We start from the raw sequence: 72,089 nt of genomic DNA, 5'->3' as shown, positions 1-72,089 counted from the left end.
TAGTCATTTTGACTTAGCCTATAATATACACAGAAACAATGTTTTATTCCGTATAAGAGTAGTATGCTATTCATTTTACGAGACGTGAAAGTATGAGATGAAAGGGCGTGAATTAGTATGTCGATAGGATAACTATAAAACAAACTCTAGATAATAAAACTTTAACTTAATTAGTTTCATTATAGACTAACCTATTATATCATTTGTAATACAGTTTTAGATGATATACTGTGACTAAATTCCTTTATGCCATAATAACAGAAGACAAATGGAAGTCAGTTCTCCATATACGCGTATGAACAATTGAGCATGCAGTAGTAAATTGACTATGATCTAGTGTAAACTACACTAGTGGTCTGCGGTATGGCTTGCTAAATAATGTGCTAATAGACCATGCATCAGTTAAGAAAATAGAACAGTTCGTATTAAAAATAAAGTAATAGCAGAAATAATGAAGAAAAATCGAATATAAAGTTTATGTGTGGACGTTTGTTTACAATAGCCAGTTACTATAATTTGTTGACCGATATACTGTTAGAGTACTACTATTCTATGGTAGCAATTTCACGAAGAGACTAGCATCATAATACGCTATTCCTATCGAAAATGATGGAATTTTAATATAGACAAAATCCAACAGCAGGAGCATTAGTTTTAATAATTTCATGTGACTTTGCATAGCTCATAAACAGTGAATAACAACGAAGTAGTGTATTGCAACTGCATTCTCATTGCTCGAGTCCTTAGTTTAAGACAATAATATTCTAAAATTGTTTAAGCATTTTTACCCAATCAAGGGCAAGTTAGAGAGGATAATCGATGCCATGGTGCTACTTTGAACAATAATTGTTATTGTTACTTTCAAGTCGATTGTGACGTCGAGTAATTTATTCTACTTTCCTCTTAGTAACGCTTTTATTTCAATTCATGTACACAGACTTATCTGGTTGCTATATTAGAATCAAGGAGTGTCGAGTACTTCCTATACTAAGTAATCTATTAAAAATTGATAAAGACTTTGATTTAGATTTAGCCTTTGCTACGTCCACTCGGTGGCAATTGACTTTTTTTTCACGATTGACTACTAGCGTAAATATCCAACAGACGATTAATTTTAACTTTTTTCCTGAAAACTTTCCTATCGAATGTACGCCTATAGTAAAAGGCGTCAAGATGGCAGATTCTCTCTTGACGTTAACGGAACATATTCGAATCAGCGCAGCTAATAATAATAAAGGACGCAGGTAAGGTCTACTGCGGTAATAGGACATCGACCGTGATTAACTACAATTAAAAGTGTATAACCCTTTTATCCAGCAGGACGTTGTATAAAGGCATGAAAATAATTTGTAACTTTAACATATTTCAATTTCTTTTTCAATCATACTTTCATCGATAGTTATAGTAAGTTTACACAACTACTTCAACTATCGTGCATGATAAAGGTATACGTGTACAGTATACCACGATAATAATTCACAAATTAAGACAGACTGACTTTCAACTAGCATAAAACAAATTATATACTGTCTAAAAAAATTAATCTATTCTATATTTTACTACACTATCTTCAATTATTTCCAGCACTTTTTTTTTGAATGCAGTAATTCTTAGCACCTACTAGTGAACACGACGTTGTACACATAGAAAGGAAATTAAAGTTAAAATCTTATTCGCCAATTAAAAGTATGATAGGATGTTATAACAAGTTATATTAAATTCAACATCTAATATTTGTATAGTAACATAGCCATGGTATATAAAATCGCTAAAGATTGATATAGCATTTATTACACATCAATGATGGTACTTACACATTCATATCATAGTGATTTAGTTGTGAAGATATAGTAGAGGGAAAATATTTCTCACTTAAATCTTAGGCTTTTTAATGTGATACTATCAATACGTTGAAAAGATTGCACTTGGAATTACACTACAAGGTTTAATTTACATTCGTTATACTATTGCATTAGGCTCCAGTAGGCAATCATCGGGGTTGGTCGGATATAGTTAAAAATGACTGTGTTAGCATTACATGTCTACTGTACAAATTATGTGGAAAAGAAATCGTTCTACATATGATGTTATCACTACTATCGCACATGAAATCGAGCGTGATCATACATATTTTCAAATTTCAATGAGTCTGACATGTGGATTATTAGCTTTAAATTTTAATACTTCAATGTTGAATCCTTAATATAATCGTTTACAAGAACTTTGAAAGGCTTTCGAATGTTTAGTTTACTAGAATGCTTTTTAACTTTGAAATAGCTAATACCAGCCGGATCTGAACTAGCTAAATGCATCCAAATGCTTTTACAATTACTAAAATGATACCTACTTTACGTACGAACGTTGTTTTATAACGTGGAAGACTACCCCCAGAATCTTATTTCAACAAAATTTAACTAATGTTAATTTAAGGTGCACTAAACTTCAGTCACCGCATGTTTATTAGTCATTTATTGGTTTATTAGTTTGTTTATTAGCCACAATAGCTTAAAATTCATTTTACCGGTGAAAATATAGTTGAGGCATTACATTGCGCTCTTTTTAAATCAAATCATTCACTTCTCTTGGGAAACATACTGTTTCATTACAGTAGAGAATCATTGCATCAAAAACGTTAAGCTATAGTATGAATAGAATGCTGTCGAGATTACGATAGGTTAAATTTAAAGGGGCAAAATTCTACTAATTCAACAGTATATTGTAGATTGCAATTTTTCGTATACAATGGTTTCATAATAATGATAATCACGAAAATACAAAAGTTGATCTCAGTTTAATTTTTTCATGAATAATATACGGTAATTTAATTTAGTATTCTAGAGTAGATAAATGGATTTATTTACGAAATTAATGTACAGAAACCATAACAATCCTTTAACGTGCTGATTTTGTGAAATACGTACTATAAATCAAGGTCGATAGGATGTATACTCGCATACAAGCTAATCTACTGTACCTTATAGGTTTGCTAGGATAATAATAATTATTATAGTCTTTTTTTATTTGTAAGGGATATCATTTGACTAATTCTAAAATAAATTACATATGTTTTCATTAATTGCACTAAATTAAAATGACAACAGGGCAAATCGTATAATTTCTTGTAATATTTTTATTATTTTTACATGTAACTACGATATGAAAAGCCAAACATTAGTTAGTTTTAGAGTTAATCTTCGATTTTAATTGATGCTAAATCTTTTATTAAAGGAAATCGAGACAGCAGCAGGCCTTCAAGACCAAATTAGAAAATCGCTTGCATACACATGATTTAGAATTAATCGAAGCAGCTCTAACGGTATTCTAATTACTAGCATAAGCAGCCAATTGTAATAATTACTTGCTTTTTATTGTCGTGATAATATTATACGTGCATCATAGTATAGATGGTCAATTCTACAGCATAACGACAAAAAACAAACATTCACCATTTATGTTCTAGGCATTTAGCACAGTAGATTAATAGAGAATTGACGTAATTGAGTTAATGACTAGAACAAAGGTGATTATTCACACAGTGAAATATTGAATTAGTAAGAGAAATGAATCTATCTTAATAACAATGTTTAATTTTTATCGAGTAAAGGTAGGTGTAAATAAAATTGGCTTGATACAGTATTACAAGTCAATCTTATCTTGACGATTTGATGATTGAACATTACAGTTTTTGCTATAATATTGCTTTTATATTGTTAATATTTTGACTTACATCATAAATATTCCGTTTTAATATACATTACAGCAATAAATGCCATATTTAATCAAACTAGCAATGATTACAAATGATAACAATTAGTTAAAGTGGTTAAAATGCTTTTTCGTCAAAATAAATGATGCTACGCATTAGAATAGAATCGGTACGTACAATATACTATATATGTAATAATACATAGTACATTTGTACTCGTATATAATAGACTTATTAGTCATCACTACAATATGTTTATAATAATATACAGTACGTTTGTATTTGTATATACTAAGCTTATTAACGAATTGTAGAGCAATGCTCGCATGCCTTGTAATGCACTATACCAATACACGAAACAGTAATAATTAACTAGTAAGAATTAAATGACCGTCATTATACAAGTATGTAAGAGTTTGTATGGTATTTGAAAAGATTAGTGGAATACTATAGCTCTAAACACGTTACTAAAAATTTTTATTGTTTATTACTCTATTCGAATACTCTGTAGAATTATATAAGATAATACAACATGATCGCTATTTAGTAACAACGACCAATAACTCCCGGGCTTATTTTGTTGATTACTTAAAAGTTTACGATTAAATCCAACAAGAATATAGGACTTATTAATATAGTAAATTGTAGTGATCTGGACTAAGTGATCCCAATCGATGAATAACATTTATGCGTATTGTAACTAAATCAGTTAGTGTTGTAATTATTCTTGTAATGTCGATGTTACTATCTCCAAATATATGTATATTTACTTGAAATGGGGAAATTACGACTAATCAATGATCCGTGCCTTATAGCTAACTAATAAAATTTTAATGCGCGCATGTTATTTTCTTTTCATATAAGCCACCATGATCAGGAATGTGTTGGGTGGCTATCATTAGTTATAATATATCTAAGCTGACTACTTTTTTAGTCAGAAATTATATTCATTATATTTGAAGTATTGATAGTTTATTCTTGTTGATAATAATTTAGATTAATACTGAAGATGGCATTAAGAGGCAATTACGCCTAAATGTGAATCAATTTTGTCATGTCATGAACGTGGTGCTTAAGGATAAAGGCTCACAAACGGAGGTTATAAGTGTTTTTTATACGTTTGAAAATTTATAGATATATTTAAATTTTGTTACCATTTTTATAGTGTTTGATTATTTTTTGACTCTTTTGGCAATTGAAAATGGGCATTACAACTTAGGATATAGCAAAGTAGTAAATGTTTCATAAGACGACTAAGAAAGTTTTCGCTTTTATGCCAATAGTACGAAGAACTCTTTCAAAAAATAGACGCCACTAATGAAGGCTATATTGATTGGGTAATTACGAAATAAAATATGTAAAAATAATCTTACTGTAAAGGATCAGAATAAACCAGTGATGCTACCATATGGGATAACTGAATTAACGCGACGTAATTTTTTCGAATCTATGTAAGACTAAATTTTCATTTTATAATTTCTTATATAGGATAAGTTATGTTCACATATATTACTACAATGCTATGAAAAGGATGATAAGATTAAAGTTGCTCAGGTAAATAAAAGCACTTGCAATACCTACTATGTACATTGTACAGCATAAAAATTTTTGTAGTTATCAACAGGACTATATTACAACTTGAATGTGATTTACTCATTATTATACATGAACTTCAAGTTACTGTATATATCAAGATCAGATGATTAATCGCCTAAAAAAGAACTTTGAAATTTGTATTAACGAAACTCTTTCAGAATTGCTAACTTATCCTACCTACTATTTAATCATGTTAATTCGGTGTAGATTCCACAATGGAAAGAAAATAAACATATCTGGACGTAAGTATTAGTAGATTATTCAATTTAATAACAATAATTACATATATGTTCCTATTTCTTAAGTAATCATGGCTTCTACGTGTGTACTTTTTCAAAATTGTAATATAGCCTGATTTTTGTTGAATGTACGTTTTACATAGCCCTCATCGTGATACTATCGTAAGAATAGATGCGTTACGTAATCCTCATCGCTACATTACTATTAGCAGGGTAAGTAATAAATTATTACGATTACCGATCCAATTAAATTCTAAAAGGCTTGGTAGACTTTGAGGTTATTGGTAATTAGTTAAAAAATTTTTTGTTATAATGGTGGTTCTACGTATAAATAGGAAGGACACTTGTGTATGTGGGAACTTAATAATAAAATGCATCGTAGCTTTAAGGTAATCAATTTCTTAATGAACATTATCTGTTTTCAATACGTAGCTAACTAGCGTTACATATTTAATGCAGCACTTAAGATCTTCTAATCTGAACTGCTTTGGTGTCATTTAATTTCTAACGACGATAGGTTCAACTACCCAGTGCAGTTAAATCTAAGGATTTATGGGTGATACATTATGTTCCAATGCACAAAGTTAATAAAATTGCAATAGCCTTTACTAGCAAAGAAATAGGTTATTATTATTATTAATCCTTATTATATATAGCTGTAGTTTGTCTAGTATCTCAAAAACAAACTCTATAAATGCTAGGTAACGTATGGTTGATCACCTATTCTAGGTCTTGTTACTTACACTTAAATAATTATTTTTAGGCATTTATGATTTAAATCCCAAGTCAGATTTTAGCTGCGTTTATGTTATCCAAGGCTTGGATCATATTCCGTTATGTTTGGATTTTTGGTTGGTTTAGAGTCTATAAATATGTAGAATCCTCATTGAAATCGATTATAATTCGTTGTTTGCCTATTTCAGGAATAGTCGATTTAATAATGATGATCTTATACTAGCGTGGGGAGATGTTTCCGGTATGATTAACGCAGTTGTCTTTTCATCTGCTTCAATTTCACTATTTGACCGACCTTCTCAACCAGGAAATCAACAGCAAGGTAAGATGATTCTTGTTTTTCGTTGGAATAAACGCTAATTGATTTTAAAATGCTTCCGTATGATAATCGCTATTTTATTTAAGATTGTACGTTGAAATTTGACGATTGCCAATTCTTTATCAGAATAAAATAGTACCGTTTATTCCTATTAAAATAAAACAATCTGTAATTTGGTTTAATCGCATATATATTAAGATCCATGCCTCCAATTAACACTGAAGGAAATTAAGAAAGGTGTATTTAAAAATGTAAGATTAGTCCATCATCATGGCCATGATGATTGGGTTAGGCAAGGTAACCAATTTACTATCGCTCTATTTTGAGATCGTTGTATTGAGTTTATCAATGAAATTCATATTCATACAATATTTTAGAACTATCACTTACTAAGCTAGATCAGCCTTACTTATCGTTTTCTAACTATTACATTTTTTAACGCAGTTAAATACGCAGAGCATTTAGACTGTTTCATATCATGTGCTACCACGGAGAAGAATTCATTAGTTTTGGGCTGGATTGAGAAATCAAGTTCTGTTATGAGGACGTAAGTAACTTTTTAATAAACCAATTCTTAATACTATAGTTTTATTTATGGATAATAGTGTTGGTAATTTTGTTTTGTAACGTGGTTACTATTAATCCATATGTCCATATGTAGGAATAACATTTTTGTATTATTTTCTTTATTAGAACTGCATTTCATATATCACAAGGCGTCAATTCCTTTGACTATAGTTCCGACTTGAATCTGATCGGTATAAGCTTTAAAACAATCCCTTAAAACAAAATTGTCGTGATCTGCTTTCATGATTGTTCTTACAGTTTTACTTATTTATCATTTCATGTCTGATTCCTGATTTGTTACTATAGCTACAGCGGGTGTTAATTATCAAGTCTGTTTATGGAACCCCTATGTTATATCAAAACCTGTTGGGGTATGATTATGCCACTGTAATTGTACTTTCGTAGTAATAGAAAAAGTTGTTCATACTATTCTATTTTGGAATGTAGCTAACAATCGGCTAATTATTATACTCTTTGTTATAATTTAGTTACTAGTTGGGCACATGGCAAGCGTAGTACATGTAATTTTCAACTGTTCAAAAGGTCAATTGATTAGCCTTTCGAAGGATAAGGTAGACTTGAATATTTAGGATGTTACACTACTAGTTTGATATTAGCTTGAAAAATATTTCAATGACTAAATATTAGGTAGTTTACTTTCTTTCGTATTTTCGACGGCATTAGCGTAGATAAGTTATTATTTACAGCTATGCATACATACATATCAAGCAGTGAAGTCATTGAAGATGAGTTCTTGTATTTACTTGAAGGTACTTCGTATTTGGGATACCCAATTGCAAATTTGCATACAAAGATTGACTGGTGTATTTCCAAAAGGACCTGAAGGTATACCTAGCTTTAAATGATTGCGGACATAAGAATTATTAAAGGGTAATATCAGAGCTAACAGATTACTTATAAATAATTGATTTATAATCTGGGTCCAGTTCAAAGCACATTGTACTATGATGAAGTGCGCCATCGTCTATATTCTGCATTTAATAATCAGGTAAATATTCTTATTTATAGCTTTTCATATTTACTTGGTTACAAAATTTTTTACTATGTAATGAAATTTTATTTTACTTAAGATATGTAGCCCAAATTTTCAACCTTTTTTCTTTAAATTTCGTAAAAATAGTTTTCCGTAATGGAAGTTAAAATCGAGCTGAAAGATCGAGTAATGAGTCATAACAAACCCGTTATTCGAGCCACATATTGTGCCAAATATAACCAGGTAAATCAGAACAAACCTAATTTTAAGCCTGTTCCTTTGTCTAGTATCAGAAATGCGATAGTGATATTTGACTTAGCGTTATGATTATCTTTCTATATCTTTAGGTATACCCCCAAATTAAGTTGTTAATGTTATTAGCTGCTATATATGATTTCTATACCTTCTTGTGACTGCTCATAGACAGTAATAATAGAATTTTCCATTTATTTTTGCACCATTGCATAGGTTATAAGCGTGTGCCATGATGGCGATATTAATATATGGCGCCTAGATAATGGGCAACGTGTAAAACAATTCACTAGCACCCATGATGCCGAAGTGACCGCTATGACACTCGATCAATATTCCATGAAAATATTGACAGCTAGTGTTGATGGCATAATTAAAGTTTGGGATTTCAATGGACAATGTTCAAATCTACTGGTACCAGCCAACGGATCACCAATCGATGTTAGCCAAATTCAAGTTATGCCACGTAAAACTATTGTTATCGGATGGGAAAGGTAGATATCCTTTTAATGAGAATTTGATTCGAAATGATATAAAAAAATTACAAATAAATAATATGTAGGTAAGATACGATGTAGAATATCAGCTATAATTGTATGTAAGCGTATAGTATATGCTGTATAATTGGTATTTCTCTCTCATCATTTCATAGATATATTACGGTCTTCAGGAGTAACCAAATGTTTTCTTACTATGTCGAACCATCTGACTGGAGAGGAGGCCAGGTAAATTAATACGCCTAAACCTAGAACTCAGGTTGCACCAGGAATTACTAATACTTTTAATTAATTTAAATGATACAGTTGTGATTAAATATATAAATGATTGACCTTTTAATACTACTCCTTTATACACTAAATGATTACTTCCATCCGAATATATTACGGTAGCTAATATATAATTTAAAATATTGAAAACTACATACGAAAAATAAATGATAAAGGTTATCAATATAACATGAGCTCGAAGGGCATGGTTTTACTTAAATATTCTCATGAAGTTAACACGAAATAGCACAAATTAATACAAAAACTGTACATAATACCATATTTATATCAAAGAGTAAAAAATATCATGTATAATTGTGTCAAATCACCAATACGTGGTAGCTATCTAACTTCATTCTAATATCACCTAAATTAGTGTGCAATACAAATATCCAGTTTTTCATAATATTGTTCTTGAAATAATTCTACAGGAACATTCAGATGATATTTTGGTTTGTGCCTATTGCCCTCCTAGTCTAATGGCGACCGCAAGTTATGATGGAGAGATTATTATATGGAATGCAAATAGCGAAAATTTTGTTAAACATTTACGTCAGCGGTGTAAGAAAATCAATATCAGACGTCGTGCGAATACGATCAAACTACTGCAGCAGAGGAAAGTTCAGTTAGATAAGGAAAAAGCAATAACGGTAACTAATATGCGATTTTGTTCCTTACAACGAGCATCCGGATATGAGTTCGCTAAGATTTTTAAATTTAAACTTTATGAAATGTAGAACGCGGGTATGGTTCTGGATACTGCTCAGGGTGAACCGGTCCATTCTAAAACTGCATATGAAGAATTTTTAGCTAAAGTTACTGAAGATGATGAGGTATTTAATCCATGCTAACCATGAAGAGTAGGCGATTTTCTTAATTGTATAAGTTGGAGTAATCATAAAGCAACATTACTGTGATACTGTTAAGTGAAACTTCAAATTATATACAGCATATCAGAGCCCGATATTATCGTAGTAACAAATTCGCAATGCACATAGTAACTATAGAAACATTTTATAGGATGAAATTTCGGAATTTGCTATTGCTAAATTGTCCTTTTTGGAAAAGCGCGTTGGTACCGAAGGCGCTGATCTAGTCTCTTGCGGACGTTATTCTTGGGTAATAATATTAAAATTTGGCACTTGCACAATCTTGTTAGGCTGTAAAATTCCGTCTCGTATATGTCGAAGAATTTAAATACTCAAATAAGTTTAATATAAGTGATAACTATGAAATTTTACAGGTTCGGTTCTGGTCATCTTCGACTGCCGATTTACGAGGGGAATTTATTTCACATCCACATGGTTTGTATTTCTTTCTATAATTCATTTACTCAATTTTTAACCTAGAATTATGAATCTGTGATTTTGAAAGTTAGAATCTTACATAATCTTTAACTTTTGTGAAAATAGCAAAAATTGCCAACATGGGGATAGATCCTTCTAATCATTACTTGGCTACTGGTGATCTCGATGGAATGATTAAGATTTGGAATATTGCCAATTATTGCACTGGTAAACAAGGATTTACGACAGAGCCTCCACGTAAGTTGTGCAGAATGAATAGCGTATATTAAGGGATTACTTCCTTTATTACATGCTTGAATACAAATTATTTACTCTATATTTTTCTAACACAAATTAGCTATGAAATGTTCATTTCAACCTCACGTTGATACCATCAGTAGTATTGAATTATTTGCCCATTCTCGTCGCGTCTATGTCTTAACCTCTTCTGCTGACTGTGGTATAGCTTTATGGGATGTAGAAGGTACCTACATAGGAATGTTTGGCCAAGTATGTACGAAATTGATCAATTATCCTTTCAATTTGAATGGCATGTAGAGTGTACAAAGATAAATTCTCTGGCAAATAATATTTGGTTTGGTTTATAAAACTTTTGTACTCTCTTGATGTTGTATCAAATAATAATTATTGTAAATATTTTAAATGTATAAATATCGTATAGGAAACTGTTTGGTCATTAGGAACATATCGTGAATTAACAGATGAAGAACAGGAAGAAATCAATGCAGACGACGATAAAGATGATGAAGTAAGCATTACCAATAATTGTAATATAGCTCGCTAATTCACGGACAAGAGGATTTTTATCTGTTTTCTAATGATGTTGAAATATATACATATTTATCTAGAATCTAGTGCAAGGCACCTTATATAACTTCATATATCAAAGTAAATAGTTTATGTTCGGTTGTAAATATTATTTCATTCACCTAGAATTTTCAGAAATATCCTCCAATAGTACTTCTTTTTTAGTAATATTAAAAGCTTAATGATAACGATCAATAGCAGCATAGACTAATCAAAAAGGGACTAGAATTGATTCTAATTTATGTGTTAATTGACTGGATCAGTATTGTTACCTCGTTTCAGTTTTCTTGCAATTGTGGAGTTATTCACTATCCTATGATCTTTAAATAGTTCAATTTTCTTCTAAATTCAAATTAATTTTCAATTATCAATCAGGCAAAACCCAATACTGACGCCAGTACCTCGTTGGATTTACCTTCAATATCCTCTAGCAAATCAGTTATTATGCCTGTACCAGAAATATTTGATGATGATGCATCTGTATTATCGAAAGAAGATCAAGATTTAGATTATCAAGGCGATGCTTGGGATACAACAATTTTAGGTTAAAAAAATTAGCATGATATAAAGATAATGATATCACTAAGATATTATATAGAGTGATCGTTTATATTAAGCTAATTTATTGGAGATTATTATTTGACAGGTAAAACAGTGCAAAGGTGTAGATCGCAAAGACGCGAAAGACGCCAACCACATCCAATTAAAAATATACAATTTTTACAGAGTGAAAAGTCTGCTGGCGCCAAAGTGACAGCTCGCTTATTTACGGTTAATTGTTTATGATACATGGATATAAATTAAATTAATCCCTAAAGTAATTGAACTCAACATTGTTTATTAACTATTTTCTGTAATGACAGTATCTAGATTGCCCCACTTTAAATCGAGTCGGTACTTTGCATAAGCCTGATTTTGTACAGAATCCATTGAAGTATTTTGGTGAAAAGAGCAATGATTCCAGTGAATTCACTTTGCCGGAAATACCACTTCAAGAAGGTATAAATTACGGATGTAATCTAATAATTTGGTAATATATATATATTAAAGCATGATAGATGTGTAATAGCTTCTATGAAGTGGAGATATTATTCCAACATATTTGCATTATACATCTAATTTGACATTAGCCCAGTCCAGCTTATCGTAGAATAGTAGTACGTAGAGTACATTCGATAGAAAGGACTGAGTCATTCGATCCAACCTACTTTTACAACTTTCCTCCTTATTTTACGCTATACAGATGAAATTAAGAGGCGATTCGATGAGAAGAGCCTATTTCCAAAGTATATCATAGACTACCATAACAAAATGAAGGTTTCGAGTCAATTTATGAAGTTTGGTGAAAAGCATGCAAAGAATCGTCGACAAAGTGTACGTGATACACGCCACGTAAATCATCCCAACAACGTACACTTTTCAAATGGCACAAAGGGCAATATTAATTATCAGGATAGCAAATATGATCTTAACAGTAGTAATGAGTTCAGTAAAATTGTTTTAGATGCTAAGAATGCATTCCTGGCAACAAGTAGACAAAGCAAAACATCTCATGCTGCTTTTCGGAGAAATACTAAGAATACTGGTAGTCGAGCTACACAACGCCTTAGAAATGGTTATGGGATTAGAGATAATGTCTATTACTAGCTAAAAACTTCGAAATTAATATTTTTGCGAATTAAATAGCCGAAAAAATGGATTTATTCTCCTTATCTATTTTGTAATGATGCTATACTTTCGTCTACAACAATTTTTAAATGATTAGAGCCTGAAATTTTATGCAATACAACTCAACATATATTAATTGTTTGTAAGAACGCTATCATATTCATCTGCAAGCGAAATAACTAAAACTGCAGATGAATTTATAAATGCGGAAGTTGGTATAGGATTGGAGTATTGTAGCGAAGTTGGAATGTGACATTAGTGTTTCTTCTATATTATTTATAGATAACCTTATTAATATGCTATATACATAAAAGATGGAGTAAATATCATCAACCGCTTTATTGATTTTATACTATTTTGTTAGCACTGACGAGTTAGTCTATTAATGAATTGTTTCCGATTTTATAAATTTACCCTTAGTAGTGCTTGGACAATTCTTTTCATATTCTGCATGTCCTGCACGTACTGTATGCTATAATAAGAATGAATTTTAATATTATTTCTAATATAGTTCGATGTTAAGCTGGTTGTAATGTTATAATATTCATTAAGCAATCTTATCGTTTTTCATATCGTAATTGATATCATTATTTTGAATATTGATCATCCGATATTGTCGATAATGTAATTATATGATTTGTATTATAGTATTAACCTACGGAGCAAAATACTTTTATGCAAGGTACTATAGGAAAACTACCGACCTACAAATATCAATATATTCTGATTTTTAACTGTTCAATCGACAGGGAAACTCCTTAAATTGCGTTGTGATGTCTGCTAAACATATATTCCTTGTGATTTTACTTATCATTTTACAGTGCGATTACCGAAGTGACGATATCGATATATTTTTCATTTTAATGTATCAATTTTTTTCAATGTACATGTACGCGTAAATACCCAATTTTTATCCTACCTATTTATTTAACTTATAGCCTTTATTTAAATCTGAAGCTCGATATTATGCCCTATCTGATATTACAATATTTTATAAATTAGACTTACTATTGGTCGTGCTTTTTAATCAGAAGATTCAACGATAATGCAATTTTTTTCTACTTATAGTCGTGAAATAAACTATAATAGCGACGTTTGCTTTACTAATTTTCATTCAATTTTTTCGAAATTTATTGATTGCGCAAAGTTATCTAATTAATTTGTTATCTAGTTTAGTACTAGATAATTTAATTTTAACTACAACGTCAATATTCATTCAATCACTATTATTACTTTCGAAATTTATTTCCATTTCAGCTACGCAAAGAAGGTGTTTTTTAATAAATATTTTCTTAGTCAATAAGTCATTACGAAGATTCTTAAAAGTTAGATATTGATTTACTCAATTTCAACACAATTGATTGGGCTGTCATTAATCTAACATTGATCAGTGGTCATAGTGATTAACATTCGGTTTTCAAGGTAATCCCGGCATAAATCTTTTATTATATTACTTTCAATGAATTCCAACTGATTTAATATTCGAAGTATAGTATATTGCACGCAAGTGCAAATCTCATCAGCAGCCATAGTAACAATGAACAAATTCCCTCGCGCATATGAAGTAAACCAGCAAAATTTTTTCAAGTTCTATTTGAAGCTTATAAACATGGTTTGATTTATATCCAAACGTACGGTATGAGATCTTTTATTTAGTTGAATAAACGTTTCAGTTTACTATATAAAATAGCAAATCTTCATAAAGTACGGTAGCAAGTGGCTATTAAACTTAACATGGTACAAAGGTGCGGTAAAAATCTTTCACTTGGTTGAGTATGTAGTTCTACTTTACTATAAACTACTAGAAGAAACCGGTTTTCTTCTAGTGGTCCATAACTTTAGCTACGTTAAATGCAAATTTTTGGTTAAGTCCGGCAGTACATACTTAACAAACCTATAGACTGACTAGCGTAAACATGAGTGCCTACTCATTTAAAAAAGAGATAAAAAAGTGCTGTACTTATCTACTATCAGGATTTCTTGTTGGTAAAATGTTACCAGGCTTTGCTGTCAAGCAAATAACTAATTAATTAAACGAGATAGCAACATAATTAGTTTTTATCCTGTTTTAATTTAATCATTACTGGTGGAAGCCCGCGAACGCTTTTCGTAATTGAGTTGTACAGTATGGTAAAAGAAGTTAATCCACGTAGAGGCAAGAGGGGTTTACCTCTACGGTTTAACATAGCAATCAAGTTAATTTTGTCGTCCTATTGGGATGCAGCATTACGCTATACAACGTATTGCTTGTAGATCTCTAAGTTAGCCAATCAAAAATTGCTCTACTTCGAGCGTATAAGAATAGGGAATCAATCGCTACGATGATCCAATTCGAGGTATCGTAAATTAGAATATTAAAGTAGTGTAATTTAATCTTAAAATACTGTATTATTATTTACTCAATCACTATTATTACACTCAAAATTCATTTCCATTTCAGTTACGGATAGAAAGTGCTTTTAATAGATATTTTTGTAGTTGTTGAGTCACATATAGATTCCTAAAAGCTCAATAATGATTTACTCAACTCCAATACAATTGACTAGGCTTTCATTACTAGATATATAATTTTTCATCGTAAACCGAATAAGACTCGAGTCTTTCTTTTACTTTATAAAGAGAGAGAAGTATTTCTCATTACTGTATTCTACTAATAAGGAATAGATTGCCCACTACAGTACTTTAAATCATACAGTACAGTAATTGATCGGTGGTCATGATGATTGATCGAAATTAAGTTTTCAAGGCAATCTCGGAATAAATCTTATACTATAATTTCAGTTACGTCCAATTAATTTAATTCTGTAAGTAAATTTATATTACACGCAAGCGCAAATCTCATCAGTAGCCATAGTGACAATGACCGAATTCCCTCGCTTTTTTTGGAATGAAGAAAGCTTTTCACTTCTATTTAAAGCCTATAGACGTGGTTTAATTTGTACCCAGACGTATGTTGAATGCGAATTTTCATCAAGTACCGGTAGTACATACTTGACAAGTCTACAAGCTGAAAGAAAGAACTAGTACAACAACGATGCTATCTAATCTATTGAACTGTGTACAAGATATTTGGCAGATACATTCTACTGCGGTTCTAGTAGCTATATTTGCTGCTTTAATTATCTACATCTTCTACTACAGATATATCACTATTCTACAACATTTCGACAAATTAGGCATACCTGGACCTAAACCATGGCCTATTCTAGGCAATATACCCGAAATTGCTCGACTAGGCGGTCAACATCTAGCTCATATGTATTACACTAAAAAGTACGGAAAAGTAGTCGGCTTATTCTATGGTACTGAACGATTAACCCTTGTCTCCGATTACGAGATAATCAAAAAGATATTAATCAAAGACTTTCATTTATTTCCTAACAGACGATTGCCAATAAAGTTTCCATTCGACTACCTTGATAAAATGTTAGCTTTTTCAAGAGATCAAGAGTGGAAAACCATTCGAGATACTATCACTCCTACATTTAGTGCTAATAAGTTAAAAGCAGTATTACCAATTGTCGATAATTCGTCACGAAAGCTTCGATCTGCTTTAATATCTTACGCACAACAAGGAGAAATTATCGATGCACGAGACGTATTTGGGAAATTTACAATGGAGGTAATCTTAAGTGTCGCGTTTGGCGTACAGCTAAATACTCAAGATACTACTTTAACTAATGCAGCTTCCAAAATGCTTTCTGGAATACTAAGGAGAATTCTATTTACAATAATATCGCCTAGTTTGCTCGAACTAATCAGAAAATCACCGTTAGACTTTGAAGCTAAATATTTTCAACAATTAGATCATGCAGCTCGCCAAGTTATCAAAGAGCGGCGTCAATCTAGCGCTCCTAAGAGTAAAGACTTCTTACAATTAGTGTTAGATGGACGAGAATCTGGTAAATTATCGGACGAAGATATTATTGCTCAAAGTTTTGTCTTTCTACTAGCTGGTTACGAAACTACTGCTAATACTCTATCTTCTGTGTGTTACTTACTTGCCGTTAATCCCGATGTTCAAGAGAGATTAATTAATGAAGTTGACGATGCATTCAGTGGAGTCGACGACGATTTAAGTTATGAACAAATATTTGAATTAAAATATTTAGATATGGTTATTACCGAAACATTAAGACTTTATCCACCTATTCCTATTATTATACGCGAAGTAGCTCAAGACTGTACTATTGGAGATTACCAATTTGTTGCTGGAACATCAATTATGCTATCTACTTATGCCCTTCAACGTGATAGCGCAGAATGGCCTGATCCAGAAAAGTTTATACCGGAACGGTTTACTCAAGAAGAGAAACAAAAACGTAGCTCGATGAGTTACTTACCTTTTGGTGCTGGACCAAGAATCTGCATTGGTATGAGATTTGCTCTAATGGAAATAAAGATAGCATTAGTAACAGTGTTACGAACAGTTAAGTTTATTCGTGTTAAAGAAACCGAGGTGCCATTACAACTAAATGCCGGAATTACTATTTCACCGAAAAATGGTATCAAGATAGGATTAGAGGAAAGGAGTTCACCATAAACTAAGTACAGTAGTTATTGTAAAATAATTAAGATACTGTGAATTAATGAATGATACATAAGTTATTGCACTATCATAAAACTATCAATAGATCGAATTCTTTAGCATACTAGGAAGATAGCTGTAACATGTCAGATATTACTTAATAATCTACAGATATAGACTGAGTCGTGATACAAGATAAGTAATATAACATAGCCTACATATATTATAATTATGAAAGGATAGATTCCTTAAGATACAAGGAATAAAAATTAATAATAAAAATTAAGCCAAACTGATTTACAGTGTTTCTATAATTCTGATTGAGATTACATTTAACTCTTATAAGAATCGACTGTTCACATTAATAGTTAATTTTCATACGGATGTAGCCAAAGTACAGTATTTCGTGACAGTTAATATTATAGAGAACCGATTTCAATACTGAGATTAATTTTATTGCTAATTTGAACAAAATTTAGTGGAGCTTTCAATTTAATCTGCCCATAATAGAATTACTCTTTGGGTTACTCGTATCACTCTGAAATTGATTATAACAGGTTTGTATAATGCGTAGAATATAAATCTATATAAATAGTAAGTATTAGTGATTACAGCTACTGTTTGTACGTTTTTATTGCATAATATATCATTGATAAAGTAATTGCAGGTATTGTTTCATTCCATGCAAATTAAGTTACATAAATTGTGGTATGTAATATGTATGTATAAAGTATGTAAAGAATAATCGACAATTATTCTGATTTTTAAGTGTTTAATCGACAATGAAACTTCTTAGGTTGGATTGTAATCTCTGTAAATAATGTACCTTGTGGCTTTTACTTACCGTTTTACAATGCAATTACCGAAGTGACGATATCGGTATATTTTCATTTTAATCTATCAATGTTTTTCAATGTGCATGTAAATTTCCGATTTTCATTCTGTCTGTGTATTTAACGTTGAGAGTTTATTTAAGTCTGAAGTTCGATAGATGTTATGCCTTGCCTTATCTTATCTTATATTACAATATTGTGTAAATTAGACTTACTATTGGCCGTGACATCAAATCAGAAATTTAACATAATGCAATTTTTGCTTCTTATGAACGTGTTATAAACTATAGTAAAGTCTTTTGCTTTACTAATCTTCATTGAATTTTTCGGGATTCATTTCTTTCGCAAATTTATTTATCTAATTTGTTATTTTATTATCCAGTCTTACTACTAGATAAATAAATTTTAAAATACTGTGTTATTGTTTACTCAATCACTATTATTACACTCAAAATTCATTTCCATTTCAGTTACGGATAGAAAGTGCTTTTAATAGATATTTTTGTAGTTGTTGAGTCACTATATAAATTCCTAAAAGTTCAATAATGATTTACTCAACTCCAATACAATTGACTAGGCTTTCATTACTAGATATATAATTTTTCATCGTAAACCGAATAAGACTCGAGTCTTTCTTTTACTTTATAAAGAGAGAGAAGTATTTCTCATTACTGTATTCTCCTAATAAGGAATAGATTGCCCACTACAGTACTTTAAATCATACAGTACAGTAATTGATCGGTGGTCATGATGATTGATCGAAATTAAGTTTTCAAGGCAATCTCAGAATAAATCTTTTACTATAATTTCAGTTACGTCCAATTTAATTTAATTCTTTAAGTAAATTTATATTACACGCAAGCGCAAATCTCATCAGTAGCCATAGTGACAATAACCGAATTCCCTCGCTTTTTTGGAATGAAGAAAGCTTTTCACTTCTATTTAAAGCCTATAGACGTGGTTTAATTTGTATCCAGACGTATATTGAATGCGAATTTTCATCAAGTACCGGTAGTACATACTTGACAAGTCTACAAGCTGAAAGAAAGAACTAGTACAACAACGATGCTATCTAATCTATTGAACTGTGTACAAGATATTTGGCAGATACATTCTACTGCAGTTCTAGTAGCTATATTTGCTGCTTTAATTATCTACATCTTCTACTACAGATATATCACTATACTACAACATTTCGACAAATTAGGCATACCTGGACCTAAACCATGGCCTATTCTAGGCAATATACCCGAAATTGCTCGACTAGGCGGTCAACATCTAGCTCATATGTATTACACTAAAAAGTACGGAAAAGTAGTCGGCTTATTCTATGGTACTGAACGATTAACCCTTGTCTCCGATTACGAGATAATCAAAAAGATATTAATCAAAGACTTTCATTTATTTCCTAACAGACGATTGCCAATAAAGTTTCCATTCGACTACCTTGATAAAATGTTAGCTTTTTCAAGAGATCAAGAGTGGAAAACCATTCGAGATACTATCACTCCTACATTTAGTGCTAATAAGTTAAAAGCAGTATTACCAATTGTCGATAATTCGTCACGAAAGCTTCGATCTGCTTTAATATCTTACGCACAACAAGGAGAAATTATCGATGCACGAGACGTATTTGGGAAATTTACAATGGAGGTAATCTTAAGTGTCGCGTTTGGCGTACAGCTAAATACTCAAGATACTACTTTAACTAATGCAGCTTCCAAAATGCTTTCTGGAATACCGAGGAGAATTCTATTTACAATAATATCACCTTAGTTTGCTCGAATTAACCAGAAAATCACCGTTAGATTTTGAAGCTAAATATTTTCAACAATTAGATCATGCAGCTCGCCAAGTTATCAAAGAGCGGCGTCAATCTAGCGCTCCTAAGAGTAAAGACTTCTTACAATTAGTGTTAGATGGACGAGAATCTGGTAAATTATCGGATGACGATATTATTGCTCAAAGTTTTATCTTTCTACTAGCTGGTTACGAAACTACTGCTAATACTCTATCTTCTGTGTGTTACTTACTTGCCGTTAATCCCGATGTTCAAGAGAGATTAATTAATGAAGTTGACGATGCATTCAGTGGAGTCGACGACGATTTAAGTTATGAACAAATATTTGAATTAAAATATTTAGATATGGTTATTACCGAAACATTAAGACTTTATCCGCCTATTCCTATTATTATACGCGAAGTAGCTCAAGACTGTACTATTGGAGATTACCAATTTGTTGCTGGAACATCAATTATGCTATCTACTTATGCCCTTCAACGTGATAGCGCAGAATGGCCTGATCCAGAAAAGTTTATACCGGAACGGTTTACTCAAGAAGAGAAACAAAAACGTAGCTCGATGAGTTACTTACCTTTTGGTGCTGGACCAAGAATCTGCATTGCTATGAGATTTGCTCTAATGGAAATAAAGATAGCATTAGTAACAGTGTTACGAACAGTTAAGTTTATTCGTGTTAAAGAAACCGAGGTGCCATTACAACTAAATGCTGGAATTACTATTTCACCGAAAAATGGTATCAAGATAGGATTAGAGGAAAGGAGTTCACCATAAACTAAGTACAGTAGTTATTGTAAAATAATTAAGATACTGTGAATTAATGAATGATACATAAGTTATTGCACTATTATAAAACTATCAATAGATCGAATTCTTTAGCATACAAGGAAGATAGCTGTAACATGTCAGATGTTACTTAATAATCTACAGATATAGACTGAGTCGTGATACAAGATAAGTAATATAACATAGCGTACATATATTATAATTATGAAAGGATAGATTCCTTAAGATACAAGGAATAAAGATTAATAATAAAAATTAAGCTAAACTGATTTGCAAGTGTTTCTATAATTCTGATTGAGATTATATTTAACTCTTATAAGAATCGACTGTTCACATTAATAGTCAATTTTCACACGGATGTAGCCAAAGTACAGTATTTCGTGACAGTTAATTTTATATATAGAGTACGGATTTCAAGATTGAGATTAATTTTATTGCTAATTTAAACAAAATATAGTGGAACTTTCAATTTAATCTGCCCATAATAGAATTACTCTTTGGGTTATTCGTCTCATTCTGAAATTGATTATAACAGGTTGCAGAATGTGTACTACATAAACTACATAAATAAGAAATGTTGGTGACTACAGCTAATGTTTGTACATTTTCAGCTGGATGATAAATCATTGATAAAGTAATTGCAGGCATTGTTTCATTCCGTGTAAATATAACTTGCATAAATGATGAACTGTATGTATACGAGCAAGTAAAGAATAGTCGACAAAGTGTATGCGATATACTTCGGGCAGACCATTCCAACAACATCCACTTTCCAAGAGGTATAAAGGACAGTATTAACTCCATACCAGCCATCATCTATAATTACTTTATGAGCTAAGCATAATCGAGTAATCTACATCACACAGTATTTCAGATTGCAGTTAAAATTTCCATTATTACTGAATTAGCTGATACTGCTACTGTAATGAGCTCTCATTCATTTGCTTCAATCTTTCTACGGAAGGCTCGAGGTCACATTTTATTTTTCGCGATTTCTCGTTATTGCATGAGCCTGTAATGAATGGTTTTGTAACCCCTCTACCAGCTATCATCTACAATTACTTCATTTGTTAACCATAACAGACTATTCTACATCACACAGTACATTAAATCACAGTAAAACTTCCAACTCGAACTTCATTACTACTAGTATCAGCTAAAATCACTACTACAATTGGCTATCATTACTATTCTTAAAACTTTTCTAACTCAAATAAACATTGGCTTATTAGACTAATTAATGACAATGGATTGTCGACGTGGATCACCATCACACGCAAGCGCGAGAATGGATGACATGGCATCGCTAATCACAGTTTTATATATGAAAATGCGGTAGAAAATCTTCACTTAGATCGAAAGTCTTACGAAGTAAACAAGCTCTTCAAGTACGACGTGGCAAGTTCTAAGTAAGCTAATCTTATCGATACTTTAAGTCTATCAATATTGTCGGATTATTTTCAATCGTACGGTAGAAGGTTGTTCATTGCGTTGTAAGAGCGCTAGTACTTTTATCCAGTAAAACTAGCGAACCTTCATCAATTGGTGAGTGCATAATAGCACATACAGTAAGACCACATCACATTGCCTACAAATGCAAGCTTGCAGTAAAATCTTAAATTAAATTGAACGCAGTGAGTGCTTTTACTTTTCATTTAGCTCTAGACACCAACGTCTATCTTTATGGAAATGTGCAATAAACATCGTGAATGGAGTTAAATACGGTAAATGCTTCTTCTTTAGCAAGTAGACAGCGAATCTGGACTAGCTAGCAAGTGCTGAATAAGCTTTTTATTGGGTCTAGACACTACTGTAGCGTCTACATAAATTGGATGCAAACATGCAATAAAAGATCTTGAATGGAGTTCAGTTCAATAAATGCTTCTACTGTACTTTGACCAAGTAGATAACGTGTCTTGCCTACCTAGCAAACGCATAATAATCTGCATAATAGCTCGATGCACCTTAGTCAGGTTGAAATAGTTCATTCAGTTGCTTTAGTGTACCTGCCATACAAAAGCAACAACAAATTTTCTTCCAGTGTCCACTGCCAAGTGCTTTATTATTGTGATTAACTAATCGATCCCTCGCTCATTACACTTCTCTTACTATTCGTGTACTTTTTACTTAACTGCACATTATCACTGGCACTGACTGACTGACCTTAACTTTATCTTATTCAATACCTGCTAATTGAAGAAGATTCACTGTTTACTTCGTAGGTTTAGCGAAATTTATACAATTAAATGAAAGATAATATTGTACCGTATATTTCATACAAATTTAATAAATTGCACAACTTCAAATGTAATATTAGCTAACTAAAACACACTTCATTGAAAGAGATTGGTTGCTTACTTAGTGATAAAGCAGAGATTATCTAATTATATAATTAGTTAACGTTACTTAGACTTTAAACCCATGCAAGTAATCGGTCTATAGTGGATAAGGTGAGTTATCTATCAACCGCACTAGTAGATACCTGGATAGAGGTAATAGCCCAAGTCTTTATTTGCAATTACCTTTTTGATATTACTTAGTTAGTGTACTAATACTGTAAAAATCTGTATGTCTACGCAAATTATTCGTTCGAGACCGTGTATAAAGCTAAGATAAGATATCTACCTGCAAATGACTATTAAATGTTTGATTAAGTGATACCTCGTTTTATTATTCAGTAATTAAATTTTTAAACGTGAAAGCTGCATAATTTTTATTCAGTTTTAATTTTAAACAGTATTCTTCATCAATTTTACAAAGGAAAGGAAGAACTATTGCAACAACCATGCTATCTAATCTATTGAAATGTATACAAGATATTTGGGAGTTACATCCTACTGCAGTTTTGGTGGCCTTAATCGCTTTCTTAATTATCTACTTCTTCTACCACAAATACGTCACAATACTGCAACATTTCATCAAATTAGGTATACCTGGACCTAAACCATGGCCTATTTTAGGCAATGTACCCGAAATTGGTCAACTAGGAGGTCAACATCTAGCTCATATGTACTATATTAAAAAGTATGGGAAAGTAGTCGGCTTGTTCTATGGTACTGAACAGATAACCCTCGTCTCTGATTATGAGATGATTAAAAAGATATTAGTCAAGAACTTTCATTTATTTCCAAACAGGCGAGTACCAGTAAAATTTCCGTTCGATTACCTTAATAAGGCCTTAACTGTTGTACGAGACCAAGAATGGAAAAATATTCGAGATACAATCACTCCTACATTTAGTGCTAATAAATTAAAAGCAGTATTGCCAATTGTTGATAATTCATCACAAGAACTTCGATCTGCTTTAACATCATATGCACGTCAAGGAGAAATTATCGATGCACGAAAAGTGTTTGGAAAATTTACGATGGAGGTGATCTTAAGTGTCGCGTTTGGCGTACAGCTGAATACTCAAGACACAGCTTTAACTGATGCAGCTTCCAAATTGTTCTCCGGAGTAGGAACGAGAGTTTTACTTGCAATAATATCGCCTTACTTACTTGAATTAATTAGGAGTTCACCATTAGATTTTGAAGCTAAATATTTCCGACGTTTAGATCGTGTAGCTCGTCAAATTATCAAAGAGCGGCGCCAATCTGGTGCTCCTGAGCGTAAAGATTTGTTACAATTAATGTTAGATGCACAACAATCTGGCAAATTATCGGATGATGATATTGTTGCTCAAAGTTTTGTCTTTTTACTAGCTGGTTACGAAACCACTGCTAGCACCCTATCTTTTATTAGCTACTTACTTGCCCTTAATCCCGATGTTCAAGAAAAGCTAATTAATGAAATTGATGATGCGTTCAGTAGAATCGACGACGATTTAAGTTATGAACAAATCTATGACTTAAAATATTTAGACATGGTTATCGCTGAAACATTAAGACTTTATCCGCCTGCCCCGATTCTTATGCGCGAAGCAGCTCAAGATTGTACTATTGGAGATTACCAATTTATTGCTGGGACATCAGTATTAATACCTACTTATGCTCTTCAACGTGATAGTACAGAATGGCCCGATCCAGAAAAATTTATACCGGAACGGTTTACTCAAGAAGAGAAACGAAAACGCAATCCGATGAGTTATTTACCGTTTGGTACTGGACCAAGAATCTGTATTGGTATGAGATTTGCTCTAATGGAAGTAAAAATAGCATTAGTAACAGTGTTACGAGCTGTTAAGTTTATTCGTGTTAAAGAAACCGAGGTGCCACTACATCTGAATGCTGCAATTACTATTTCCCCGAAAAATGGTATCAAGATAGGATTAGAAGGAAGGTGTTTACCATAAAGTAATTGTTGAAAATAATGACATTATTGTAAATTATCGTACTGTTACAAATTATCAATAGATCGAATTCTTAGAATACTTAGTAGTTAGCGATAACATATCAAATATTACACAATAAGCTCTAGTAATCAAAAATAGCTCGGAAGATAAGTTCTAATATTAATTGCGTGAGTTAGGTGAATATAGATATAAAGATAGATACGATACGAAAAGTTAAGATCAATAAAAAGCCAATGGGCTAATTTATCAATATTATAACAATTCTGACTGGAACTTTATTAAACTCTTATTTGAATAATAAAGTTCACGTTAATAGTAAATTCCCATATTGCTACCATACAAAGCATTTAACGGTAGTTAATATTACTTTAAAGTGGTAGTTTCAAAGATAAGATCAATTGGATTGTTAATTCAAATAAACTTAGCGGAACTTCTAATTTAATTTGCCGATAATAAAATACCAATGACTTGTTGATATCATTCTGGAATTGATTATAACAGGCTTATCGTATACCCATAGTACTATTTTTGAATACGATAATAAATCTCAGCGATTATTTATGCATTTTAACTAAATGACATCTCAATAGGAGAATAAATGCAGGAATGGCTTCGCTTTATGCTAATTACAGTAAATTGCGTAAATTGTAGGAAATTGGGAAAACAATACTGTGTAAGTGGTATAAGTAGTCTTTTGTTATACGTTTGTAATCTACTTTGATTTTAATTACTTATTGCAGTAAAAATTTAAAAATTTTTGTTATAACTTGTTGCGTTGCCTTGAGATTGAGCTTAAAAGCAAGTAATTGTCGTTGCTAATGGATACTAACCTCGGTAGATTTGCTTAAACTTACGTAGAATATGCATTACTTCGGTCATTTTTAGTTATTTACATTATGATCTATATCGATAATTTCATAGAATTTTAATATTGTACTGTCCGTAGATAAACTTGTCAATTGTTACTATGATAGTACAACTTTGAATAAATAAACTTCTCTTTTGAAGATAAATATCTTTATCTTTCAATTGAATTTCAATAAAAATTTTGATAGCTATGCCGATACTTAAATAAATTTTAATAGAAATAGCCGCTACGTTTCTATGTTCATTAAAATCTAGAAAGTTGTATACTTTACAATTGTATATATCCATATCTACTTTTTGAAGGTAAAGAGCATTTTCAAATTTCTGGCATTATAGTTATTCGTCCGGTACTTTCTTTTATAAGGTACTATCTATAGATATTGGCAACACTACAGATAAGAATTTCCTATCATAGAATTTCGGTATATTGAACAGAGCTTAGTTAATAATTAGTAATTTACTCGTAAATCAGTTCATCTAGCCCCCTTAGAGACGTGCTAACGCAGTATGTGCTCCAACGTGTAAAATAACAAGATTTATAATATATCAGGTTTTATCGTACTGTATATCTATATATACATATACTGTACCACAATTTTGGCTTATTGCACAGATGCGACAATAAGATCAGTAACTTATTTGTAACTAGATTGAAGCATTTCATGGTATCGTATAGGAAAACCATATAATGGAATACGATAACTGACTTCCCACTATAAAAATTTCATGTTTCTTGCATAGAAATAGACATAACATGAGTAATTTATTTACAATTATGCTATATAATTTCATCTCCATAAAGATGCATTTAAACACTGTAGGTAATCAGTTTCTATCATAAACTTTAGTTTATTTTCAAAGCATAGATATAGATATGCGTACGATTACAAATTTATTAACCACCAAACTATATAATTTCATCCTGCCCATACAGATGTATTCTAGTGCTGTAGGTAATAATTGTACTGCGTGCTGAGAAAGATATGCTGTATATTATTGGTGTTATCATTTTTCACTAAGTCAAGATTAGGTAAGTAGTTATTATATACTGCGATATTAGCCCTGAAAGTCCTAACCACAAAAGTTCTTCCTATGGTCTTAACATGGCTATTTTGTGTTGCAGTTGGACGTAGTTCAAAATATAGTACTAACAGTGGTATAAGTCTGTTTATGCAAACTAGATATACTTCTATAATTAACAATAGCAGAAGCAAATTAAACCTGCAAGGTATGACTTGCTTTTCGAACAAAAAATGAGTAGAAACGATCGCGGACACTATATCAGAAAAAATGGAACGATTAATTAATTATTGATTATTATGTGATATTTGAGATCATAAGTTCTCGAAATTATCATCACTTTATTACTAACAAGTATTATATCTTTGAGATGCTCCGTATTATTTCATTTAGTTACTCATGAATATATAATTTACACATCAAAGACACATTGTTAGCATTAGGTACGCCATAGAGTTATTCAGTTATGGAAATTTTTTATTTTCATTAGCTTAGCCTATAATACACGTGATTTGAACGTCATGATATCCCCCATAGGTTACCTTCGGGCTTTAACAGCTGCTATTGTTGTTCTACGAATATAGTGGCAGAATCAACTGCGTACGTGGACGATTTTTTGTAAACAATCTTCTAGTTAGCATGTCGGCGCGATTACGTATTGATTTCAGGAGATTGAACAGATTGCTGGACTAGTGATTCAGCTTGTTTTCTTAATAACTAAAAGTAGACAACAGTAAAAGTTAAGCATCAATTATATGCTGCAACTGCAAGATTCATGAAGAGGATTGAATGCGATAAAAAGTCTATATTTTAAACAGAAATCATCAGAAAGATTTCGGTTTGTGATAAGAATATACTATAGACAGGTATAGAAGCCGAAAGTACGATTATTAGGCGAGGGTGTAAATAAACGATTCAAAGATCTCACAATAAGAAAATAAAATTGTTGAAAATTGATATAGAACAAATCCATTATCTGGTTGTATTTGAAAAAGAAAACAGTGCCTAGAATATTTACTGGTAATAATCACAAGTGTTGTGGATCTTCCATAACGTTTTTCCATTTGCTATCATTTGTCGGGCGTACTCTCGTACTGTGGGTGCAGTTGATAGTGTAGTTTTTTAATACAACTTGATCTACTTGTCGACTCAAATTTTGGGCATATTCTACGATTCTACTGAATTGAATCATAACTTCCTAAAGTTATCGTAGAATTCTTAACCTCATTTTACCCTTGCATTCATTCACGATTTACTATTGCTGAAATTGGAATCGATACGTACTTCAGCGTTTTATACAACAAAGGATTCTAAAATTTAAATGCAGCCAGAATGTTAAATTTAATCGGTACAGTTGGAAATATTTGGCAACTTCACTCAACCACAGTTTTAATTACTGCAATTGCAGTGATAATAACTTGTAAGATGATTTATAGTCACTACAAGGCTTTAAGATACTTCAAAGAATTGGGCATTCCTGGACCTAAGCCATGGCCATTACTTGGCAACATTCCAGCTGTTATGGCGATAGGTGATCAAAATTCAGCTCATTTAAAATTTACAAACGAATATGGAAAAGTCTTTGGAATGTTTTATTTGAGTGAACCAGTGATTGTTGTATCGGAATTTGACATCGTCAAGAAAATATTAATCAAAGATTTTCATGCCTTTCCAAATAGACGATTACCTTTTAAATTACCATTAAATAGTCTTAGTAAAGCTGTAGCTATTGCTCGTGATCAAGAATGGAAAAGAATCCGTGATATTCTTACGCCCACTTTTACTGGCAACAAGTTGCGAAGTAGCTTCCTAATTGTTGATGATATAACAACAAAATTGGTGCAATCACTGATTGATAGTAGTCAAAAGAAAGAGATTGTTAATATACGAAAGGTGCTTGGTGAATTTACTATGGAGACAATGTTAAGTGTTGCTTTCGGTGTACAAATGCTGAACTCAAAATTAATCCATTCTGCTATTCAAATTTTTGATAGAGGACAATTAAGGGTTTTGATGTCTATTCTTTCTCCTACTTTGCTAAAAGTAATTAGAAAATCACCGTTCGATTTTGACGCTAAATACTTCCAACACCTAGATCGAGCAGCTCGACAAGTAATTAAGTACAGACGCCAATCAGATCAACCTGCTCGTCGTGATTTACTGCAATTAATGATGGAAGCAGAGAATAATGGCAAATTATCAGATGATGAAATTATTGCCCAATCTATGATCTTCCTATTAGCTGGTTATGATACTACTGCTAACACGATATCATTTGCTGTTTATTTATTAGCTACACATCCTGAAATCCAAGATAAATTGATTAATGAAATTGATGATGCTCTCCAAACCCAAGCTGATAGCTTTAATTATGATAAAATTCACGAACTAAAATATCTAGATATGGTAGTTAGTGAGACATTACGACTTTATCCAACAGCATCTACAACTATACGTGAAGTAGCTTGCGATCATACTATCGATAAATATAAATTTAAGAAGGGAGGCACCGTTATGATATCAGCTTATGCCTTACATCGTAATAGCAAAGAATGGCCAGATCCAGAGAAATTTATACCAGAACGATTTACTCAAGAAGAGAAACAAAAGCGAAATCCTCTATCTTATTTACCCTTTGGTGGCGGGCCAAGAGTTTGTATAGGTATGAGATTTGCACTGATGGAAATCAAGATCGCACTAGTTCGTATATTGCAAAAAGTGAAATTTACAGTAGTTAAGGAAACGGAAATTCCTCTACAACTGCGAGTTGGGCCAACATTATCTCCTAAGAATGGAATCAAACTAGGCATAGAAGTACGCGAATAGGCATGATGATAAAGATTAATGTCGGCATTAATAGTACTTGTAAGCCTTGATATCAAAGTGTTCTACAATAAATTAAACTTACCCTGATAGATGATTAACTAATATTGTTATAACTTTGAATTAAGTCTATCTTAGATTGAAATTAAATTAGTTATAAATACGCATAAATAATGGCAATATCGTGATTCATGTAAGCATTAATCTTTAAGTTCCGGTACGAAGTGCTTAGAATTGGGATTGCTGTAAAATATTCTCAAAGAATGTAATCAAATCATGTATTGCTATCCCTGAATAATTGCCATGGCCAAGATTAACGTCGATATACTTTAAAGGGTAATATAAGGTTTAAAAATTTATAGATATAAGGTCCTTGCGCAATGTACAGTATGCATGAAAGGAGCTACTGCTACTAATTATGAACTAAGAATAAATTATTCAGATCCACAGATTGACATCTTCTTTTCCTCAGTCTGATTAGTAATAAAATTAAATCATAGTTCCTTTAACTATGATAAAATAAGACATTTATGCGTCCAGATGAACATGCACATAATTGATTTTTTGAAAATAAATAAAATTAAGGAAAGACTGACTGCATTAGCCTAACATTATTGAGCCTAAATACGTGTAAATTTAATTTTCTAAGTAAGTTAGATTTAGAAATATTTATGCTTTCGGAATTGAGCGCTTTATGCTTATTACCCCTAATAAAATGGGGTCAGTGGTTACGGATTTGTATAAATTAAAACCTTTTTGTCGACATCAGTTCTATTTTTAAATGATGGTATACTTGTAAACCATTCAACTCAAGTAGATCTTTTATTTTCCCAGATTTTCTCGCTAACTGATAGTTAATCATTGGAGATTTAAAAGGATGTAATTAGTACTACCTGCATAGAAAACACTATAAATTATATATATAGAAGTCCTGTTGGCGTACAACACCAATGATGTTTTTGGATTAGCTGTCAGAATATCTTCTATGTAAAATACTTTGCGATACATTACATACCTTCATACTTACATCATAAAATATATATAAGTATCAACTATTATTTAACAGTAAAAGGATTAAATAAATAATAAATATACTGCTTAAAATATAAAGAGAAGAGATAGATGAATATACTTATATAAATAGTATAATTAAATATGAACAATTCGATACAGCGTATATTACTCGTAGTATAAATAATATTTCCCGTAACATTGAATATTCTCCGTTCATAATCCTACCGATGTAACAGCTAAGTATAATATTGTAACATTCATACTACACCATGACTCCAATTTTATTAGAGCCTTTTTTAGACTGCTTTGTGTCAGCTTCAACATTTCTTCTCGAGCTTAAATCCTTGGCAATGTTATTAATAACAAAGCGAAAGCGTTGGCGAATAGCATCAGAGAAATTTTTAACCTATCATAAGTAGTAATATTAAATAAGTGGTTAGGATTACTTATCTGGGCTGTATATCAGCTTTTAATATTATCCTCTTTCAAATATCTCTACTGGAATTAAACAATTTAGAAAAAACAAAATTTATCTACTGGTATTATAGTTAAACATTTACCTTGACATTACGGCGATGAGAGTCTTGAATGCCTGCTATAGTCCATTCGATTGCTAATATGACTATACTCATTCCAATAGAAGCCATGATAATATAAAAAACACCAATTAAACTCTCAAGTTTAACGGGATCATATGTTGTCGTTTTAGTCGTGGTCGTACATGTTGCTTCAAACCTATAAGTAAATATAAAGATTGGAACACAATTAATATTTTGCTATCATATCATATCTGATGTTATGAGGACGCTCTTCAGTTATTAATGCTTGATAGAAAGAATACGCACGAATTAGGAGTTATCTAGTCGATAAATACTAAAATATGAAATCTTTGCGTAAAATCTTATTCCATTATTAAAATATGAATTCTCATCTGAACTACCTTCATAACCCAGATCGAAGATTTTTATTTTAGAAATACCTTGCACCACACTGTAGTTAGTAAAAGCTATATATTAACGATTTATAATTCGCTATCTGCTCGAAGGTCTATTTATTAAATAATAAAAGTGTTGGAAATATTACGTTTTATGTATATAATTGCTATTATTCATCAGTCTTTCGATATTTGTTCTTTTAAGTTTATATCTACGAACAAAGATATACTCAGAATCAAGGTTCTCACTCACCTTAGGTGACTTTAGTTGCAGTATAGGTAGTAGAAAACTGTAAGCTAATGCACTATTTTCATGCAGCCTCTGTTTATAGCATACGATACCCGATAAAGTGTCAAAATATTGTATCGTCTACGTCGACACTAGTAACAATATTTACGCATATTTCATTTCACTATTAGTTCGTAATTTTTATATTTGCGATCGATATTAAGTGTAAAACATATTAAGTGTTATTTATAAATGTATAAAGACTTTGTAAATCTTAAATTTGGAGATTTTAATACATAGTGTAAGGAGAAACTAAAGTATTATCATATGCAAAGTATATGAAACGTGTCATATTAGTACAGTTTGTGGAAGGATTTACCATTTGACTCTAGTCGCCTCAAAAAAGCCCTCTTCACGTAATTTAAAAATTTCAATGTTAATTTCTTTTAAGAACAGTGATTCTTTCGATAAGATAAGAGCATAACTATCTTTCTTGAAACTACCAATAGTAGTTAAATTGCAATTTTGGCTTTTGGCATAATTAAGTAATGATGCATCGCCAATGAAAGCATATTTTTCTCCTTGAAAGCTATTGACTACTCGATTGATTCCATCAGTTGTGCTTTGGACATTTTTTAATTTATGTTTCATGTCGATGTATGGCGATATGGTCGATTGTTGAAAGAAAGTTTCTGCACTGCTATTGCCTAAAACGCCATAATTAATGGCCGAAGTTTTGGATAATTCTGCTAATGAAGTTATTGCTGCGGTAGAATTTAGGCCATGGAGAATTTTGCATATATAGAGAGAGAAGGAGAGAAGTTAACGAAAATTACGTTTTATCAACTTGTTCATATTTGATATATCCTATAATTAAGATAGTCCATATAATTGTAATAAACAGTTAAAGTAATCATTATTGCTTTTATGAAATGAAGATTGATGTGATTAAGTAGCACACTGTAATACAGTACGATTATCAGTCTTCTCTCTACACATAGAATAAGAGAACTATAAATGAATAGTAATTTAAATTGAGAATATAGATATAAACTTACTCGGTTGAAGACGATTTACTGTTAGAAAGGCAGCCAAATTAGCGGTATAAGTAGAAGTAATTATCACTGATGCTAACCACCAAACTGCAGTAATTAAGCGTGCAGAGAATGATCTTGGTGTTCTATCAGCACCTTGTAGTAAAAATGATTCTAAAGTATACCATAAACTATTATACAATGAGAAAGCTTCAATATCTTCTTCATTTTCTATCATCCAAGTCTCGTAATCTTTATCAGAAACACCAGTTTGGTTGGAATTATACAAGGGTTGAATTTGCTTACAGGCTTTACCATAATGATCAAATGGACTGAAACGATTTATAAATGTAACAGCAATAGCTACTAATGTAATTGAAAGTAGGATACATAGCCAGACTTCGCCAGTTAAAGGCAAGAAGGCCTGGAATAATGATGGTGTCTGCCCAGAGGTTTTCAGTGTTAATACCGTCAAACCTTGATCGATATAAGGCATAGAAAAATCGACCACTTGTTGGCGAACGGGACTGATAGAGAGAGGAGCTGCAGCTATATCAGCCACCTAGAGTATAGATGGAAATGAACAGAATAAAAATATCTTTCTAGTAATGAATAGAGTGAAAATGGGCATCTACTGATATAATTTTATATTAATCTGCAACCACGCAGATATATACTCACTCTTCTTTCTACTTCTCCCACCATACCACTCCATTGAGGAGCACCATCGACCATCGTTTGAGCACCATATTGACCGTCTGCAACTAAACGGACTGTATAGTTGAAATTTAGACTACTCGCTAATTTATCCATCATGTCGATGATATAGCCTTTATAGTTTCTACCAGTAGCAGGGTTGTCTTCAATCATAGTAAATGGAGGTTCCTGAAAACGATAATATATTTATCATGTTGTACTCCTATTTTTAAGTATAGGTATACATATAAACTTATATGTTAGCTAACATATTATATGAAACCATATTCACAAATTTAATTAGAAGAACCGCCAATTACAATGATTCCGTAATTGCTGTAGGAAATCAATTAGACTTACAATGATTGTTGTGACAACAATAGTCTTTCCCTTCAAAAATGAACCAGAATCTGCAATAATCCTAGCTCCATCCATAAAATAGATAGAATTACCATCAAGATTTAACTGGTTCGGTACTGTAAAATTTCCAACCTAAAATTATGCGTATAGTACAATGTTATCGCCACTTACACAGAGATGGAGCATATATATTTACATTGGTGATGTAAATTAATAGTTAAGGCTACTTACAAGGGACAAAATAGTGCTATTTAATTTAATAATATAGACTATAAGTATATTACTGATATAAATTAACATCCGAGACTACTCACAGTAGACCAAGTAGTACCATGTAAATTAACAACATCCCAAATCTTATAGGTTGGTCCACCCAATGCGGTGAAATTAATCGGACTTGAAGTTGATTCGCCAGAACTCTGCATTAATACACATTATATATTGTCAATGAAGGATAATGATTACCTATTTCAATGCAATTTGAAAATTATAGAAGGAGTAAAAGAGTTCAAAATCATTCTATCACATGAGTAATTCATTTTACTTCTTTAATTAGTTGCAGCATTTTTGCTCCATTAGTCCAAGGCTGAGTAGGATTGCTGCTACAATTGAGTGATGTCGGAATAATTGTAATTCCTTTCTGTTTCATATTTTTGATGCCATAACCAAAGGCTAATAGTGCATCAATATATCGATAGTGTAATACCTATTATCAGTAGAAAATTCTCATAGTAATAAATTATTCTTGATCATCTCGGCTTCAATGATAAAAATAATATTGATCACAGCTGTATTTAAGCCTTACCTGCAGTTCTTTATTATAAAGTTGCTTATAGCGTGCTCTTATAGAACGAAGTATACTTGTTTCCGTTTGGTAATAACGCAAGCTAATGATGCCGTTAGTATAGGAAGGCAGGGTAGGATACTAGAATAAAATAGGGTTTGATAAACTTAGAATTAATACTATCCGGGCAGAATCATTATCTGTATAAATGTTAGTCTGATGTATATTTCTATAGCGACAAATAAACTGTTATGAATTTTTTATACAATATTACTACTAATTCAGAACTAAATAGGTTTGGCTTGATATAGGCAATTAAGATATCCATCTTACGTTATACTAAGTATGGCTCTTACTTATTTTCAATGGTTACTATTCTCATCAGCATATTACAACATGTTAGTAGAATTAATTGTCGTTCTGAACAAAATCATCCCAACCTATTCATCATTACGCTAGTGATTTTAATTATTTAGCAATATTACTCTATTCATCTTCGACTCTTTACTACTCTACTTAACTTGTTACTGTTATATGTTAAATTTATTATAGTACGATATCAAATGAATTATGTATATCTATTCAGATTTGTCATAATATTAAAATTTAAAAATAACTGTAAATTGCATCAATACAATTCAGCTATAAATCAATAACAGTATGGATAGGTGCCTAAAATATTTGAGATTGATTCGGTAAGGTAGGATTAATTATCAATTTAAGATTCCTAAAGTACAATTTATTAGTCAATTAATGTTATTTTATATCCCCTCCGTAAAACAAATCAATTAATTACATATCATTTTATTTACCAGTGATGGAACAGTGTCAACAACAATCCAAGCCCAGCCCCGTGATAGTAGACCTAGCCGATTTGCTGCTTCAAATATTTGTGTAGCATGCTCTCCTTCACAGCCTAAAATAACGACTTTAGATCCTAAAAAAGCAAAAAACATTGTTTTCTAAATTATCATTGAGATATTTATAACGAGATAATTTACTTATCCAACGTAATTTGCTTATAAGAGAGAGTAAATTACTCGTATATCTTTTAGGTGATGAATATTTATTTGGATTATTAGCTTATCATTTTTTTCACCTGCAGATTTTATCCTCTGTAAGTAACCTTCAATATCTGCCACATAGGAGTTATTTTGAATTGCATATAATTCAAATGACAGAATCCTCCATAGTTTTCTTGATGCAATTTGGCGAAATTCAGTTAAAGCGTTAATTCCTATCATAAAATCAGAGCTTAATTATAAATCTTATAGCAAAGTCATATGTTATCATTTGATTTAACAAACCAAAATCTGTACTGGAGGCTAAAATGGACATTTTGGTCCATTTATATCGTTCTACAATTGACGCAATAGCAGTGCTCTGGAAATTGTCTGGTGCTATAATTCTTAATAAATAGTTATAATTGAAATTGCTAGATAAAGATGGATCGGTTGCTACGGGTGCAATTTGTGGCATTTGAAGTGGAGAGCAGATATTTTGTACACCTTTTGTTGCGCTTGATGAAAGTGGTCCAATAAGAGTGACGATGCCTTGGCTCATAATTTCACAAGCTAATCGAATTTGAGCAATTGGTAAAATTACAAAAGTATTAAATTATTTTCAAATTTTCTTCCTCCTTATTCATAATTTATGCGATTTAGTTAATTCCGTATTAACACTATCAAGTTTCGCTGATTAAATAATACCAATTTCTTTACTTTTCTTACCTTTTCTCAAGTTATCGTACGGGCTAAATATATCGGCTGATCGAAAGATTCCAGATAATTTGACATTGCCTAATTGCAGACTAGCAATTTCCTTATTATTAATCATTGCCATCGTCATATTTATGGCCCTTTCTAATTCAGGAAATTGGGGTGGCGTTATAAGACCTAGAAGATCGTTAGAATTAAATTAACTATGATGACAAAGATTATTAAAATGTTTAATCAATCGATGAGTTTAGTTAGCATGAACACTTCAGTTAATTTTACTCCATGCGTGAGTAATTGAGTTGATTAGTTGTTAGCTAAACTACTAGGCAATCTATCATAAAATGACGCGTTTTTCAGAGCCAGAACAACTTGGATGTTGGCATTCTGATGTTAAAAAGTAGAATAATCCTAGAGGTATTATTTATGAATTTATGAATTTCTAGAACCTAAACGGCCAGTAGATTCATAAGTTAACCATCATAAACATCAAGCATCTAAAGAAAGTTTTCCAAAATTTTTGTCCGTATTTCGTCTAAAAAGATACTCATAAGTTATGGAAAATGGAGATATTTAGTAAGAAAGAAATTACTAAACTAACTCTCTGATATGAGAATCATGGTATGCATGATATATTGGTTTAAGAAAAGTATAATAGCCGCCTAATAACAGTGAATATAGAAAACTGTCTTAATTTAAAATGTTGCTTATATTCATATTAAAGTCATCTTTTACCTTCGAAAGAACAAAAGATGCTCCAAGTCAAGTTATTATCATAACTTTTAATAATTAGATTTTATTTTGATGCACGATGTACTAGCATCTTATTAAAGACGAAAGCTTCGTCTAATAAGTATGAAGATAATTACGATAGTTTTAGGTGGCTTTTTAATGTTTTGGCTTTAGTTAAAACTACAATTACATTTGACTTATTGTAATTCGAATCCGAATAGTCAACAAAACTTTTGTTCTAGTGTTGACTATTTTCAACGTCAATTGAGTATAAACATGGTTAAGTGTATGTAACTCAATGTTGAAATAAACAATATGTTCATAAATTAATACGGAATGGATGAACTACTAACATGTACTAAAACAACATTTACATTTTACTTAACTAGATTATAACGATATTCCGACTCATTAAGAGAATTATGTTTCTACTTTACTGTGGACTACAAACAATTTTAGACGCTAATTATTATTAGAGATTTAGTTTACATAAAAAAGAACAACCAGCACATTGTCTTTTACGGTTAAGCAAAGAATATATTATCGTAAAGTCAGAGATTAGTACGATAGAGTCTGTATTAACTTTGCAGAAGTTTCAAATTTTTTCTTCATTTTCCTGTCGATGACGATATCGGTTGATATCAACGCTTTTATCATCTTGAATAAATAAGGTAAGACTCTGATTTTAGTCGGATTTTAGACCATGCTCTTAGCGCTATTGATGTTATAGTAATCAACCATGAAAAAATCGACATAACAAACATGATTTGTTTAATGCAAGATACTGAAATTATATTAAAATATGGCAAGTATCATTGTGCTAGAAAGGGAGTCTAATTTGTTTTTAAAATTAAAAAGTAATATTAATTGAAATGAAATGAGTAAAAAGATTGTGCATTAAAGTCTGTTTGTCGGGTTCATATGATAAAGGGTATCAAAATATATATTTCTCATAATTTGATCGGTAGAATGATAGATTCGCTTGACTTTTCTTTGTTAATTGAATAAGTCAATATTAAAATAGGGAGCATTCTTAACGAAGTAGCATGCCTTGCTATAAAAATCATTAATAATTAGGGTTTGCATGTAGATGTCAAGGTTGAGAGTAAAGAATTAGGGTTACGGTCAGGGCTAGAATATGACACCAAAATCTTATCTTATAGAGTTAAGAAATGATTAGCGGACCCGTTTGTAGAATAAAGTTATCATTCATAATTATAGTGACGAATGATAAATTTAATCTACAAGAGGATCTGTTAATCATCGATAATTATTGATGATGAAAAGTAAAAATGTACCTAGAAAGTAGTGTGATGTAATCAAGTTTTACTAATTCTAAAGTGGCTTTTTCTTTTGATAAATTAGTGTCATAAGTTACATTTTGTAGACCAATACGAACTAGCCAATAATCGAAAATTTTCACGAATTGTAAATAAAATACTTTAATAATTACTTTAACTTACCAAATTTATAAATTTCTTGAGCGTCTCCATATCCATTGAAGATAATGATCTGTAAAAATACTAAATTTGCTATCACAAGCGATTTCATCTTTTTTCTTTACTCAAATCTTACTACCAGTCAATGGCAGCGCCGGACTATCGTCCAAATAATCTCTTAAAACAGAGACTAGTAAAGTAATGTCACACACAACTATTTAAAATTTTGAATGATTTTCTTAATTTATCAGAGTGCCAATGATGGTTGATATTATAGCTCAAATGAAATCAATTTCTTCTTGCTTGCTTTCTTGAATCCTGATGTAATGAATTATTATGAACTAGATAGACTAAAATACTTTCTTATAAGCTAAACTGATAGAAATAATTGATTCTTAGTGAATTATATCGCTTGCAACATACTTGACAATTCTATTCTTTCCCGTCATTGGCTTGACAAGAGTATAATATCAGCGATTGTTCTGCCAGACCTGTTGCCATGGAAATAACATATTCTATTGAGAATAAGGTTATAGAAATCAAAAGATATGCAGTACAATGCAGATAGAATTATTTGGATGGGAAATGAAATAATTACTATTAAATTATTATGTAAAATGGCATTGAGTAGCTAAAAATAAGCTGACAATAGCATAACGACTGCGAGTAAAAATAAATTGCTATAACAACCAATATTACGATTACTTTTACGTAATCTATAAAAAATATCCGTATCTATGAACAATATAAGATTATTCAAATATAGAACATGGTTATGTCAGTTTTCAGATTTTGTTCATTTGGTGTATTAAAATAGAATTACTGATCGAAAAGTTATGCTGTATTAATTTTATAAATAAAGGTATTATGGTTTATTATTTAGAATGATGTTTGTTAGCATATAATTAACTCAATGAAAAGAATAACATGGAAGTATCCTTTGTAGTGGTTACATCAGTCGCACCATACAGCACTATATTAACGAACAGGTGTCCTATTTTATCCTATAAATTAATTATAAATTATTAAATTCAAATAGCTTTAATAAACAGATGTTTAAATTCCTTTTTTTTCGAATAGCTTTTAAGCTATCAAAGCTGAAAGAATGGGTAGATAACTATACAAGTACAGACTCAGTACTCATTAAGTTGGATGAATTGAAGATGATATGAACAGGAACATCTAGAAATAAAGAAATTTTTCAATGACTAATTCTGAGTGCTAAATAACAATTTATAGATTAAATCAACAGGCCAGTATTTTATTGTCATCATGTTTAACATATTTTTACTGTTACATAAAATCAGCCCTTAATATTTACCTACCAGATTATAGTCAGACTAGATTCCAAGTATTTAATGGAACCAGCCATTAACATTTATATACTAGATGATAGTCAAATCAGATTCTTACCATTCAATGGAACCAGGTATTACTTTACGTAATATATGATAGCCAGACCGGATATTTACTATTAAATGAACTAGACATTACTGTTACCTACTAAACAATAGCTAAATAAGATAAATCTTTAGCTAAAGCATTATTGATATAAGCTTATAACATATGATCGAAACTAGTAATTCTTTCCGTAAAAGAGCAATGGTTTTAACTATGGTTGACATGGTATTGGGTAAAATGATCTTAATGAGATCTTTATAAATATTACTTAGATCTTACTAAATCTTAAGAAAACATGACGGAATGAGATAATTATCTCTATTAGGGAATAAGATAAGTGTATTAAAGTGGTATTGGTAATGTATAATATCATATCAACATCATTACATACTTTTAAATTGTATTTACTCGAAATGCTAAAATGAAATTGTATGGATTGCTGATATTAGAAGTAGTGTGATAGGTATATTTTATTATAATCTGATACCATATACGGCATAAGTCAATACAAGCGCTGTTTCGTTATTAATAATGGATAGTTTATTTTTTCTTCTATCGCTTAAATTAATATAACATCTACCTACTCCAACGGAATCTCTCCAATAAACTAATTACAGCTACTTTTAAATTACAAGTTAAAGTATTTTTCATTTCTACTGTTGAAATAATGCTCTTACTTAATAGAGAATAGAAAGTACTTCTTTATCAATCCCTGCTGATAGCATGGTGTAAAAATTAGTAAATAGGGTGCGCTACGAGGATGTTGGACTAATAAACATTCTTTTGTGATCCTTTACCGAACCATGAAAGCGTATTTTAAATAATAAAATAATCGTAAACTCCACAGCATGAGGCAGAGGTCATTCTCTTCATAATAATTGGGTAACTTGCAATATTGGTCAACTTTGCAATAAACAATTGCTGTTATGTAAGCAGAGTTTATTAAGTGGATTAAAATGACTTGTAATAGAGGATTGCTTATATTACATAAATCGATTCAAAACTGGCTTCCTTATGTTGAGTTCATCATAGCTAAGAAAAATGCAATAGATTTTCTATTATAAATAAGTGCACACATATAAATTTAATCGAAATAGCTACCATAAAGTAATAAAATATCTAAAAGAAAGTACTGTTACCGCACCAGATTGATGATATCATCTTTCTTAAAGAAAGCTTTAGTATCATATTAATGCTGACATTTCGCCAATTTCAGGGCTTATCGTGATAATGTATCATGCTTATATTGCTCATTGGAATGCCAATGAAACCAGAGTTTTAAAATCTCTTCGAGATTATTAATGATCTGCCTGTTGATAGATCTTGTTATGATGAGAATTATATTACAGTGGTTTTACGTGCCTCCTAGTAGTTCTATTTCTAACATTTCGTTCCGGGCTTTATAGCTCGAGAAGTTTATGCCGTCACGGAAAGGTCTAATTTTGGATACTTTACAGCTAATAGTAAGCTAAGCGTGAAATTAGCTGCTATGATTTGAAGTAGTTTACGGAGATCAATCCATACATTTAATTTTGGGACTGATATTCTACTTAGAGAGATTTAATAGTTTTGTGCACTCATCTTACGCAGGATTGATATTCAAGCTAACTCTTAATAATTGAGGATTACTGACAAATCATGCATGGTAGATTTGATCGCTAACATCGATCAAACAGCTAGTAAAGCGGCCAGTAATCAAACCTGACAAAGCATACAAAGTTATCAAGTTATGAAACCATCAACCAAGGATGTACGTGTACTCTTCCGGATAAGTTTTTCCTATTCCAGGGCTTACTTCTTTATGTTTAGGAGATTTTTACTGCAGCGATAATAAAATGATTATACCCAGAATCTCTAGTGGTAATCAGATTCTTCAATAGGTAATCTCACTATCACATTTAAAATGGCAACTTATAGAAGCATATGCATATACATTTCATAGCATCATTTTCGCTGGATAAACTACGTAAAATATAGATTTTGACCCGATAGATCAACGATTTACATAATTTATTTCCTAAATAAGCAACAATTAAATCCATAACTTGGACGTAACGAATAAAGACGTTAAAGGATATTCTGGCAATATAGCGAAGGATTACAATAATAAAGTATATTGCTGTACTATTATTGATTATGCATCCTATTTTACTTTAGCCATTTAGTAACGATCTATTATTGAAACTGTCCGATAGATTTAATCGATTTATGCATAGTATATAAAATTAATCGCAGATAATATCTCAGCTTGTACGAATTTAACACCACATTGCTGGGATAAGTTCACTGCTAGATGTGCGATGCTTCCCACAACGGGAGCCAAAGAGAGTTCTGTTTGGAATTTTCCTCCTCCAATCTCGATAAATTGCCGGCTGGCATTTATCTCTCAGGCTATACATGGGATTTTTCATAAACTAAATCAAAAGTGTGCCACGTTATTTAATTGTGTTAGATATAATTTCTTTAAGATCAATTCTGGAATTTCGGTTTGAAATTATTTACCTTAACTACTTGATCGTTGCAATATCTCCAGTCAACTTTGATCAGTCTTTTTGTCATATCGCCTCGAACACAATCTTCATTATAATACAAGGAACCAATGTAAGTCACATTATAAAATCGTGTGTTATTCCTTTCATAGTATTCTTCATGGACAACGTCCGGAATTTTTAATCTTTGATCGGCAATAATATGCATATCTTTGGCTTGGCAATCAAGGAGGGCAACTCCAAATGCATTAGCTGAAAGTTTAACGCGTCTCATTTTCCCTGCAATAGTTTGTTTGTCTGATGGCTTTGGTAGCAAAATGCTACCGTCTTTTGAGGTGGGATTGCTAACGTAAATAAGGCCTGATCGAATCTTACAACTACACATTTGTTTTATCAAACGGAGAAATGGACGCTTATAAGTTGAGGTTGCTGGATATAATCGCATATTTCCAAAGGTTGGAATATCAGCTAAAGAGTAAACATTAAATTAAATGATTGAGATCTCGGAGATTGGTATAAAATTTTATCTTAAATATAGCATTTAGTGTCGATTCTGACGATATGCTACATCTGCAAGGGATATGATTCATCAATCTTTTTCTTTAAATTAATACCTAGCTAATTTGCAAACTGTGGTTGCTAGATGTGATTAATAAAGTAGAATTAATTTCTAGTGATATATTATATGATTCTCTTACATTGACCAAATCTTTAGACTTTATCTACCTTACTATAAATCAACAGCGTTTATCAGTAGCATAGACGAAATAATATGTAATCATTACAAACCTTGTTATTTCAGGTAATACACTAGTGCTACTGTTTCGATAAGCAAATTACATAATTAAATTCATATATTACAAGTGTATTTCTTGAATTCTAGCTGTAACTTACAATATTCTATAGGTATGCTACCATTGCCATAAAAGACTCGAATATTACTGGAACGAAATCCATTGTGGACTAATTTATTATAGAGCTTGAGGACATTGGCAGCCATTTTGCCGTCGTTTGGGAAATTATTAACCAGCATTATTGCGTAGTTTGAACAATATTGCTTACTAGGATCATGTCGGCATCGAACGAAGCGAAATTTTAACTTATTCCAGCTAATTGACGGTGACAATGTTTGATTGTGTGATAGTGCCCGATTATTGATTCCCTGAGATGATATCGCTCCATTTGTATTTTGTATTTGATAACCTACTAAAAGAAACTCTAGCAGCAACGATAGGATTAGATTACTTGAAAGCCAAATTTTTGCCATGGCTGAGCGTCAATTAATAAGACGTAAAGAAGAATTGATAAACTACTTATATGCGTTTTTTTCATAACATCCCGTCATCTCGTTGCTATCGTAATATAGCATTCTAGGAGTACCCTGTATTGACATTCACGATAGTAAAAATGAAAAGTTATAGCATTGCTATATGGAGAATTTCTTTATTTTAGGAAGTCGACTAATTTGATTATACTGTACTGGTTGGCAGTAGCTACGCTGGATTGCTATTTGCAACAAAATTTTAAAGGATTATATTCCTTTATAGGGATCTTAAACCGTAATACCATATATAGGCAGGTATTTTCGTTACTATATCTAAATTAGTGTTACTGAGTAAGGTTAGAATGAAGTTTGTAACTTGGTGGCTTGTGATGGCACAGTGTAGCAGTCTAAATTGGGTCTACGTTAAGGACCTTATTAATGCCAACATTGAGCATTATTGTACCATAAATGGTGTTGTCACTTTTAATTTTTGCAAAGAGTCGCTGATCTAGTCGATATCGCCTAGTTAACTCTATTCTGGAAAGTTGCTAACAAATAGTTTTCTAGCGGCTTTAAAGCAGAATACCCAGTAGAATTAATAGATTTTACCACTGGACCAAACAGTTGGTAGTCAGTGGTATATGATAACATAGATTTCTACTAATTATGGACTACTATCTGCAGTACAATAGCTCCCATCTCGATCATACACATCGCTCTGATTCTTTCGGTGAACTAGGTCAATTAGTCAATTATATGTATATGTGCAATGATGACAGATTTATAGAGATATCAGAACAAATAATTGAATAAATGAATGATATAAACATGGTCTGTGAGTAGGAAAACTAACGACTATTTGATCTATTGTGGCGGTTAGTAGAGTATTACTAACAGCTCATTCATATGTGTAGAGCGGCATATTCTCATACTTCAGGGGCATTATTGTAATGTTACATTACAAATATAATATAAATTAATAATATACTGTACATACCCAGAAGGTTCTTATAACATTTATTGTTACGATAGTGACCATTGCTCATATTCTTCAAGTATTGTACCAAAATGCTGATCCAAAAGATGATGACTGTGAAGGCATCATCAGCAAATTTCAATATTTTTAGAGACGTTAATGAGGCGCCGTTGCATAATAATGCATATGTATACGACCTGTATAACATTTACTATTACAAACAGGGGAATTTTCTTATATTCTTTGCGTGCAGTATTCAAATACTCACCCAAAGCACAACAGATACAATTATGTAATCGGTATATTCTCTCATTTTCAAAAGCTTTATTGTAATATTATAGTACAATTATATGATTTACTATTTAAGGCTCTTATAACATTCACTGTCTCAAAAAAAAGGAACTTTCTCAATTTTTTTTGCCTACAGTATTCAAACTAAGCACAGTAGCTATACGCAATATGTAATCAGCATATTCTCCCATTTGCAAAAGCGTTCTTGTTGTATGTGCATAAGGTCCTTAGCACTAAAATGCTTGTCCAAAATGTAACAGATGCAAATATGCAATTATGATTGCGCTTATATGCTCTTATTTATCGGTATAATCTTATTATTATGTATATCCCTATCATTTAGTGGCAATCATTGCTTATTTAGTAAAGAAGCGGTTAATATCTGTAATTTTACAGTATATCACAGGTACAGCAGGCATAATCTTATTATGTATATCCCTATAATCTAGTAGTAATTATTATTTATTTATTCAGTAAAGAAGCAGCTAATACCTATAATTCTACAGTATATCACAGGTAGAGCAGGCAATATCTTATCATACAGTATAGTAGCATAGCAAAAGAAAGCATATAATGAATCAACTATAGTACACTATAGTAATACGGCCATCTTAAACAGTATATACCTGATATATAGTACGGTAGTTAATCAATTTCACCGGCAATATAAGAGTGCGAATTTTTTTGGTGATTTACTGTTGGATGAATGCATACAAATCCCAAAATTAAAATTCAACGCCATATTGGAGCGAAAACATTAAAATTTCGCTCTTTTACTGCGCAGACGCTGTGATCTGCAGCATGGTTACGTCATGTAACAGACGGAACAGACAGCGGCATAGCCTCTCTGGCACCGTTGAAAAAATGATTACCGGAGCCGACAGCTATACTATGGATAGTATTGTGCTACATTCTTGACTCGAAGTTATAGCGAGTACTATAGCATCATCAGTGCGATTATTGGCTACTACTCAAATTGATCAACTCTCTAACTGTTCCTGCAACATTTAAGTTAAAGGCATCCCCATATTGGATGAAAATAGTACTCCTGTAGGGAGGTAAGTTCCTTGTGGTTAGATTGATCTCCTTAAAGAGTAGTTTTTACGCTATTCTATTATCGGAATTCAGTGAGAGATCGGTTATTGAAGACAGCTTGTAATTAAACAGACATAAATCGATGGCGTCGAGTGGAAGTCGATCATTTAGACTTGCTAAATTTGCCTTCAAAGTGGGTATTGGAGTAGGTGCAGTCTACTTGACTGTTGTGGAAGGATTATGGAGCAATTCTACCAATAACAGCGGTGAAGTTTATAATAAAGTCAAAGCAACCTTTTTACCCCAATTGAATCAAGCGGAGAAAATGGCAGCTGAGGACAGATTATCTAATTTAAGAGTAAGTAATTGAAACATTGGGTTAAATCGTTGATCATACCAGGATGATAGTTGGTCTTGTGAGATGTTGTTTACCTACAGTTTGAGGGTCCATATTTTTGCGATAAATGCCACTATTCATTTCCAGCTAGAACGAGATCGTATGCTAGATCTCACCCTATCAAAGATTAACTAGTTATAAAGTTATTCCGCGCTATTACGACGTATTGAAGACAGATGATACACTGCCGACAGTAAATAGAGCTGTCTAATCAAACTCCTCTCTCTCATCATCCTAGCAAATAAGATCTCCTCCCATACGGTATGGTAGTAGCTTGAAGTAATCAGGCTTCTATCCACTGGCCTAGACATCGATATTTTAACATACTTATACAGTACTTATACCAGATCTGATGCTAACAAAGTTCAACTAGTTTTGAACGTTTTTGTGTCGTTAGCTAGCAACTCTACAGTATACTGTTACGATGAATTGAATCTTTCTCGTAAACTAGAATGCAGGCGATGTGTACAATTATATTGTCAAGATTATTTACGTATACATCTTCAGACGCAATACCTAGATATTAACACTAGATCTGATACTAGCAAAGTTGAACTAGTTTTAAATGTATTTGTATCGATAGTTAGCAATTCCACACTATTGCGACGAATTGAAGACAGATTAGGGACTATCTACAGCAAACGGATCTTGAGCTGCCTAACTTTTATATCTGATACTAGCAGTATTTCCTACTACTGTACAGTATATGCTTGTATTAACCTTAAGTGGCTAGACCATTACCCAGTACCAGTAGCTTAGACGATGATACTGTATTTTAATATACGGTATATAGGACCTAGCTTTACTTTAATCAGGATGATTACTGTGTACCATGTACTATGTATTCATGTAAAATATATAGCTGTTAAAGTTTCTTCATTGTGAAATTATAATGCAGATGATGGGCACAGTTACATTGTAAACGTGAGCTAAATGCAAAACTTGTTCACCTATAGTATTATATGGCGCTATGACTAATGGACAGTACTCGTTCCTTTACAGGATAATGTGGCTACAGAGAAGCTCAAAGAATATTGGAATAGTGGAGTTAACAGTGTCTTCTTTGGTTTAAAGAATAGTCCTGAAAAAATCAACGATATTATCAAGGATTCCTTAAAGTAATAATTGGGTGTCAATCAGTAATTTTATTAATCATGAAAACGGTTAACAGCATCAGTTATATGTTATTGGCATCGTTAAATGGATAAATCGGAGTCTATTTGCAATAACTCAAAGTATTGACAGTTCTTGATAGCTGCTGAACAAATTTAACATTGTTATTTTATGTATAAATCACTAAAAAATTTAGCTACTTGTAAATTATCTCATATAAACTTAATGTTGTATGTTTGCAATTATTGGTGTGAGTATATCCTTTGTACACGTTACTCTATAATACAGCATTGCAAATATCTTCTAGATTGAGCGGATAATAACGTTATGCTATTCCAAACTTGATATAAAATACAGTTACGAGAAATGTATTGATTTATAGTAGGAAATAAACTTTGACCGTGCATGTGACGATCTTTACAATCCTATCAAGGATACCCTCGCTATCATACACCTATAATAAATCTTTACATGATCGTAACCTTATCGTACAGTGCAATGAGTTAATTCAACCAGGAGTGATAGCTACTAATCAAAACAAGGAATATGATTAAGAAAGAGCTAATCGTAGGGCTGTAATGGCATCTGGTGAATCTGTAACAAAAGAAAGGCTGGATTATCTCTTTGACCGAGCCTCATTTACCTCTAAATATGATCATTACTGTATACTACTTCAACATTAAATCAGCACAGGGTAGTCGTAAGTCTTAATGCAATGCAAGAAATTCATGATAACTTTGTCTCCTTATAAATTAATATTATGCATACCTTTAATAAAATCTACGATTTCAATGATCTCTGAATGTACTTTTTCGTACAGAGAGATAAATTCATCGAGTGGCGGAATGTTGAGTGATCGTATACTTTGCATATATTCCTTGAAGTCAATGAAGTTACAATTGAGAATAGGTTGAAGATTCGAATAATTGGCAGTAGTAACGTTAAAATGAAGTACTGCAAAACGTTTCTCTAGCAAGGTAATAGTTAGCACGCATCGGTATTTACAGTGTGCTATGATACTGGCCGTAAACGTCGTCATACCTTAAACAATTGCGGGCAACACTTGCTTAGTAATTTCATCGTTTGGACGGTGTCATGAAATAGTTTATTTTCAACTAGTTTGCATATTTTCCAGAATTATACCAGTACACAGCGCAAAGATTATATTATGTTAGTATAGCAGACACTTTTATACCTCGCAAAACGAAAATACTCTTTCAAGGGTTAGCACGACAAACCTTCTATAGGAGTAGTTGTAGTCGCGGAAATACCACGAACGTCTATTAACAATCGTGATAAAGATTTAAAAATCTTTCCGAAATGAGCTGGAATTCTACAAAACAGTTGCGAAAAAACGGCAAGGCGGCAAGTTTAGGTTTGCTCTTTTATCAGAAATTGTAATGTTATTTCAGTTAACAATAAAACATTGTCAAGATAAGGGAATACCTAGGCCATGCTTCTATGATAAGGTACTTTAAAGCTTTAAGGATTAGAAATCGGATATGCTCAGTAGGCCCATCATAGACTTCCAAGTATGATATCAGGACCGACAATATTTTCTGAAAATTTACAAGATTACCGATGCTCATACCTGATACAGTATGTACGGGAAAGCAAAACATAAATCATTTGTCACTAACGTTGATGTGCTTTACTATCGAAATCCCCATATGTTCGATAAACTTGTACAAGTTTTGTGCATAAGCCTAAACAACATTAGAATTCTATTCATACAGAGCACTATATGTTTCAATAAATTAAAAAGGTACCTCAATGATGTAGGAGACCTACCTTACGAAGTGCTATTTCGCTTTCAAACTCCATTGAATTTAATACGGTAGATATAATTTTATCGAAATTATCGAACTGAAATATGTGAAATAATTCATTTAAATCAATTTTCTTTGCTAATATGATAGTAATTGAGAGGGCTCAAATACCTTCCGAGGAGCATTTCTATAATCCCTTGGGGATTTTTCTATCACTTCAAGGATACTTAGCAAGCATGAATGAAGAACAGGTATCAGCGTTGGTTCTCTTAGATATAGTTGTTGCGATAGTGCCTGTGATAACACAAAAAAAATTGGACAATATTTCAAGTCGACGCTAACTGCTAACTATGACGTGTAATACACGATAATACAATATATTATTTACGAAATACAATGACTAAATATGTCAGGTATTATTTTTTGATAGACTGACATGGTAAATAACACTTGCTCGTTCATATCGTTTCAGCTCGGAAGCATCCTACATGGTATTCAAATATATAATAGGTAAACTTATAAAATGCTTTCGTGATTAATAAACTGGTAGTGGAATAGTCTTTTTACCACATTGTCAATAACATGTTTCAGGCACTTGATGCTTATTATCTTATTCTCAACCTATTAATAGATAGGATACAGCTTAACGACATAACTTAATCCATAGGCAATGTTACATGGTTATTTGCATTACAAGTTTATTTGCAACCTTTATCACAAATGTGAAACATGGAGTAAGCGATACCTGATGATCATCAATTAGAGTTAAAATTGTAGGAAGGCAAGAGTCTAGGTGATTATTTAAATGTGGATGCTGAAAGAAAGGATTCTTAGTTAGTACGTTGACATATAAAAGGATAAAGATTTACGTAAATGAATAATTTTTGCCTTGCCTTAACGTTAGAAATTATCCAAGCTAGACAATATTTCGCTATTGGATATAATTTCCAGTTAGAATGGCATATATAGGGCTGCATTTCTTTCATAATTAATGATAAGAAGCCATCTGGATAACGATTGATAAAATTTCCTAATTTGCAGTAAAAATTTTTAATTTATGACTATGAGACAAATGATCGCTTCTGATGTACTATTCAGATTTTATCCTTACCTTTATTAGCAGTTCTTTCCGAACGATTTACTCCAGTTAATAAGGACGTAACATTATTAAGATTACACGTCCGTAGCAGGGCGGATATTAAATCTAAAATCATAATTAAAGAGGTAGTACATAAAAAGTCATGGTTATAAGCATGTAGATGAAACTGAAACATTTCGCAGTAGTAAATGAATGTATTAGAAATACTTAGAGCTGTTATGACCGTCCTTTGCACTTGTTTTCACCTAAACGTGAAAAAATTACACTACTGCAGGATTACTTTCTTACCATCAATATATTCAATTGCTTCAGGTGTAATCCATGGTAGATTCTTATTTGCATAATTGACCTCATTACTATGACATGCTGCAAAGAATATGAAAGCAGAGCAGGCAATCTTTCTAACTAACGACCAAACAAGAGTACAGTTATTTCCTTCCCCTTCGCAGTTATCAGATTTCGTAATTCCACAACGTAATAAGGATGCCAAAATGTGTATGCTGAAGTAGGCTTTGGTGTTATATAGTTCAACGTCTCTAGGATTTAGTACTACACAAGCGATATCAGGTTTTAAGCTATTTGTTGTACTAAATAATTGTAGTAGTATCACATTGCATTTATACAATTATCCGAATATAGTATCTTCTCACCATCATTTTCATCTTTTAACTTTATCAGATGTAATTCCCTTATTAGATTGGCACAAAACATTAGTAGATCATTTTGATGTTGATTATCATGTGAATTAGGTGGCTCTTCCAACAGCCATTCCGATGCGTTATCACTGACTATAATACACTGTACCACGTCTGTCAGCGTTTTCTGTCCATAGGGTGAGAAATATCTCATGTTACTTAACGCAACTATTGAAATATTACAGTACCTCAGTAATTTTATACCGCATAATGTGATTCTTGACTCCAATACAATTGCTCATCCAATAAAGAGTGAATCGTCCGATAGAAACAACCAGCTGAGCACCATTTTGGAATACGATTGCATAGATTTCTACATTTAAGACAACGTTATTTAGAAATAAATCTAGCCAAATTATTATCGTTATCCAATCTAGTATAAACCTTAGCTCAATTATGGCCTTTTTTTCAGCTTTAAAGCTCATCATTAATTGACATATAGTCGTTAAGACCAAAGTAAGGCTGTCAGTGGAGTTGTCATTCTCGATTGACTGTACAATTTCCAATGTCACCTACGGCATCCATGCATTCAATGCGATCGAGTCAATGAGGAGAGACATTAGCAAAATAGTGACTGTTGTTACCCTTATAAAAGCGATAGACTTAATCATATTATATATAGACATACCTTAGATGGATCGAAACTCAATTCATGATTACTATGACGATAGCACTCGATAAATTTGCTCCATTCATCGCTCCACCAGGTTGTTGACATGTTGGGAGTAGTAGATGGAAGACGATACTGGCAGACTATGGGTATCTCGAATCCCCATGGCTACAGACTTCCACTGGATTACCTTACTATAGTGTAGAGTAAGGTAAAGTGCCATATATGGGTTATTAAAGTAGGATAGTGTACCATGTACGAGAGACGGACAAGGGGTCATATAGGACCATAGCGACATTTGTAGATCTTGACGTGATGATCCTAACCACCATTAATAATAAAATTAATTCATTGATTCACGCTCCAGCAGTGAAATATTTATGAAATTACTCAGTATTTATGATATGCATTTGAAAACTATTAACGTGATTTTTGTATTGTTATAATACAAGATTTTATTTAGGGACAGTAAATGAGAATGATTATTAAATAGAGGAATACTACGAATTAACGTCGAAGGCCTATGCTCGATTCCCTATGTTGTAGAGTTATAGATGTATTTTACTATAGGCAGTCACTTCTACATAGTATTGTGCATTGATCTCGTTTTTTTCTAGTAGCTCATAGGAGCGTTTGCATAGCCTGTTTACATTTCATGATCAGGGAGTAATGTAATAGGAGGTTATTTTTCTGGTGGCCTATTGCAGGATCTGTGTAACCTGTTTACATTCCGGTTCCGGAACAAAATACGTAGTATCAGGCAGCACCAGGGTTCAACACCTACGCCTTAAAGACCATAAAGATTTAGTAATCAAATATGATGTGGCGTAATTATAAACCTACGCCATTATAGCGCTAATCGAATGCAATTATCTTACAGCTACGGTAAGTACTGTGTCCTACAAGAATGCGTCTTTGATCAATTAATACAGTATAACACAAAGGATTCCCGACCTGGTACTTGATCCAATGCTATTGGATGCGATCAAGTAATATTAGTGATCTGCGTATAGATACTATGCTATATTCTACGACGGCTAATTAATACATAGAGCAATTAAATTATAATTATTGTCACCGATACGATAGCAGAATTCAGATTCTAAGAACACTTAGATCTCTACTGTGCTATAGTATAAGCTACTTATCTTACAATTTAGACAGTACAAAATTTAAAATGTGAAAAAATTTTGCATACAATATGTCTGACAATATGAATTGTACCATAAGGCAAGATGACAATTACGAGAGGAATTAATCCATCCTCTAGGAAGTGGATAAACTATGTAAAGACTAATGGCTAGCAGTATAATCGATAGCTCTGAAATGACATCAAAAGTTCTGACTATCAGAGAATGAAATTTATTTATCTAGGAATAAACTGCAGCTAGTGCATGATGCATATATCCATTTATATGTGCTACATATACATAAAGAAGCGATAGAATAATCAAATATAGCTGAGTAGGAATGCTGTACAACCTTCGATTGGGTAGATTGCTAGGTAACTCAAAATAGCTCATAGCTGAGTATATCGCAACAGTAGAGTAGTAATTTGTTATCTTCTGAAGATTTTTTTCCATCATTATAATATACTGTGCAAGATCTCAATCTCTGCAAGATTTGCCATGAAAGATATCTCTCTCAGCTATCTGTAATTTTTCCGATAAAATCATATTATGTAGCATATTATAATTATCAAGAGTCACTTCATAAAATTACTTTATATAAACATGAATATGACACATTATGATGCAATCGAAGCCAAAGTCCTGGCTAAGGTTGATTTAATAATCAGTTCGATACACAATGGAACTATTAATTTAGGTATTAAAATTTCCTAACTTTTATGCATAGAATAACTGACATCCAAACATAATAAGAATTTTCTATCATCTTAATCAATGGGTTGTTAAAATATTTTTAATGGTTCAAATTCAGTCATAATCAAGAATTGCACTTCATGAATTATTATTAAACTACAAGCCTCTAACGGCCTTGCCTGTCTAGTCTAACGTAAATAAATTAATTATATATATTATAGTCTACCTTTCAAATTAGATTAAATGAATTGAAATTAAATTAACAGTTACTAACTTTTAATGCTGTATATCGATATGATGATATACACTTCGATCTTCGTATCATCACCTTTTCGCTGAAATAGAAATTATCGTGATTATGTTATTGGTTAGATCGTAATCACATAATATTTTGAATTTACATTCGGTTGTACAACTTCAAGAATTTTAGAAAGTATTTATCAAGTCGTCCTATAAAAGCTCTATATGCAACGTAGATCATGTAAATAATATTCAACAACATCAGTTTATTTGTTTGCTAAAGGCCATCTTATCGAAATGTCTATTATTATCGTAAGTTACGATAATAGCAATTTGTAGCAATTCAAGACTACCCTACTTTACTTATGAAAATTAGTACGGTGTTGGTTATAATCACACCTGAAACATAATTTTGCTAGATATTTTATGTGATCGCATTTTAGAACTTTATTGTTCGGGCGCGATTTTATTTTTTGACCAAATGCTATAGATCACTTATTTGGCTATTTTCATAAAATAAAGCAGGACTTAAAATTTTCTACTGTCTCATTACCAATATCGATTTTAAGGTCTTTCCAAGAAGAGAATCTCAATACAGAATAGTATACGTGACATATGTTAACTTTTAGATACAAAACGTTATCATACTGATATGCAAATACGATTGCAATGATGCTTTTATTGTAAGTTTGTCTTTCACGGATTTTCATACCATACCCATTTTATATCGCTTATGATATCAATTTGTTACTTTAGCTAACCTATGGTAATAATCTACTCCATTTATCCATATAAGCCTTTCTTGTAAGATGCCTAACTTAGCTTCATAGACAGGGATTTCTACTAATGGAAAAAATCTATTGGAAATATCGCAATAACTGATAGCACCTAGAACAGGATATTAATTCCATGTGCTCACCATGATTCACTAGAAGTAAATGCAATTTCGAATAAAACAAAAAAATGCGTTGTATATTTATCACTTATACCACACCTAGTCGCTGCTTGATGTACATTCCTGTAATAATGAATCACTTTATATTTACCTAATTACGATATGCTCAGTCTATCAAGCTCATAACCTATTGGCTAGCTGCAGTAAAGAGGAAACTAAACAAAGTCAACAATTCCTACTCATATGTGACAATCGTTAGCGATCAAATATATCATGTGACTTGTGAAATACATTTCTCTAGTTCTAACTATCTGGTTATGATATTAAAATTTCCACTTTAACTTTCTACCATCTGTTGATGTTCGTCTAAAATACACATTTTGCTAAATCACGTGTTAAATACGTTAAAGATGATTTCTAATAATTAAATAGTGAACAGTTGGTAATATACGATATTTAAGGTTACGACAAAGAGCATTAACAATCTGTTACTGTGGGTAGCGCAGTGTGCTTGTAACTTTTTTAGCTCTTGATTAAACCATAAAGACAAGGTGCAATTTGTTCTTGTGGCATAGTAAGAAAGCATGGCAACTGACGAAAAAGGAGATTTCGAAACACAAACTAAGCAGCCTAATGGATACTTTATATCCAAGAAGAAGGCACTTATTCTAGCTATAATTGTTATAGGTGTAATTGTTCTTGTAGGTGTTTTGGCTGGAGTGTTATCTCAAGGAAATCAAACTAGCGGCCATGGAAGCACTGAAGCTGTTACTACTATGGCTCCGACAACGATGGCTCCAACAACGAAAGGTGCTACTGCTAAACCTACAACAGCAAAGCCTATATCGCCTTACGCAGCAGTGAATAATATTCGCTTGCCAAAGAATGTCATTCCAATCCAATATTGGTTCACCTTAGAAATCGACATGACTGCCTTAACTTTTACTGGTAGTAATGTCGCTGAATTGAATGTTACATCACAAACCGACATTTTTATTTTTCACATCAAGGATATGGAAATAACTACAACACCTCAAGTTGCTACTGATCAAGCTTTACAGAATAAGCTATCTATTAAAGAACACAAAGGCTTTAAACCTAATGACTATTACTATGTTGCATTAAACAATGCTGTAGGAGCTGGTACTTATTATGTCCGATTTGACTTTAAAGCTCCATTATCAACCGTTCTTAACGGTCTTTACAAGAGTTCTTATACCAAACCGGACGGTACTAATAAGTAAGTTCATAACAATAACTTTAGAGAACGATCAATTTTATCAGAAACAACAATATCTGTGGGTATAGTAATTGATTCTTAAACGTCTCAAGTCATAGTAGCTAAGAAGCTGCATATCAAGGCATAATTACTTATTACAGACAATAAATTGCATGTCTAGGGTACGATAACTGATTTTATATAATGTTATCGCCCAATCTCATTTGATGTGCTCACTCAGCACATATGACTATTTGCATAATTAGTTACCGTTAATTAGTTAGATTAACAAAATTACTCAGTAACTGTTTTTTTCTAGAGAATGCTTAGTTTTTTTTATAGAATCGAACTATTTGTCATATGTCATATTACTGATAAAGGTAAAAGGTCAATTATAGTACGATAGTTAATTAGACATATGGAAACTGTAGCAATGCAAACTTAACTTTTAAGCATGCCGGGAATGAAAGTAATGATTGTATTTGGCGGCTACTAAGATAAATACATGCCTTATGTTATGAATCATATTGCTTACAAAACGATCATATTTAATATGTTCAAGAATTCTAATTACATTACATAATCTAATCATACACATTATGCCTTAAAATTATTTAATTTAAATCATATCAAATTAGTATTAATTAATATTTACTAGCCCAAAAATAATTTAACACTATCTTGACTTCGAAAACTTTCCAAATAATGAGTCTTAAACTCCATCCCAGAAATTCTCTACCTCATTCTATCCTGTCTTAAAACCAATACAACGTCCATCTAACCAAGGAAAACCTAGCATTTGTAGATATCCTTCACGTGCGATAAGAAACTGTAATTATACAAACCAATCCTTATACTCTATAATGATAAATATTGTCGTCAGAAAAATTTTTAAGATACATAATTTAGTATGTTGTTATTTCTTTGGATTGATTCACAATTACTTAAGCAGGATTAAATAAATAAGGCATTTAATATAGTATTCGAAAGTTATTTTTAGTGGTACATAATAAATCCCATGGCTCTTATTACAATTTGGAGTGTTACATATTACGATTAGTCATTATAGAATTATAATGAGAATTCCTTATTAATTGAAAGACTCTTGGATTTCTCTCATCATTGTATCGAAACTATAATTAATATTGCGACTCTGTGGATTTAAGCATCATTATTCCTTAATGACTAACAAATTATACGGATAGGGTGATAGGAAAAACGAATTTATGATCGAAATTTTAATTTTAATTATTATTCAATATCACATAGATGGCTAGCAGCCAGTCAATGTCAACCTACTGATGCCCGTAAGATCATACCATTGTTGGATGAGCCGGAATTGAAGGCAATGTTTACAGCCACAATTAGTGTCCCCAATAATTATGGAGCTTTATGGAATATGCCAGAATTAACATCGGTAGCAGCTACTCGACCTGGATATCTTACAAAAACTTATCAAAGTAAGAGGAAGCACGATCATCCAATGTTACTAAGATAGTAAGAGCAATTGTTTACAGTTATAAAATTTAATCTATCTTCAAACGTTATAAAGCATACTATTAATAATTTTTGTTTTAGCCTCAAAATTGTTATCGTTTTTAATAGCAATATTATTTTAAATTTCTTATACATTAGATATAAGTGTGTTTTATTGCTGTCGATTTGTTTCTTGTTAAGAATTTATACTAACTGCTAGTCCTTTTTCGAAGCAACATATAATTAAATTGAAATTGTGAAGAACTAAATTTTGCAACAATCTGCAATGATTTACCATGCCTACCATACATTAAATGAAATAAATCTCAACAATACCTGTATCTATTATACTCCCTGCACTTTAGTCCTTACGCCTCAATTTCATAGATATCGTACTATAGTCATTTCTATAGTATAATACTCCATAGATACCTATTACCACAAACATTACCAGGATAAAATAGAGATACTACTTTAATAGTGCTTCTATTATACGATATCAATTGCAATATGTTGACTAATTCTCACAAATTATACTTAAAATTGCGCAGCTTAGCAATTATATATTTGCCTTTTTTGATTATAGGAAGCCTCCGAATGAGTTCTTACTTACTGGCTTTCGTAATCTCAGATTTCGAATTCAGAGAATTAAGAACCAAAACTAACCTACCGGTAAATGTTTGTTGTTATAATGGATCTAATTGATATAATTATGAAGACAGCAAAATTTGTAACTTGTAGCATAACTTATACTACAATGAAATATATCTCGCTACTAAAAAATGCATTATTTAATTGGTACCTTTCAGGTTCGCGTTTGGTCTACCCCTCATACCATTAATCAAAGCTCATTTGCATTGATTGGAGGCGTCAATATAACTGAATACTTTGAAGATTTCTTTGGTGTTCCCTATCCACTGCCAAAACAAGGCATGCAAGATTCTATTTCTCTAACTGATTACGAGTGTGTTTATTGCTTGAGCATATATACCTGAATTGCATACTATAAACAATTCAAAATTATACTGCTTAAGAAATTCTATTAGTTTAACAAAATCTAATCAAAGATACCCAGTTTTTTCTCGTTAAAACATAATCTGTACATCTTATAAGTCAAACAACTCATCAAATATAACTTAAATGCTACATTGTTCACACTAACTATTCTATCTCAAGTTAATATAATAATGTTATGTTGTCATTGTTTGGTATTATAATCTCATTGAGCAAGTTTGAATAGTGATAGAAACTATATTGATGTGATATTCAGCTAATTTCATTAGATGCTTGGTTATTAAGTGGAATATCTTTACTAATCAACCATATGAAGTTCTAAAATTTTCATATATCAAAATATCGTACAATAGATATGGTAGCTATTCCTGATTTTGCCGCTGGTGCTATGGAAAATTGGGGTCTCATCTTGTATCGTGAAACTGCCTTGTTATATGATCCAATGGTCTCAGCTGCTGGCAATCAACAACGTGTAGCTGTTGTTGTTTCTCACGAATTAGCTCATATGGTTAGTGTTCACTGATGACTTTCTTAAAATTTATTAGTACAGTAAGTAGTCTAATTAAATTACGTGAAATCATACTTACGCGTATACCATATTTCATTTATATAGCATTGCTATTCTTAATCTTACCGTTTGTTTCGTAGATGTATCCATAATCAATACATGCTAATCCAATAAATTATGAATTTGATAACCTTCTAATTCTTTACAGTGGTTTGGTAACTTAGTAACCATGAGATGGTGGGATGACTTGTGGCTAAATGAAGGTTTCGCCAGCTTTACAGAATATCTTGGAGTTAACGAATACCAACCTGATTGGGAGATGGTATTAGACTTTCTTACTTTTACTTCATGACTGCATTAGTACTAGTGAAATGTGTAAAGCCTTTACATCAAGCATGAAAGGATATTTTTAGTACAAACAACGTAGAAATACAAATCACCCATATTTTTTTATCTAGAATAGATGTGCTACAAAAACATAAGCAATGTTATAGATTCAATCAAGTTAAATTATTTTGTCGTGATAAATACAAATTTATTCAACATAAAGCCAATATAGTTTTTCTTCTATAAATTGTTTTATAGATGTCACAAATTGTTCCTCTTGACTACCAGAGGGCTTTTGGATTAGATGCTTTTGTAACATCTCACCCTGTTCAGGTTACTGTTAACCATCCCGATGAGATCAATGAGGTTTTCGATGCAATTTCATACTCTAAGGTAGAATATAAATCATTGCTAATCATGTTCTATAAATTTGGTAAATTTAGTTTCATTTTTTGTACGTTCAATACGAAAATGTAGACAATGACACGTTAATTTATATAATACGCATATTAAATTCAGTAGTTGTTTATTTCTCCATAGTAACATTGTACGTAAGGTATATTCATACTCAAGAAACTTAAGCTACTTGAATGATTTCATAGGGAGCTTCTATCATCAGTATGATGAGACAAATGATGGGCAACGAAGACTATCAAAAAGGCATTTCTGTAAATAAATTTTTGATTTTACTAATTGTAATATTCCATTTGAAAGGCATCATCAATTCGTGACAGAATTCCTTTATATGCTTGCGCAATAATTGTAGAATTACTTGAAGAAATACGAATTTAAAAATGCAGTTACCAGAGACTTGTGGCGAACCCTAACAGAGGTACTCTATTTATTATTTCACATCTTTATTAACAAAACTATTAAATTCCTACGCCTATAGATTTTAAATCATGTATATATATTATACATTTACTTTAAAATTGAACCAATTTCGGCTTAATTAGCGTAAAATCTATAAAAAGAGTTCATTCTATATTTGATCTGGTCCATTAATTCACTCGTATGATTTATATTGTATTGTTATAATCTAAAAGGCTTCAACAAGAAATATTAATGTTACTGAAGTGATGGATACTTGGACACTACAAATGGGATACCCAGTAGTAACTGTTGGCGACGTCAGTGGTGGTAAAGCTACCATTACACAAAGGCGCTTTTTGTTAGATCCTACTCAAAATCCAGATGTTGATCCAGCTTCATCTAAATTTAAATCTCCTTTTGGGTAAGATTCATATTTCTATCCTAGACTTAGGGTAGAAGCTTGCTACATGAGATATTCGCTCTATGTAGTTACTGCATATTTAAGTATATGTGACTAACTTTATAATCACCAACCACTTCATCATGAATTTAAGTTACATGTGAAGATTCTGACAGTTGAATACCGATACATGATACCCTGCTCCATAAAATAAAAAATATACTAGAATATAACACTCGCTGGCAACTTTAATGCTAGTTAAATAAAGGTATTTGATCAACTTATTATACTAAAGTTCAAGTTTATGTTATTAAATATTTATAGATACAAGTGGAATATCCCTATCACTTACATAACTGCTGATGATCGTAATACTGTTAAATCAACGATTTTTAAAATGAATTCCAGTAAGTAGCAATTAAGCTCAACTGTACAAATAGCTTTATTCACCTTGACATCATTATTGCAATAAAACAATTTGAATATGTCTATCGTACTTTATGCTTTGCCAATATTCTATTTCCAGCTTTATTTAGCTGTTATAATTGTTACTACATGGTTTATTCTGAATATTTTAATCATTCTATAATTCCGATCAATAAAGATACTCAAATAACCTGGCCTGACGGCACTTGGCTCAAGGCTAATGTTGGCCAACTCGGTTTCTACCGTGTCAATTATCCAGCCTCTAATTGGAATGCAATTATTAGTGCTTTAGTAACTAATCCAAACGTAAGTCAATTAATGCGCTTTTTACATATTTTTGTAACTTAAGTTTTTAGTAATTCAAAAATTTTACTTCTTGTTTAGGAATTTCCCAAAACTGACATCAGTGGTTTGATAGACGATGCCTTCAATCTTGCCAGGTTAAATAAATCGTAAACTAGCGCGTTAAATTTATATCATATACGACAGTTGTTTTATGATTATTTGTTATTTATACTTTAAATACCATTAGAGTTGGTCAGACTACCTATGATATTGCTTTGGGAACTACTAAATATCTCACTAAGGAGACAACATATATCCCCTGGTATACTGCTACCGCTGCACTTGGTGAAATAAGTTCGATGATTTCATATAGAGAATCTTATGGCAGTTTCCAGGTAAAGATAGGCATATAAATAAATGGGCAATACTGTATATCTGAATTTAATTAGATTATGCAAAGTTTAGGAATTTTAAACGCAGATTTTGCATTAATAATCTGTTGCGACATTGAATAATTTTTCGCTAATTTTGTTAGAAATATTATTTGCAACAACTAAAACCATTGTTAGATACCATTCGTTTCGAAGATGTTGGCTCTCATACACAAAAGTAGGCAACTTAATATAAGGAAAACTACAATAATCTTAAAAGAAACGCGTTAATTCCATTTTTACTATGCATAGTTCCTTCAATTATTTAATATTATTAAATTAAAATGGTCTTACTAGCACAAGATGGACATATTACATACAGGTTTTTTAGAATTTTAAATTTATATCAACAACATTCAGATTGCTGAGAACAAGAGTAATGTCTATTGGATGTGGTCTTGGATATAAACCTTGCCTCGATAATGCAACTAGAATGTTCCAAGCATTCAAGAGCAATTCTGCTGCCAATGCGTAAGAACGTCTATCTCTCATCTAGTGTTAAAACTAATCTAAATTCTTGTAGGTAAGATTTTAAAATCGATTTAAATATTTAAATTTTATTTGTTATTACAATAGAGTCCCTCCTAACTTGAAAGCTGTCGTTTACCGATATGGTATAGCTTCTGGAGATGTTAGTGATTGGGATTTCTTGTATGAATACTTCTATAAAACCAATGTTGCTTCAGAAAAACGAACAATATTAGATGCTCTATCTTATTCCAGCACTCCATGGATTTTGAATAGGTATAAATTTGAGCAATAATGGAGCTTAGCCATTGAAGCTAATTCAAATTTGTAATCCTTGATCTATATGTCATCACTGATTAAAATAAAGATGCATAAAAAGTATTATACGTAACTTTATCGATGTAAATAACGGAGTTAGATTCAGCTAGAATTTACTCTAATACTATTCATCTATGGACACAGATATTTGCAATGGTCGATTAATCCGGCTAAAATCCGATCACAAGACACGACCATTGTTATCGATTATATTTCTGCGAATATTGTTGGTAGACCATTGGCATGGGACTTTGTTCGTCAAAATTGGCCCTATTTAAGAAAAACGTAAGATTTTACTTCATCGATAGTTGATGACCAATCTCTTCTCATATTTCACATTTTATCTATTTAAAGAATTCTGCAAATGGACAAACATTCATTCTATCTACATTGACAGAGGTTTTTATTAAATTTATTAATATTATTTATTCATTTACAGCTATGGTGGAAGTTTCTTCTCCTTTGGTAGATTAATCAGAAGTACTGCTGGTAGATGGGCCTCTGAATTCAGATTGAAGCAGGTAAATTAAAATCGCAGTTTAATAATTTTATTTTAAATAATACGGTATTATCAGTTTGATGGTTATATCCTCGAGTAAAATCGTATAAATTTTATTTTAAATTAGGTGCAAGATTTCTTTAAAGCCAACCCTGATGTCGGTTCAGGTGCTACAGCGGTTAATCAATCTCAAGAATCCATCAGAAATAGAATCAAATGGATTACAGATAATGAAGCTACTGTTGATGCATGGCTTAAAAAGAATACTAACTAACTTTTATGTCCCTAATAGAAGCAATTAGCAGCAATAATTTCTCTACCAATGAATGATGCATTTTTATTTGCCCATGTTTCTTCTTGCTATTTAAGTCATACAATGAATTCATACGGACTAAAGTAAATAATTTTTATAATAGTTTCGTTGTTTAAAATTTCTATTTACTCATTTTTTGTCCGTTAGCAATTCTAGTCCGTGTTTTTTTTACGCTAATCTAGTACAAATGCAGTAAAGTTCCTTACTTTAGCGTAAGGCTAATGTTATACGGTATTTATTGAAACCGCATTAAAGACCAATTGGAGGCCAGTTGGTATATCTGGGTACTGAATTATTATTTGTATCACTTGATACATTAGTGGGAATAAAAATATGTTTTAATTTGCTTTGCTCCAAATAGACAATGAAATTAATTTTTTTGTTAACGAAGTATACTTGAGAATTGACGTTTAGTAATAATTAATGCCGCATGAGTCACTGTAATGATACTTGGAGCTACTATAAGATTGTAAATTTACAGTAGTTCATGTACTGTATAGTTTCTGTAACCGTAATTGTGAACTTAATTCTGGCACTAGTAAAAGATTTTAGCAAATCCTTTGCAAAGCACAAGCATGATTAGTATTTATATTAGCGACTCTTAAGGGCTCTACGTCAGTATGATAAATTTAATCTATAATTTAGTAGTCATTAATTCCATTGATACTATAAAAATCATACGATCGGTTTGAAAATTATACTGATAAATCTACGGATCTTTACTCATTCATATCACCAGAATTAATTAAGGTCTGCCTTCGATTTAGTCCATATAAAACTACACTTTCGTTCACTTATAGTAGTGGCATGTGTTATCCGTGATGCTTCAGTAATTTTCATTTCGCTATCTTCAAGAATTATAATCATTAAATATTACAAGAAAGCATGATAGACAATAGAATAAACAAGACAACTAATTTACTGGCTGCAACAGCTCCGAATTCATTAATATTGTAGGTACACAGATATGTAAAACAGCTATTAGGAATAATAAATATATCAGGAATCGATCATCGAAGGATAATATAACTACAGCTATAAGTTAACTTCCGATTGGACACGAGTGAAATTGACTCAAACCTAAGGTTGAATATTCGCAAGCGTATATATATATCCCACAGTAAGACCATTTAAATATAACAGAGAAAATTAATATTAGTAAGCGAAATATTAATGTATTACATCGAATGAAAGTAAATCGAAATGTGTTTAGTTAATATAATACGACAAATAGGAATCTTAACCTTATTTTCAATCATTGAATAAGATAAATAAGAAGCATAAAGAGATGGAAAACACTAACCTACGGGCATATTGCATAAAGGAGAAGCGATTAATTAAACAATTGTATTCTCAAAACCCAGTTAGATATTCCATAGTTTGAAATTATACATAGTACAGGAAAGGAATGAGGAATATGTCTTACATATACATTTTGAAATTATATTTCCTTTCGGATTTACGGATGTGTAATACTTTGAAATTTTCAAGTCAACCAATAAATACTAAGATAAATACGAAATTTATATCCCTATCTTTCTACAGACGCGAGATTCGAAAAAAATTATCAACGAAATTCAGTGTTTTCAGTATTTATCTCTATTTCTCTACAGAAGCGAGATTCGAAAAATTATCTACGAGGTTTAATATTTTCAACGTTTAAATCAACAAGATCTACTTACGACACGATAGAAAAGACTGGCATATCTTTACAGCATATATTGGCATGTTGAAGGAATGAATTCATTAAATAATAGAAGATTACCGTCGAAAATCGCAACCTGGTAACTGTGAAAACTAAAAATGGCTGAAAATAAGCTGAGATTGACAGGAGAACTATCTATCGAAACGAAGGTAACGAACATAAGACTGTTAGATCATGGGGAATGAATTTGTCCATTAACACAAGATATCATTAAGCCCGTATACTGTATCTTACAGGAAAGGCTAATACGTGTATAAGAGTTCGATACTACAATTTGTGAATTCCAAGATAGATGCCATTCTTTGGAGAAAGTACCAGACCACACTTAACTTGCAAAGGAATTTCAGTTTGATCAATTTTATAGAATCGAAATGTTAACAACAGCTTTATTAAAGCCATCTTGATCTGTAGTAAAGCGAATTTGGCTCCTAGACAACTTCTTGGTCCTGAACCAAAAGGTAGATAGCTATGCGAATGCTGCTTACTATTCAAGTTGGTTTCAAATCTTTCCGGCTTAAAGTTGTCTGGTTCAGGCCAAAATTCAGGGTCATGATGCACTGTATAAACTGGTATCGCTACACCAACACCCTTAGGAAAGACATAGCCATTGATCATTGTTTCAGCATTAGCCTGATGCACGTAAAAATAAGTCGGTGGATACATTCTTAGAGATTCGGAAATGACCCTATCTAAATATTTCAACTTGGCGACACCATCCAAAGTCATGATGTCATTGATAGAATAGCGCTGCATAATTTCGCTTCTTAATTCCCTCTGAATATCAGGGTTCATAGCCAATAGGTAAAGAGTAAAGGCTAGAGCACTCGCTGTTGTCTCACAACCCGTCAATAAAAATTGTATTGATTGACCAATTACTTCATCATCAGTCAAGCTATCACCATCTTGAATCTTCAACATGGCTTGTAATAAATCAGGATAAGTCTTACTATGTTCCTCCTTGAGCATCTGACGTCTTTCCTTGACTGCTTTACGTAATACTTGCTCTAAGTAGGAAATTCTATTCCAGCTGAAAAGTTGATCTAACCAGTTACATAATGTGGGTGGCAATATAGCAAGCATTAAATTACGGAAATTATAATTACGGTATAATTGACGAGCTTGATGAGTCATTTGGTCTGGATTCTCTTGTGATGAGACTTTAATTCCAAAGGATGTAGCCAAGATCACTTCCATAGAGAAGGGGCTAAGATATTGCCATAAATCAATTACTTTTCCATGATTAATCGACTGATGTAATTTCCTAACAAGGGTAGATGACGATTTGGTTATGTACGGCATGGTTAATTTTAATTCAGCATCGTTAAAAACCGATAACAGCATATTATGAAGTCTTCTCCATGCTTGCCCATTCAAGGAGAACAATCCTAATCCTAACGGAGGTGAAGGCTTACAAATAGACCATCGATCGATAAAATTTTGAGAATATTTAACAGTGATAGCCTTAATCATATCAGGATCTGCCACAAAAATAACCGGCAATCTACCAAACAACAGACCAAATATTTTACCATACTGTTGAGACCATTGTAAATGAAGGAGATGTTCTCCAGAACCAACTTGTAACAAATTACCAAACATCAAAGTCGGCTTTGGACCCGGGATTCCAAGTCGTTTAAAGAAAGCTAATGGTGCTACAAAATAGATATAAGCTAAGCCAAGAAGAAGAACAGTTACAGCAATGACCATCATCGTTGGATTGGGCAAATAACCATTCGATGCATCCATTTGCGTTTATTTTGAGTTTTGGAACTCAGCAATCAAAAGTGTTTTGCTGTCGGTTTGTCGCATCAATTAATTAACACGTACGTGTTGCGATTATGTAACTCCGTAGGCGACCTGCCAGTGCACCTGTGCTGTCGCCGGTCATCCACACATCAACAAATCAACAATAGACATTCGTGCTTGGCGGCAAATCTACCGTAAGTGCTCGAGATACAGTGCGTTGTACTGTAAAGTATACTGTATAGTACTGTACTGTACTGTAAGTGACAGTGAATTATACTGTACTATACAGTACACACTGTACAGTACAGTACTGTACACTGTACAGTATCAACTGACTGGCCTTCAATACAGTAGGTTGGAAACGTACTGTACTGTCAACCGAGGTACTGTCAACCGTGGTACTGTCAACTACGGTACTGTCAAGTCTCTGTCGGTCTCTATTCTGCAATCTGGATAAACTTTAATGAAGTAAATGCAATTCTTACGGCATCAAATTATAAATAAAATATAAAAATGAAACAATTCAGGTGAAATGATCGCCATGAATCAGCTAATTAATTGTTAAAATACCATCTATATCACATTGTTACACTCTCAGGTAATCCCACTTAGCAGTAAAACTGGAATTACTGTGATCTACTCCATTTGCAATATACAATAATATAGTAAGTCGTGCTCTTAACGGTATTGACTAACTGCTTTACAGTGTGTGCTGTGCACGGCTTATTATAGTCCAGTATGTAAATGCCTATATTACTAGATGTAGTACTGCGATATTTAAGCTATCAGCATTATAGAATAAAGTCCAAATTCTTAATCTCTTGCTGCATCAACATGCAACTGGACGTTTATAAAATAGAGTAGATATATTATATATATAATATATAATATATTAAACGTGTGTTATACGCGTACGCTAATAATACTTACTGTATATAAGTGTGGCTTTTCTATCTTGCAAGATCAGCAGCAATTGCACTTGCTGCTGTGCCTTGCGGTTTTACGTTAAAAATAAAATTATTGATTTTTCATCCCAACTATTTTGCAATTATGTAAACTACAAACATAACAGTATTCAATGAAACGCGTTGCTGGTTTGGTAGAAACTACAAACATAAATACGCGTATATATACATTTATATACTTGGACGCGTGAATTATTTGTACATTTAGCGAATTAATGATAGTGTAAGGATGAGATGTCATCCTTATCTATTGGATATGTAATGATTCTATGTCTGCGTAGCAAAGGCATAAATCATGTGTGGTGATGGCATAACTTTTACTACGCTCATTGAACTAAGAGATTATTATCCAATAGGTAGCTAAATAGTGACTGTCATCAGCACGTGTGCGGTAGCCGATAGTATCAGTTAAAAAACAAAAAACAAACTACGCCAGTATAAAATAACCTATTTTATTACAAGAGTACAATCCAAATAGTCACTATTTAAGGATGGATTAGTATAAATTTAACAGAGCATGTACACAAATATAAATATATTACTTATTTGCCAGCTTTACAGAACTAAAAGCAATCCTGAGACTAATATTACGATCAAATCGAATCCACATATACTCTTCTTTCAATTCCAAGATACACATCATACATCGGTTGCAAACTAGCTAAAGATGTGGTAGACAATGGCACTTCAGTTTCAGCAACAGTTTTAAATTTGATACTACGCAGTGTTATTACAAGCATCATCTTAAAGATCATTGTAACAAAATGAGTAGCCATACATGCTCTAGCTCCGACACCAAACGGCAAGTAGCTACATGGGTGTCTTGCACTATTTGCATCATCAGATAAAAATCTTTCCGGTCTAAAACTACTAGGATTGGGCCATATTTCCGGATCACGATGTATTGCATACACTGGAATTGCAATCGTTACTTCTTTCGGAAAGAAAAATCCATTTATTGAGCAATCTTCAACAGCTTCACGATGATAAATAAAGGTAGCAGGATAAAGTCTTAATGTTTCCTTGATAACTGCATCTAGATATACTAATTTTGATATTTCTTTCTGAGTCGGTAATTCCCGATTTGGCAAATTTTCATCAATTTCCCTAATAAGTCTATTTTGAACCTCTTTATGCGTTGCAATCAAATACACAAGGAAGCATAAACCGTTCTTTAACGGATGATAGCTAGTCAATAGGTATGTTAATGACTGGCTAGCAATATCAGTGTCATTTAGTTTACCATTACGATCTGCTTCCAGCATTAGCTGCAATAGGTCACGTTGGCATTCCATCTTCTCTGCAATCCTTTCACGCTTTCGGCGTATAGCTCGATAACAGACAGACTCTAAGTAGCGAAAACCAGTAGAATTTATCTTCAGCAAGTAGGACGACAGCGGTGGTATGGCCAATATTAGCAAGCTTGTCATAGGAGGTACACGGAAGATAGAATTGATAGCAATGGTTAACTTGTCTGGTCTGACATTTACACTAGTTTGCAACTTTCCAGGTTGACCAAATAACGTCACCATCGTGATTTCCGTTGCAAATTGATTCATAGCACTGCTGATATTCAGAGCTTGTTCAGTATACGATGCCTGTAGAAACTTGATAAGAAGTATGTTACACGATTTTGCAATAATGGGGGCTAATTCTTCACAACTTTCTAAAGTAAAGGCCGGCATCAAGATCGAGCGAACACGCCGCCATTCACGATCACGTAATGTATTTACGCCATATTTTAAATTATCGTAAGGTAATAATTGAAATCCTCTTCTATTGCAGAAACCATTAAAATTTTCGATTAGGATTTTTTGCAGTATGTTAACGTCACAAACTACAATTTGCGGCTTTCTACCAATGATTAATCCAAAGACTTTACCGTACTTCTCTTTTAGAGCAACATGAGCGAGATGGATACCCTCCTCCAAGTCAGGAAGATTTCCAAGAAATGCTACGGGTGTGGGACCAGGAATTCCTATCTGCTCGAAATAATGTAACGGTTCAACGATCTTTCGATAAATAAAATATGCAGAAACTGATACAGTGGCCACAACAGTCACAGCACGGACGTTCAAATTATCCAAAACAGGCATCGATTACTCTCTTCAGCCTATACCAACGTTATAACAACTAATCAATAAGGTCAGTCTTTTACTACTCTAGTAGTGCAGTACAGGATTGCATCCAACGCTTGCTGTATTCCAATCTCTTATAAACTAGTCAAGGCCGCTAGACTGTGATAAACTGTATACTCGTATACAGTAGATAAGATTTTCGATGTTATATATTTTCAATCCAGTCAATTCAGTTCGCTGCTTGAATCAACCGAGGCAATATTGCAATCAGTTTCAACGTTGTTTCCCTGCGAATGTTGTAAAACACGATAAACATTTATTGATGAGTTTGATATACAATTTAATATCACTTTTATTAGGGCTGCTTTTTAATTGTATACGTTATCATTTACCTTGTAGGTCTTGTGTTCCAATCAATTTTTAGGCGTTCATTGCGGCATTTGAATGAATTATCAGCAATCTTATTGCTCAATCACCTCATTAAAGTACAGCACATTACCCAATGCATTCGTTTAGTACAGTACTGTATTGTACTAGATAGACAGATCTGAGGTTGCCATTCAGTACTGTTCTGTATACTGTAACAAAATCAGGTGGTACTGTACTGTACAGTAGAACCGGAGACTTGCAAGACTACAGTAAATAATTCTTGTCTTACAAGCCCCTGGTAGAACTATCACTTGACAAGTTGAGATGTTTCAGCTGTGCTGTACCGTAGAATTCGAACGTACTGTACTGTACTGTACACTGTAGAATTTGCACTCTACAGTACTGTAGAATTTGCACTCTACAGTACTGTAGAAATTCTTGTTTCACAACTGTACAGTACTGTACTCTACAGTACTGTACTGTACTGTACAGTACTACAGTACAGTATACTGTACTGGGATGTCTATACAGTACAGTACAGTACTGTATGTCATATACTGTACACTGTACACACATCCTCACGAGTCACGGTCAGTTGCTGTACTGTACAGTACATTGCTGTACTGTACTGTACAGTACAGTACAGCAACTGACCGTGACTCGTGAGGGTGTGTGTTGCACATGACTTGTTTGTTGAATAAGGCTCAACAATCTGCATGTCGGACATTTGTAAACACAGAAGGTATTGAAAGGTTGCAGACTTGCAGCTACACCAGTAGTTTTCTCGGATTAACCTTGGCAACGTTTGCATCATCGGAATGTTATCATACAGAGTAAGAGCCTTAACACTAAATCACTGATAGGTGTATTAAGGTCTACATTTACACTGTACAAGGCTTGCTACTCTTATAAAGGATTGAAGGTAATTCATGCGATCAATGTTCGGTTGTTCATATCGTATGCTGCATCAACACTGAAAAAATATTGGAAAATGGATAATTCAGTCTACACAACGATACTTGGTTTTACCACTGCTTCTCTTTTATATTATATTTATCATTACTATGTGAAACCATACTCTTACTTTGACAAATTCAATATACCAGGGCCTAAACCTAAATATATTTTCGGTAACTTGTTCGATAGCAGCTATGGCCATCGTCATAGGTGCTTAAATAAATACTTTAAAAAATATGGCAAGGTAGTCGGGCTATTTTATGGTCAGATTCCCATCATCCATGTTGCTGATATCGATATTGTAAGCGAGATTTTGCTAAAACAATCAGACAAATTTTTAAATCGAGTTAACTTGGTGCCGAGCTTTGATAGACCTGTAGGCTTGATGGAAGCTCGTGATGAGGATTGGAAAAATGCGCGAACAAGCTTGACACCGTTATTCTCTCCTACTAAGCTAAAAGCGATGTCTCAATTCGCAAATAATGCTGGTTTCAATTTATTGAATAAAATACTTGAGAATACTGAACTACGTAGTGCTGTATTGGATATGAAAAAGCTGTTTTATAGTACCGCTATGGAAATGTCTTTAACGTCCATGTTTGGTATCGAAGCAGACGAAAAAAAAAGAGATGAATTCGAAGCAGGCTTTTCTGACTTTATAACAGGACTTGCTCGCCCATTTTCTGCTTGGTCGATTGCGCTACCTAAAGTTTTCATTTTGCTAAGTGTTTTTTTTGCTCGTAAGCAAGTATTTGGTATTGTCAAGACGCATTCTATTTTGCAACAAATTATCAAGACGCGTCGTCAAGAACTTCAGCAAGGCGTTACC

At 32.2% G+C, this 72,089-nt stretch overlaps 13 protein-coding genes across 13 annotated transcripts in view; 8 read left to right on the top strand and 5 right to left on the bottom strand.

Annotated features, from left to right (window-relative positions):
- Positions 1-1,173: 1,173 nt before the first annotated feature.
- Positions 1,174-12,936, top strand: TRIADDRAFT_55170 (uncharacterized protein; the record flags this gene model as incomplete). The annotated part of the gene is made up of 31 exons (XM_002111748.1): positions 1,174-1,244; positions 3,229-3,316; positions 4,703-4,804; positions 5,195-5,260; positions 5,510-5,544; positions 5,685-5,754; positions 5,877-5,930; positions 6,059-6,164; positions 6,305-6,392; positions 6,465-6,598; positions 6,794-6,892; positions 7,040-7,142; positions 7,289-7,353; positions 7,469-7,533; positions 7,651-7,734; positions 7,933-8,008; positions 8,110-8,171; positions 8,304-8,399; positions 8,625-8,902; positions 9,061-9,133; positions 9,607-9,825; positions 9,913-10,008; positions 10,196-10,294; positions 10,419-10,479; positions 10,588-10,719; positions 10,820-10,971; positions 11,144-11,230; positions 11,665-11,833; positions 11,936-12,060; positions 12,153-12,288; positions 12,533-12,936. The coding sequence occupies 31 exons, from the start codon at positions 1,174-1,176 to the stop codon at positions 12,934-12,936; spliced, it is 3,495 nt and encodes a 1,164-aa protein (XP_002111784.1).
- Positions 12,937-15,991: 3,055 nt separating this feature from the next.
- On the top strand, positions 15,992-17,500 carry TRIADDRAFT_23953 (uncharacterized protein; the record flags this gene model as incomplete). Its single annotated transcript, XM_002111747.1, has 1 exon — positions 15,992-17,500. The coding sequence occupies one exon, from the start codon at positions 15,992-15,994 to the stop codon at positions 17,498-17,500; it is 1,509 nt and encodes a 502-aa protein (XP_002111783.1).
- A 1,883-nt stretch (positions 17,501-19,383) lies between these two features.
- TRIADDRAFT_55168 (uncharacterized protein) lies at positions 19,384-20,893 on the top strand (the record flags this gene model as incomplete). Its single annotated transcript, XM_002111746.1, has 2 exons — positions 19,384-20,093; positions 20,200-20,893. 2 exons carry the CDS (start codon positions 19,384-19,386, stop codon positions 20,891-20,893), a joined length of 1,404 nt encoding a protein of 467 aa, XP_002111782.1.
- A 2,797-nt stretch (positions 20,894-23,690) lies between these two features.
- TRIADDRAFT_55167 (uncharacterized protein) lies at positions 23,691-25,199 on the top strand (the record flags this gene model as incomplete). The annotated part of the gene is made up of 1 exon (XM_002111745.1): positions 23,691-25,199. One exon carries the CDS (start codon positions 23,691-23,693, stop codon positions 25,197-25,199), a length of 1,509 nt encoding a protein of 502 aa, XP_002111781.1.
- A 3,312-nt stretch (positions 25,200-28,511) lies between these two features.
- TRIADDRAFT_24634 (uncharacterized protein) lies at positions 28,512-29,912 on the top strand (the record flags this gene model as incomplete). The annotated part of the gene is made up of 1 exon (XM_002111744.1): positions 28,512-29,912. The coding sequence occupies one exon, from the start codon at positions 28,512-28,514 to the stop codon at positions 29,910-29,912; it is 1,401 nt and encodes a 466-aa protein (XP_002111780.1).
- Positions 29,913-31,185: 1,273 nt separating this feature from the next.
- TRIADDRAFT_55165 (uncharacterized protein) lies at positions 31,186-38,958 on the bottom strand (the record flags this gene model as incomplete). The annotated part of the gene is made up of 14 exons (XM_002111281.1): positions 31,186-31,329; positions 31,484-31,658; positions 32,466-32,850; positions 33,145-33,682; positions 33,802-34,005; positions 34,177-34,308; positions 34,491-34,595; positions 34,721-34,882; positions 34,982-35,101; positions 35,773-35,897; positions 36,060-36,197; positions 36,268-36,534; positions 36,691-36,855; positions 38,871-38,958. The coding sequence occupies 14 exons, from the start codon at positions 38,956-38,958 to the stop codon at positions 31,186-31,188; spliced, it is 2,748 nt and encodes a 915-aa protein (XP_002111317.1).
- Positions 38,959-42,505: 3,547 nt separating this feature from the next.
- On the bottom strand, positions 42,506-44,003 carry TRIADDRAFT_55164 (uncharacterized protein; the record flags this gene model as incomplete). The annotated part of the gene is made up of 3 exons (XM_002111280.1): positions 42,506-42,661; positions 42,750-43,204; positions 43,631-44,003. 3 exons carry the CDS (start codon positions 44,001-44,003, stop codon positions 42,506-42,508), a joined length of 984 nt encoding a protein of 327 aa, XP_002111316.1.
- A 2,441-nt stretch (positions 44,004-46,444) lies between these two features.
- On the top strand, positions 46,445-47,821 carry TRIADDRAFT_55163 (uncharacterized protein; the record flags this gene model as incomplete). Its single annotated transcript, XM_002111743.1, has 2 exons — positions 46,445-46,660; positions 47,702-47,821. The coding sequence occupies 2 exons, from the start codon at positions 46,445-46,447 to the stop codon at positions 47,819-47,821; spliced, it is 336 nt and encodes a 111-aa protein (XP_002111779.1).
- An 821-nt stretch (positions 47,822-48,642) lies between these two features.
- On the bottom strand, positions 48,643-52,093 carry TRIADDRAFT_55162 (uncharacterized protein; the record flags this gene model as incomplete). The annotated part of the gene is made up of 12 exons (XM_002111279.1): positions 48,643-48,689; positions 49,051-49,145; positions 49,259-49,371; positions 49,604-49,678; positions 49,753-49,875; positions 50,018-50,065; positions 50,149-50,202; positions 50,327-50,370; positions 50,693-50,785; positions 50,969-51,229; positions 51,331-51,502; positions 52,004-52,093. 12 exons carry the CDS (start codon positions 52,091-52,093, stop codon positions 48,643-48,645), a joined length of 1,215 nt encoding a protein of 404 aa, XP_002111315.1.
- Positions 52,094-55,581: 3,488 nt separating this feature from the next.
- Positions 55,582-63,460, top strand: TRIADDRAFT_35766 (uncharacterized protein). The gene is made up of 20 exons (XM_002111742.1): positions 55,582-56,183; positions 57,432-57,622; positions 58,225-58,310; positions 58,448-58,604; positions 59,015-59,160; positions 59,369-59,482; positions 59,746-59,880; positions 60,090-60,155; positions 60,254-60,319; positions 60,534-60,721; positions 61,025-61,107; positions 61,305-61,432; positions 61,511-61,566; positions 61,659-61,806; positions 61,947-62,020; positions 62,203-62,313; positions 62,419-62,586; positions 62,773-62,913; positions 63,068-63,149; positions 63,255-63,460. Exons 1-20 carry the CDS (start codon positions 55,720-55,722, stop codon positions 63,399-63,401), a joined length of 2,751 nt encoding a protein of 916 aa, XP_002111778.1. The 5' UTR covers positions 55,582-55,719; the 3' UTR covers positions 63,402-63,460.
- Positions 63,461-65,412: 1,952 nt separating this feature from the next.
- Positions 65,413-66,891, bottom strand: TRIADDRAFT_55159 (uncharacterized protein; the record flags this gene model as incomplete). The annotated part of the gene is made up of 1 exon (XM_002111278.1): positions 65,413-66,891. The coding sequence occupies one exon, from the start codon at positions 66,889-66,891 to the stop codon at positions 65,413-65,415; it is 1,479 nt and encodes a 492-aa protein (XP_002111314.1).
- A 1,558-nt stretch (positions 66,892-68,449) lies between these two features.
- On the bottom strand, positions 68,450-69,952 carry TRIADDRAFT_55158 (uncharacterized protein; the record flags this gene model as incomplete). The annotated part of the gene is made up of 1 exon (XM_002111277.1): positions 68,450-69,952. One exon carries the CDS (start codon positions 69,950-69,952, stop codon positions 68,450-68,452), a length of 1,503 nt encoding a protein of 500 aa, XP_002111313.1.
- A 1,342-nt stretch (positions 69,953-71,294) lies between these two features.
- TRIADDRAFT_24436 (uncharacterized protein) overlaps positions 71,295-72,089 on the top strand; it is a gene marked incomplete at both ends in the record, with an annotated part of 1,476 nt that continues 681 nt past the window's right edge. The window contains one exon of the mRNA XM_002111741.1: positions 71,295-72,089. This exon is cut by the window's right edge and continues 681 nt beyond it. Coding sequence (XP_002111777.1) covers positions 71,295-72,089 — 795 coding nt within the window.

Source organism: Trichoplax adhaerens, genomic scaffold, assembly GCF_000150275.1.
Source record: "Trichoplax adhaerens TRIADscaffold_4 genomic scaffold, whole genome shotgun sequence".
Classification (NCBI taxonomy): Eukaryota; Metazoa; Placozoa; class Uniplacotomia; order Trichoplacea; family Trichoplacidae; genus Trichoplax; species Trichoplax adhaerens.
Note: the sequence above shows the minus strand (reverse complement) of the source record. Positions and strands in the feature narration are given on the sequence as shown.

Coding starts and splice junctions, on each gene's coding strand:
- TRIADDRAFT_35766 (XM_002111742.1), top strand. CDS start 55,720: ATGGCTCCGACAACGATGGCTCCAACAACGAAAGGTGCTACTGCTAAA. Junction 59,161..59,368: donor CTCACGAATTAGCTCATATG/GTTAGTGTTCAC, acceptor AATTCTTTACAG/TGGTTTGGTAACTTAGTAAC. Junction 60,320..60,533: donor TGTGGCGAACCCTAACAGAG/GTACTCTATTTA, acceptor ATAATCTAAAAG/GCTTCAACAAGAAATATTAA.